At 45.7% G+C, this 72,089-nt stretch overlaps 1 long non-coding RNA gene across 1 annotated transcript; it reads right to left on the reverse strand.

Moving 5' to 3' along the window:
* Window positions 1-29,996: 29,996 nt before the first annotated feature.
* Window positions 29,997-59,967, reverse strand: LOC125940096 (uncharacterized). The gene is made up of 4 exons (XR_007463336.1): window positions 59,842-59,967; window positions 42,627-42,676; window positions 38,121-38,229; window positions 29,997-30,130 (listed from the first exon to the last, which is right to left on the reverse strand). It is a non-coding gene; the product is annotated as an uncharacterized LOC125940096 (long non-coding RNA).
* Between the last annotated feature and the right edge of the window lie 12,122 nt (window positions 59,968-72,089).

Consider the following 72,089-nt stretch of genomic DNA (forward strand, 5'->3'; position numbering starts at 1 on the left):
AGGTTCCTGTTTGCCTTCACGGCGCCATGTCGCTACGTGGACCTTCCAATCCGGCTCCGAGGCGCCAATTCGCTTCGTGTCGGCGAAACGCTGGAAGGAGCAAAGAAAGGTGGAGAGCGGCATGAGCGAGCTAGAGACTGCGCGCGTCTTCCGTGGCCGCACGGTGTCAGCCATGGTCGAAGCATCGGGCGGAGCAACTATGGCGCCTGACCCATCGGTGGCGTACTGTGAGGTGTGTGGTGTGCTGCGCCTGTGCCGGGCCCATAATGCCAGTAAAGTGCACAAGGTATACGCGAAGAAGACGGAGCCAGCCGCCGTAGAGTCGAGGACAGATCCAGCCGTACAGGAGCCAAAGAAGACGGACCCAGACGTCAACGAGGCCCTGTAGTGTTCCGTTGTCGGCGCTCTGGCCTCGGACCCTGCGTTCGCGGCCACCATCGCAGCTGCTGTCCAGCAGGCGACAGCGCTGGCACCCCACCACAGCTGTGCCCATTCGCCGTTGGCCGGAGACACAGACCCACCTGGAGAGAGCCTTGACTTCAATATTTTCGGTTGAGAAAACAAAACAGGTCAGACGTCAGCTTTGCCATTGATTCCGGTCGGCTCCCTTATGAGCCGGCCCGAGTCTTTAGGAGGGGGGGATGTGGGGACCCCTTGGTCCCCCTTCTCCAGTTCGGGCGTGCATTGGGCCATTCGCCGGTGCGGTCGCTGGGGACACCCTGTTCCAGCCTCATAGTGGACAGCGTACATTCCTCGCAAGCCTGCTGCTTGCGCACGCGGCTCACGTTACGCCGCCCGCCGCGCGTACGAACAGTGCCTGAGGAGCGGGCCCCTCTCGCCCTCTCCCCGGCATCTCTCTCTCTCTTTCAGCAGCCAAGATATACGCGGGCGCTTTCGCCCGAGAGGGGACTGACTTGCGGTGCTCTTAGCTGTCGGACGTGCGGACTCGCTTGGTCCCGCGCCCCTCTGAGCAAGGCGTCCCCCTTTTGCGTGGCGAGCCTGGCTTGGAAGAGCCTGTGTGGCGGAGCAGACTTCCCGGGAGCGGTCACCCGTAGTCTGCGACGGCCACCCTAGTGCCGTAACCCCTGTCCTGTACGCTCATTTTGTACCTTACAGGGAATAAACTCCCATTTGTTTGTGCCACGGCTGGAGTCGTCTCTACGCCTTGCCGGTGAGTCAGCGAACCCGCCGCGGCGCCCTTTTGTGTGCGCTGCGGAGTGGGGACGAGCTACGTGTCTCCTTTTTAGACCTTAGCTAGCCGGGACCGCGGGCACGGTAGCCCGAAGCACCACAATGAATATATATATATATATATATATATATATATATATATTGGTTTATGTATAAAGTGCCTTTACGAACGGTAGGAACGGCGATTTGGACCTGTTAACGGTTACCCAAAATTTCTGGGAAGTCAGACTCGAGCACAACTTCATTTTCTTGACACCCCTATCCGCCGCGGTGGCTCAGTCAGCTAAGGCGTTGCGCTGCTGAGCACGAGATCGCGAGATCGAATCCCGGCCGCGGCGGCAGCATTTCGATGGAGGCACAATGCAAAAACGCCCGTGATCTTGCGCTGTAGTGCACGTTAAGGAACCCCCGGCTAGTCAAAATAAATCCAGAACCCTCCACCACGGCGTGCCTAATAATAAAAACTAGTTTTGGCACGTAAGAAACCCGAGAAAGAAAAGAAGAAAAAAGCCGGAGTACATTGGTACTTGTTTTTGTATTTGTGAAATTCTACGGTTTTACGTGGCAAAACTACGACATGATTATGAGACACTCAGTTCAGTTTTTACATTCTGGGGTTTTTTAACGTGCACCTAAATATCAACACGCGAGTGTGTTTCGCTTTCGCCGTAATCGAATACCGTAAGTTATTTCCTGTTACTAATTAGTTGGGGAGCTGGATTACATTTATTGCACTTCAATTGCAGAAACGTTTAGGCTTGTATTGAACTCGCGATCTGCTGTTTAGATGCGGAACGCTATAGCGACTATAAGCACTAATTAAGCTACTGCGCCGGCTTTTTTTTATGCATGGGATGGAAAAATATTGACAGGGCTTACGGGCCAAATATGAGTATCGTGAATGGCTAAATGATGTTGTTTTCTGAGCCCAAGGTCTGAACTCAAAAGATTCCTTATCAATTGTACTGCATTCTGTAAGGCGAGGAACACGCGAACATGAACGGAATGTTGCGCTAGATTTCTTTTCTGGTAGAATACTCCACGTAAAACAGAGAATAAGGAGCCAGATCGGCCAGATATTGTTCTAAAAATTATAACTCAATAAATACTCATTGTGAGTCAAAGGGGGGTTATATTTGTTGTTGCGCTTCGTATAAAGCAAAGGTGCGATTGTGTGTAGGCGGAATTTCGATACACTAGTAAGCAAGGCAACACTAAAAAATGACAATATAAGGTGTTTTTCTAGCACTTATTGGCGTACAACTACATATAACGCGCAGCTCACGCGTGTTAGCGCTGCACAAATCCGCAAGCATCAAAAAATTTGATGCAAGGCGAGTGGTTAGTGAATGGGCTGCTCGTCTGATTTTCTTCCTTTTCATCTTTTCCCTTCTGACTTGTTTCATTTGGTGGCAGTACCTCTTGAATGCAAGTCCCGCTCCGGCACTTCTGGAAAGGACAAAGAGTTGATTTGTGTAAGCTATTACATTGCTTGAACATATTGGCCGGCTACCTCATTAAAGAGCCGAGTCATTTGTCATTTGAGTATTCTTATTCATGCCATTGCACTCCTGCTGCAATGAGAAATTTTGTTCTGATTGCCGTGGTGCTTTTATTCGAGTTTGCCAATCGTTCACCATTTGCCATGCCAGCAGAACTGTTCTTTTCTGAATGAAATTGTGAGCAATATTATAACACGGCACCTCACTTGACTATGTCAAGTAGCGCTGCTTGAGGCCGAATTTTCGGTAAATGATTATCAAAGTGAGCCTTGTGCACATGCGCGAGGTTTGCGGTTTTCGAGCAGAAAATAAAAAGACAAAAAATTGAAAGTGTAGTAGTGTAGTAAATACTAGTGTAGTAAATACTAGTGGCTTTGTTGTTCACTCACTTCTAAGAGCCCAAAATACTTTTTTCCGCAAAGGCCTGAAATTCGCTTGCCCAACTTTCCAATTTCTATTTTTGCATGGTTGTTGCAGCTTCAACTTAGGCTTCCGCTAGGCGCGAAATAAAGAAACTTTTTTGGTGCAAAGAGGATTGCAATTTGTTTGCTCACAGGTGCTGATCACTGCTTTTTTCATATGTTTGCATCACGTGGTACAGTTGGCTTACAGCACTTCACTGGCTGGGCTAGTTAACAACATTTTGATGCAGGTCCGGGACACTGATTTCGGCTTTCGTTGGGCTTGCAATAAGCCTGGCTGTGACCTTGATCTGTGACCTTTGAGTATGGTCATTAAAAATTGCCGCCCTTGCAGAATTTTGGGCCTGTGCCACCTGTCAGTCAACAGCAAAGCAGGAGCAGACAAGCTACTCAAGAGGGGAGGTAGTCTTCATTGATTAGTGCATGTTAGAGCCAGCTCGCTCTCTATGGCAATACGGTGCCTATAGCAAGTCACCCCACATATGCGCCAGAATTTCTGTCTTCGCGGCACTGTGAAAGTATGGTCAACATTGTTGCAAGTTTATGAGGACGTCGTTTATTAAGACAACTGCCCGCGGTCGACTGTATAGCATAATCAATGGGGGGGGGGGGGGGGGGGGAGTAGTGGCGAAGTAATTTCAAGATGGGTCAGTTGTCGCAATGCCACAGAAAAATTATAACGGAGCAAGAGAGATGTTTACTAGACAAACCCATACATATCTTAATGTGACGATGTCGAAGCATTCGAAAAAACAATGAGTCATGGGTGTTCTCATATTTCTAAGCATTTCTTGTAATAGCAATCACAACCGTAAGATGTGAGGTAAATTTCATGGCGGATGGTTGCACACATGAGTAGAAGCCATACTTATTGCACAGTCGTTCCATTACATTTAACAGCGAAGCTGTTTAAGCCAGCCGTAATTTGTGGTTCGTATCAAGAAACTACCAAGAATTAAAAGAGATTAAACTTTCTACCCGAGGCGGGATTGGAACCTGCGTACCCCAGTCTCAAGGCGAGTGTCGCAACCACTAGGCTATACAGCCTTTTTTTTTCTATATTACCTTCTTCGCAACAATACACCCCTACAAATACAACGCAAGCCACTTGGTGCTACGCAATATTATTACATAATTTGTCTAGGCTGTACTAATTTAAAAGGCCTTCAAAGTAGCCAGCACAGGCACAAAAACTTCAAGCTCCTGAAACCACTCTGGTGGTTCAATCATACGCTTGCAGAGCTTGCATTTATGCCAACCACATGATTGCGTTCGAACGTCGTCGTCTTCGTCCACAGCTGGCGCGTTCGAATGCTCGTGCTCTGCGAGCTGAAGAAGTTTTGCGCGCTATGAGAGCGAGAGAGAGAGAAGCATTCACGGAGCGGGTCGGTTGGAACGCATTGTCGCCATTGCAATGAGGTGTCGGTGTTATGCGCTATGCGCTATGCACCGTTACTGCGCTATGCAATGCGCAGTGATGGCCGTAAGTCCGACACGCAGGAAAAGAAATTATATAGATAATGAGATATAAGATTAAAAGTTCGCGCGCACTTCCGGAAAATGCTAGGCTAAGATCGCCCAGCTTTGTTGTTTAAGCTTTGCGCGGCCGAGTGCAAGGTTCAGCGTTGTTTTTGTTCTAGCACAGAAACTGGATAGACTTTGGCCACACTTACTAATGTGCTGCCCTATATTGTCTTCAAAGCGTACAATTATGGCAAGAACAAATACCCGATACATTTGAGTCGCTGCAATAATGTAATTTATTGTCGCAACACCAAATGAGCACAAGAATACATGTTTGCAAAAGCAAGGTGTAGGCTAAGGGAATTAAAACTTGCCATTGGTTCCAATTATTTCCTTCATGCATTTTAAAAGCGGTTTGAATAATCTACAACAGCTTCTCACATCATCAGTTCGGCATATTAATTTCAAACTTTAAACATAGTTTTTATCTATACTACCAAATAACGCAGACGCTTCCCAAAGTTGCAGCGATGATGATTTGGATACAGAATATCAGAAGTCGCAGTTTCATCCGAAAGGCGAAGCATCAATTGCGATAGCAGATTAGTAGAGAGCTATACGTAGTGATGATAGTAGTTTTATCGGCTGCATAAACTTGGACTCATTCGCTTATTAAGTGAATGAACAAGCAGGGTGTCAGCGCGCACAGGTAAACATGAATAGATGACATTCGATGAACGCAGGTAACCACTGTCAGAACGCTGGCGTGTGCAAGCGCGGCGGCAGCAGCTGCGAAGGTTCGTACGGTCTATCGCTTCACTGGAAACTGAGCGGCGAAAGCACAGCGCATACAAAGGTAAGAGCCGTCTTGACATCGCTTTCAAGATACGGTGCGCGCGACAGCCCGGAGCCGCGCAAATTAAGTAGTACGCAGTTGCTGGCAGAGTAGAAGCTGCACCACCTCCCTCCATCGGTGTCTTCTCGCTTCAGTTCTTTCGCGTAGTGGATTGAGTAACCAGTTCCCCTTGCGCCCTGTCGCAAGATAAGCGTTTGATGCCGCAACTAAATATCGCCTGCTCTCCCTCCCTCCCTCTCTCTTATGCTCCCGCCCTTTCGCACGAAGGAAGAAGTCGCGTATGCTTTCCGCCGTGTGTTTGCTCTCCGTGAAAGTGCGCGTCCCTCGCGCTATTTCACTCGCACATACAGCATACGGCGTGCAGCGACGATTTTATCGCCCCTGGACTTTATGCGGAACCTCATGGCGACGGCGACGACGACGCAGACGGCATACATCCGCTAGGATTGTCCATATTACTGCTATCGCAATAAAAGTAAACGCCGAAACAATTATTTACTCAAGACATTTTCGTTTGACCATATAACAAAATTAAGGTGCTTAAATGACACTATGAATGTGCTGATTCCTATGTATTTCATTTTTACCCCACGCTGGCTTGATGAGAATCCGAGTTAACGAAGAACTACGGCATCTTAAACTTCAAAATAATAACAGTAGCTAACCTGTCTACGCAGTACCTGCACTGTTCTTAACCCCACATGTTCAAACCAGCTATACAGCGCAGAAGTTCACCCGAATTACGAAAGTAGGACAAATAAATGTGTGACTAAATATTCACCATCATAAAGTTTGCTTGAATGATACTGCAGAATTTTCTTGTTTCATATGACAACATGATCAGACATGTCTGTTGCGCTCGATTATTACCTGTTGGCATACAATAGAACTAGAAAAGCTTATAGCAGGGTTGTAGTACCCCAATCTGAAAAAAAAATGGACCAGCGCCTGTATATTGGCATTCCCGCTACATTTATTCGCATGAATATGAGCACTGTACAATGCAATGTTTCTGAGATTCAACATTGTGATGAACTGACTAGGGGTGTGTACAACGTGTAGTCGTCAATGGCTTTGTCCTATTTGCCTGCACAGCAATTTCTCCCAGTTCAGTAGCGGCGCTTGTATCCCAAATTTAGGCATGGTTATAAAGAACAAATGATCTTTCTTTCCTTCTTGATCGCTTCATATGTCCGGAACAATTCAATTGGAATATATGACACTGAAATCTTGCTCTAGTAAACCATCTGTGTGGGGCAGGTAGCTTCACAATAATGAACTACTTCACCCAGCTTCATTTGACCTGAAGCGGTAAAAGGCCAATCCAGGCCGGGCTTGGTAGACACCTGAAATTTGGGATCCATGCCAGGTACGGCACAGTTTTAAGAACACTGTGCCAGGTTCCTGAAAATGAGGGCATATCACTACTAAGCTTCGGCGCGCAGAAAGCGTGAAAAAATGGCCATTGCCGTGCTCTAACTTCCCTCTATTCGTTAAAAAAAATTGTTAATTCTGTATAGAAGGTGATCCTCAAAAGGTCCGGGAATTCAGTCGTAAATCAAATGTGTTCAACACAACGCCTATTCAGCACTGTCTTATTCAAAGTAGTCCCCCTTGAGCATCTATACACCGTTCCCAGCATTTCTGCCACGATTCTATGCGTTCGTGGAACTCTCCAGGCGACAGTGTGTTGAGGCCCGCCTGCGATTCCGTCTGGATACCTCTACAACAGTGGGAAACGGACGTCCTTTCAGCCTCAACTTCAACAGTGGGAACAAGAAAAAGTAACAAGAGATAAGTTCAGGCGAATAGGGTGGATGCGGAAGTTCTGTGATTTGTTTTGAAGTCCGGAACTGTCGAACAATGGGTGGTGTGTGAACGGGCGCGTTGTCGTGATGAAGAAGCCAGTTGTTGTTCGACTTCTCCGGACGTTTGGGACGAATGCTCTCTCTTAAGCGCCTCAAAATGTCATAGTAAAGCTTGCTATTCACGGTTTGTCCAGGAGGTTCTAGTTCCTTGTAAACAAGTTTATGTCGGGCGAAATAATTGCCTGAGATAAAAAAAAATGCTTGGTGCTCCCTGTTCTGACATTATAATTGTTAGTACTAACAGGACTGATTCAGTACTCTGGCTTAGCAGCATTCGTTCAAGATGAACAGCCAACTCCATTGCACGTTTTCTATCAGAATAGAATGTATGAAAGTGTTGTAGGACATCAGTCCTTCTTGCCTTCACAATTCACGCCTGCTACACTATTATCAGCTTCATTGTGGTGTCTGCACCAGCCGCAAGTACAGTGGACAATTCCGAGCATAAAAAGAAAGCTGGAGCGCCGTTGCAAGCTTTGAAGCAAGCAACTTTGGAATACATTTACAACGTCCATAGATAACGGCAACGTGTCTACATAGAGGGTTTGGTAAAACTCAACAGCTCTGCAGCTGCACTCATCATCCCGGCAAAATCTAAAGAAATCAAGACAAACTTCATTTGTTACCACCTCGACGGGTGCAGAACTTGCGGTACTCCGTGCTGCAATTGATTTTATTAATCAGGAACCACCGCAACATTGGACAGTTTTTAGTGATTCAGTGCATACAAAGCCGAATGCGCCACGGACCCAATGGAGAACTGGCCTCATAAATACGAGAGATATATCATCGCAGCCATCAGAAAGGACACAACATAATCTGTCAATGGCTTGCAGGACGTTGCAACACCTGCGGGAGTGACCACGCGGACGAAGCCGCTCGATCTGCATATGAAAAAGCTCAACGTGTCTTCATTCCACTTTTGCGAACAGACGGTGTGGCTGGACTGCGATTGATGTCCCTGGAATGTGCTTTGCCCCTGTCGGACTCGAACACTTTCACCAAGTACCTTTTGCGTTCGTATATCCGTTCATATACGGATGCATCTACCACCTGGATTACCGCGACATGAACAGACCATGCTGTACCATCTGTGGCTAGGCGTCGCGTTTACAAACTCGTATGCCTTTCTTATTGTATTGGCCAACAGCCCCACGTACGACACGTGCAACAGTGGTGAGACGCTCGCATAGGTTATTTGTGTCTGCCAGAGCTATAATGCCGAAATAGAAGTGCTCTGCAGAGTGTTGCACCAATTGGACAATAGTCCACTAACGGAACTAAAAGGCTTTACTCGTGTTACTGTATTTCATGTGGTCTTCGGGCCTTCGCGATAGACTTCAAGAACGCCGCGCCCTACCACTCTAAGTGTACGCGGTTTGTTTGTGCGCGTCTCGTTTTTTCTCTCTCTCTGTCTCCTTCCACTCTATCTCTTTATACTCCTACTCCTCCCCCCCCTGCAAGTTAGCCAACCGGAACTACATCTGGTTAACCACACTGCCTTTCTATGCATCCTTTCTCTCTCTTGGTCCAGTTAGTTGTGGCAACTCCTCCAGTAAACAGGTAAGTTGGACGAGTTGAACTCCCAGCCGGCCACCACTGGCATCGAATAGAACAAAAAGACGTAGAGTAACCATAAGACACACACACACACGCGCGCGCGCACACACACGAGCGCTGTATGGGTGTCTTTTTATTCGTCTACGTCCCATTAAGTTCGAAGCCGTTCAATCAAAAATGCCCAACCAACTAGCCCGAAATTTCCTTCTGAGCTAGAAAAAAAATTACCTCAGTTCCTCAAAAAGTGGTTCCAAATTTTTGACATTGTCGATCCGTGGAAGGAGACTTCATAATTACGTACGAAATTACATACATTCCAAGGCAGGCGTTCCTTTAAGTTGTGAGTCTAGGCTTTACTTGTTTTCAGTTAGAATGATGATGATGATGATGTATGGGGTTTAATGGCGCAAGGGCAAGATAAGGCCATAGAGCGCTAGGCACGTGGTGATGAGTTTTCAATGAGACATTTATGCGATGCAAAAATTTGCTGTGAACGGTGGTTGCAGTATGGCTGTAAAGGGCCTAAAATCAGTCGCTGCAACTTTCATAAAATATATCAGTATTAAAATAATGGCAATGAGTGCAGGTTTGCGCTATGACCATGATTGTTTTGTTATGAAGGAATGGTGTAAAACACGTTGATGACACTAGCACAAGTGCCTCAACAAAGCCCTTGAACCTAAGGGCTGGGAGGCAGGCGCTCTACAAAAGTGATGTCGCATCAGTAGCCTCTAGTAAAAGGGTATGCTACGAATACCTTGGTCGGATAACTGGCAATTTACCAATATCATGTAAAAATCTCAAAACTACTTTACTGCCAAAAATCGGGTCTATTCCGAGAAACATGCCGGGTGAAGGGGAATGTGTTGTTTTTATGCAAGGGCAAAATACTTTTTCCTCTGATCTTCTAATTCCCGACACTCTAACAAGACGTGAAGGACCGTCGCCACATCTATCACAGACAGGAGGTGTATCAGTGGTCAGCAAGTAGGAGTGAGTGCCATATGTGTGCCCTATCCTAAGACGACAGAAAATAACCTCGGTATGTCGTACTTTCGTGATAGGTGGCCAATTTCCTAAGTTTGGCCTAATAACATGTAATTTATTAGGGGTTTCAGCGTCCCATGTGTGTTGCCAATAGCTCCTAATTTTCTCCCGTAAGAAAGGTTTCAAGTCTGTGGCAGGGACTGCTACTGCAGAATTGCTCAGACTTATTGTGGATGTAGCATCATGGTCGGCAAGCGTATTACCCTCGATGTTTCTGTGTCCAGGAACCCAGCATATGATGACATGCTGGTTAGATATATATGTTGTGCACAAGATTGAATAAAGATCATTAAGTATAGGATTCTTGCCTTTATAGAATATCATTAGAGATTTTACAACACTTAAAGAGTCCGTAAATATAACGGCTTTTAGTCGCTTTGTTTTCTTAATATGCTGTACAGCTGACATTACTGCGTATGCCTCTGCAGTGAAAATACTTGTTTCCGGGTGCAGGACATTCGACTCCGAAAACGATATGCCAACGGCTGCATAAGACACACCAGTATGATACAGATGCGTCAGTGTAAAATTCTGGGCACGAATATTTTGCCTGAAGTTCAAGAAAATTCATACGAATATGTGCTTCTGGAGCGTGTTTTGTAACATCTACAAACGATGTGTCACATTCTATGACCTTCCAGTGCCACGGCGGCAAGAGTTTCGTTGGAGGAATTAAATGATGATCGAGGAGTGGGATGCCCATTTTTTGCTGAGCTCCCTTACACGCAACGAAAAGGGTTGTCTCGCGGCAGGTCGGTTCTGGAAAAGTACTGCACATGAAGTATCATTTATGGTCGAATGTGAAGAATGTGCACAATTTGAATGCACTTTTAGAAAATATGTAAAACTGCAGTAGGATCTCTGCAGATGCAGAGACCACTGATTAGACTCTACGTAGAGGCTTGGTATCGGACTTGTCCTAAAGGCACCGGTCGCGAGGCGAATTCCTAAATGATGAACTGGGTCCAGCATTTTCAAGGCACTTTGTGTAGCCGACTGATAAACTATGGAGCCGTATTCTAAGCGTGTACATACGAGGCTCTTGTGCAAGGTCATAAGGCATTTCTTGTCACTGCCCCAGCTTGTGTGTGACAGAACTTTTAGTAGGTTCATTGTTTTAGGCACTTTCTTTTGATGTATTTTATGTGGGCAATGAACGTTAGCCTGGAGTCTAGTAGTACGCCCAAGAATTTGTGCTCGCTCTTCACCTGTAGACGTTGCCTATTAAGTTCTATGCTTGGTTGTGGAACCAAGCCTCTCTTCTTCGAGAAAAGAACGCGTGTACTCTTTGTAGGATTTAATCTAAACCCATTTTCGTCCGCCCATTTAGAAATCTTGTTTAAACCGATCTGCACTTGCCGTTCGCAAATTGCAAGGTTACAGGACTTAAAACCTATCTGGACGTCGTCTACGTAGACTGAGTAAAACATTGTAAGCGGTATTGTTGAGCGCAAAGAATTCATTTTCACAATGAATAGCAAGCAGCTAAGCACCCCACCTCGAGGAACGCCGGTCTCCTGGATGAATGGCCTAGACAAAGCAGTGCCAACTCTCACACGGAATGTGCGTTTAGACAAGTAGCTCTCGATTATGTTTAACATGTTTCCGCGGATACCCATCTAAGAAAGATCCTGTAAGATTCCATATTGCCAGGTAAGTGTCGTAGGCTTTTTCCAAGTCTAAAAATCCTGACAAGAAGAATTGTTTGTGTATAAACGCATCTCTTATATTTGACTCTATGCGGACAAGGTGATCTGTCGTTGACCTATCTTCCCTGAAACCGCACTGGTACGCATCTAGTAATTTGTTTGTTTCTAAATAGTGAATTAGGCGCCGGTTTATCATCTTTTCAAGGAGCTTGCACAGACAATTTATTAGTGCTATTGGTCTGTAGCTACTGGCCAAGGATGGTTCTTTTCCCTCCTTGAGGATGGGAATTACAATGGCTTCCCTCCAAGAAGACGGAACGTACCCTGCTTCCCATATTGCGTTAAACAGTGAGAGGAGCGTGATTAGAGTTTCAGGATGTACGTGTTTGATCATTTCATATGAGATGCGATCAGATCCTGGCGCAGACTGATTACAGGAGATCAGTGCCGCGCGCAGTTCAGGCATACTGAAAAAACTGTTGTACCCTTCAGTGGGCCTGCATTTGCGTTCGAGTGGCTTTCTTTCTATTATCTCTTTATGTCTCAAGAATGTTGACGAGTAGTGTGCAGAAATAGATACGAGTTCAAAGTGGGCCCCAAGAGAATTCGCTTGATCTTTTATGCTGTTCCCTTGGTTATTTACTAACGGCATTGAGTGTGTCTGCCGTCCTTTTATCATCCTCAACCTGTGCCAAGCTTTTTTCTCATCTGTATATGAGTTAATGCCTGTTAGGTACTTCTGCCAGCTTTCCCTTTTCGCCTGTCGGCGTGTCCTCCTTCCCTGGGACTTAATGCGCTTGAAGTTAATCAAGTTTTCTACAGTTGGAGACCCTCGCAAAAGCCCCCAAGCTTTGTTTTGATTTTTACGCGCCTTCCTACATTCCTCATTCCACCAGGGAACGCGGCGCTTGGTAGAACATCCATTTGTTTGCGGGATGGACTTAGAAGCAGCATCAGTAATGTATGCTGTGAAGTACGCCACTGCGTCATCAATGCTGAAGGCTGCGATGTCATCTTGTTTCAAACGTGTACATTATCGAAAACTTTCCCAGTCGGCGGTGTCGAGTTTCCATCTGGGTATATGTGGAGTATATTCTACTTGTTTCATGAGGTCTAGGACTATTGGGAAGTGATCACTGCCGTACGGATTTTTGATCACCCTCCAATCTAAATATGGCATCAGGGCTGCAGAGGATATGGTTAAGTGTATGGAGGAATAAGAGTGATGTGTGGTACTATAAAAGGTGGGATCCATCTTATTCAATCGAACCGCACCAGAACACAAAAGAAAGTTTTCAATTACACGGCCCCTTGCGTCACAGCGCGGGTCACCCCAGAGAGTGTTATGTGCATTTAGGTCTCCTGTCAATATGTATGGAACGGGGAGCTGAACTATTAGTTACTCAAACTCTCTTAGCTCCAGACGAAAATCATGTGGGACATAGAGCAGACGGTCACAAGCCTGTCAAAAAGTATAGCTCTAATGGCTACTGCCTCTAAATTTGTTTGTAGGCGCAGGTGTTGGCAAGCAACAGACCTCTGTGCTATAATTGCAACACCACCAGATGCCGCGAGGCCATCCTCACGGTCTTTTCGGAAAATGGAATATTGTTTCAAAAAACTTGTTTGGGTGGGTTTTACATGTGTTTCTTGTACGCAGAATAACCGTGGTTGAAATTCGTATACGAGTTCTTTGACGTCGTCTAAATTATGCATAAGCCCTCTGGTATTCCATTGAATTATTTGGGTATCCATTTTCGTAAGAAATAAACAGAGCTATCTGCTTACAAGGAAATTCTACGCTTGTGAAGCTTTTCCTGGAGCAGTCACTCGAACCACTTTTCCTTTTCTTGAGCGGTCAAGTGAACCGCGTTGCTCCTTCGACGCTGAGAACGCCGAGGAGCATTCTGTAGTGTCCATTGCCTCGGAAGAGGCACTGGATGCCCGCCTGTGCAGGCTTTGCGACCTTGCTAGAGGCCTCGACACGCGTGGAGAGGCTCCCTGACCCGACAGCCCAGAGGTTGAAGGGCCCTGTTTGTAGGGGGGCGGAGTACATTAACCCACTGCCGCCAAGGAGACAGATGGCACAACCGCCGGCTCACTGTGCGTGGGCCGAAGGGGTGCCTGCGGCTGCTGCGGTGCTGCCCCTTTACGCGCCGCATCAGCGCATCTTGTGCCTTTCAGGAATGACATGCGTTTCCGTGCTTCCACGAATGAAATGTTTTCTTTTACTTTCAGTGCAATAATATCTTTTTCTGTTTTCGAAGACGGGCACGAGCGCGAGTACGCGGCATGCCCGCCATCACAGTTCACACAGTGGAGTACGTTTTCGCAGTTTTCGGAAGAGTGGTCCTTCGATCCGCACTTGTGACAGGTGAGCTGGCCTCGGCATGTTTGTGAACCGTGACCATATCTCTGGCAGTTGAAACATCGTCGGGGGTTAGGATTATACGGGCGTACTCGGATCTTTGTGTAGCCTGTCACGAGTGTCTCGGGAAGAATGCTGGATCCAAAAGTTAATACTATGTGCTTAGTCGGTATTTCTTTGTTGTCACGTTTAATCTTAATTCTCTGGACGTTGAAACATTCTCGTCCTTCCAGCCCTCGAGCAGTTCAGCGTCAGTCAACTCAAGCAAGTCATCTTCCGATACCACCCCTCGGACGGTATTCATCGATCAATGTGCAGTCACAGTGATTGGGACGTCTCCAAAGGTTTTCAGGTTGGATAGCTTTTTATACTGGATTGTTTCTAGGACTTCAATAAGCAGATCGCCGCTTGTAATTTTCGTGACTTTATGGCCTGGCCCTAGTGTTTCTCCTATGCACTTCGCAACTAGGAACGGGGACAGCTTTCTTACTGGTTTTCCTGACATGTCGCTATGTATACCATTGAAGCGCGGAAATCTTTCCTTGCAGTGTACAAAAATCTTCAAGTTTGCTTCGGTGCGCCCCCTCTTCAGGGAACGATCAGGTGTCAATGGAGGGAACTGCGCGGCCATAAATTTTGGTATGCGTTCGGCAGCGGTGTCAGTCACCCACCACCGAGTCCAACAAGGGTACGCTACAAGACGTATGAAAAATAAGCTTGCAAGCGCCAGCTGTACACCACCGCTATAACCCAATGTGATATCACCCAAGGTTGGGTAGAACACACAAGGTTAACCGAGGCCACCAGGAAGCAAGAACGGAAGTCATGGAAGAGAGGAGGTGACAGGAAAGTGAGAAAGTGAGGAAAGCAAAAAGGTTGAAGAGGGGGATAGGAAAAGGCGACTGCCGATTTCTCCCGGGTGGGTCAGTCCGGGGGTGCCGTCTACGTGAAGCGGAGGCCAAAGAGGTCTGTTGGCTCCGCCGAGGGGCCATAAAGGTCCGAACACCCGGCATCGGCTGAACCCCCAGGATCCTCTTTTCCCTGGACACGGCTAAGCCGCGCACGGCTACACGCGGGAGGGTCCAACCCTCGTGTGCTCGGGTACGTGGTGCAGCAACACACCAAACGCCTGCTGCCGCAGACGTCCCTGCGGGGTTTTCAGTTGGAATAAAACTGCAACATATGAGATAGTACACATACCTGAAACAGTGGGATGCTCAAACGTTTTACTTGTACCTGATATAATGATGAACACCGTTTTATCTTTTTCAGTGTACCTGGACTTCAGATAGGCTGCTTTGAACGCCGGGTTATTCTCCCCTCCAGCTCACTGATAGGAGGCGATAGGTATCTATACGTACTATGGACCAAAAACGTTTACGGACCATGGGATCTCAAAAAACGCTGAATATCCGAGCAGCCTTTAGAGGTAGCCAGCAAAGCTGTACATCACAATTTTGTTCGAGAATATCAGTAGAGGCTGGAAATGATACCAGGCTGCCTTTTGAGGCTGTGGAGATATTCAGGCTTTTTTGCCAGATTCCTTGGTTCGTAACCTTTTTTAGTCGATAGTACATACGTAAAATTACTGCTAAAGAAAGCAGTTGCTGGCGTGAATACGTTTTCTAGCACGAATGCGGCTCCAGTGACGTACTTCTGCCGCTGTTCATTACAACCATGAGGAAGCTTTTTCCTTGCCCGCTGCGAATCCACTATAACGCTTCCGGAACAAAAATATAATTCTAACTTTTGTTTTCTGATATTTTCTGTTTGCTGCACTTTTGTTTGCTTCCTAGAACAGCGAAGATTGCGCGCTTTCATATTTTTCTATCAATATTAGCTATTTTGCGTGCTGGAGACGCATCATGCTGGTAGAGTTCAAACACTTCTTATTGGATACATCTGAGGTGTCTATTCAAAATGATTTCAATCGCAGCAATTATTGGATCCATGCTCCTGTAAGTGTGTCAGGTCGCGGTTAGCTCTTTATAATTCCGTTCCGTTGTTTTCCGGCAAAGTGGGTGTAGGGAACCGAGCGCCGGAGAAGGAAGGCGCCTGGATGTGGACAAGAGAATCACCGCGTTCGCGCCCTTTCCGAATGTGCTTCGGCGCCGCGGTGCTCTACGTCCATGTTTGCAGCATCTATAGGCTTGCCCTCAATCCGCGTTCGCGAAATGAAACATGCCTGCAACTTTTAATTTCGGCGAAAGTCTAGGTACTGTGCGCTCCACCCTTGTACATTGCTCAACTTAATTTTTTCTCGCGCGCCCCCATGCATGCAGGTGATCTATACACAAATAAAAATGTAACAATAAATAAACGTAATTACAAAGAGGCTAGGAAAACACATTTCGTTAAAAAGCTAGTGGTAGTAGTCAGCGTGGTGCACCTATTGACACATCGACTCAAAGATTGTTACCCTGACATGGCGTATGCTTTGTTCAACATTATGGTGCATGGCAAACGTAGCAATAAAAGCAATTTCACTTGCTTTGTGCTTAGGCTAAAAAGTTTGTGAGGGAGATGGGACGTCAGATGAAAGCAATGATTACCATTGAAGGATCTCTTTCGTTGCAGGGTGTACCGTCCTTTTCCTCAAGGACAAAAGGAGACGATTGGTCACTGTAGCAAGAAAACGAGCACCGTCCGTACGTCTGTTGGGGAAAATGTTCAAGCAGGAAATAAAAATGCTGCATCATTTCAAATTTGCAGCATTTGGCTCCAGATACGTTGTTACCTTACTTTATATTAAACGTAAAACAACTAAAAACGATATTTTAAAGGTGTATACATGATTAGTCACCGCCTTCGGCTTAGCTTTTTTTTATAGAGAATCATTCATTCAAACAAAGTGCGTCATGTTGGGAGGAAAACCGAACAGTCACAAGGCAGCTGCTTGAGCTGCTTGGCGTATTGTTCTTTCTTCAATAAAAACCGTCATATCGCGCACAATCCACTGCGAAGAAAGCTCGACAGACAAGAGCGCCGAATAAAAATATCCAGTGTAACACGCACTGCAATGTATAATCTGATGCTAAAGGAGGAAAAAGTGAATTGTGCAAATATGTTGTTACCACAACAACGACAAATGCAAATGACAATGTTAGCGTGATACCTGCGTTTCATTTACAATGAATCAGTCGCACTATTTTATAGTACAATGAATAGGCAGATAACCAAAGTAATATCCATCACGCTGTATGCCGAAATCATTTCTAATTTAGCGAGTCATCTTATACTTATAAGTATTTACGAGTAGCTTCTCGGAATGCTGAGTTCTAGGTGCGTTGCATGTTCACCTGTTGTCCGGTGAGCAAAGCAATCAACAGCTTAACGGGGCAAACGGTTGTGGCCATTGGTGGTAGCAGCGCCCCCAGTGGAGTGTAGCAGGTCCTGAAGCTTGGTCCCAAGTTTTGCACGCATCCCATGCTTGATATGACGCCGATGCTACGCCTTATTAAGACAGCAGCTGACAACAAAAACTCAAGGATATGACTTGTTGCACTTAACCCGGAGTTGAAAGCCTGCCCAAGAAAGTCAGGCTGTGCAAGATGGTACATCTGAGGCCAGTTGTGAGTGCGCTCCGAGGCGCGAAATTTAAGCTGACTCAGTCGGACCAGGATGTGTTTTTTTTGTGCCCAAGCAGCTGCGCAAAATGAGGTCACTCCAGTGACAGAAGTACATTTGAAAGAGCTGAAAGAGTCTCACCGACGAGGCCGAAGAACAAAGCATCAAAATATGTCAAGTAGCTGGACTTACAAAGTTGGCCTCTGAATTGAGGGTGCGTAAATGCGCCATTCTACCCTTATTTTTTGACGGCAAAGACGCACAAGGATATATGCTATTTAAGGTTAATAATTTCATAACGCGGCACTCAGCTAAGGCTACTAGGTGGATATTTGCAGAGGCAAGTGTTGGTAATGGAGGTCGACGATCTGTTGCTCGTTAAGAAAGCTCTGGTCATGTTGGAATTCATAAAGAGAGACTGCCTTGCACTTATTTAGATAGACTTCATGTTAGGAGTCATCATCATAGCATTTTTCACATTTTTAGAATCCACTACCCATACAAAAATACTTCCTTATTTTCTTTGGACCTCTTACCAACTTTCTATCAACTTTAGTAACATCCTATGTACTTTTACTTTGTATTAAGACATGTTACAAGAAAGCTGGTAGGATCTGCTTTTACTTCGGTTTGAAGAAAGTTTGTTTAAAGAAATTGGTAGGCTCTGTTTTAATTTTCGTTTGAAGAAAGCTTGTTTAAAGCAACATTTAAGAAAGTTGATAGGCTCCGTTCTTGCTTTCGCTTGATAGCAAGTTTGTTTGAAGAAAGCTTAAATAAAGTTTAAAGAAAGTTGGTAGGCTCTGTCTTTACTTTTGTGTAAAGGAAACTATAACAATTGCATTTGTTTCATTCATTTGCTCATTCAACACTGTAACACAGAAGCATAAGATGCAATATCGGTAATACAAATATTAGTTCGAATAACCTGAGGTCAATACTGATAATTGCTTCCTGCAGTGTAAAGGAAGCGAGGAGACAGAATTATTTTTGCTATGACGCCTGCATATATAATCAGCAGTAGCCAAGGTAAAATGTATTGGCTTCCCAAGTTACATTGTATATTACGTTTTTTCTACATCAAAAACAAAAAAAAATTGTCACACATTGATACTCGAAAGGGGGACTTCTGCGTGAGGCAGATACGTTACCACTGCTCCACGAATTACATTAGCTTTTTTTCTTTATTGTTTCGTATTACATTAGCTATTGCAGGACCAATGTATTGACTAGACTTTCTGACACGTCGCAAGGCTGTTTATTTGCCTGCACAACGCTTACCTTTTTTTCGCAATTCGGCTTCTTGAGAAACCTTTCCTTTACTAATTTATGGAAACTATACACAAAACTTTGCTTTCTTGCAAATGCAGTACCTGCGGTCGCTGTTAAAAGAGCCTTTCTTTTCAAAACTGCGGGTTATCGCTGTGTTGATAGATTGGCGGAATTCGTACGGCAGCACAGACTCCTTAAATGCTTGTTTGGGCACACTAGTGAATAACTTACGATTGTCAGTTGTGTACCTGGCATGGCCGTATCTGTTTGTTTACGCGTCCGTGCAAGCAGTGCGCCTGTTGCACTTCGGCCGAAGCTTCAGCTGCTGTAGCACGCCAGCCATCGCCACGTTTTGTCACCTTTATTCCTGACGCTAAGAGGAAATGTGGTCTCACCAATTCAAGATGAGGGCACATATTCTCGAAAACACTACACTTAGCGCCATAATTAACGTGTATATGGGCGGTGATCACGAATATGTGCTCGGTAAGTATCATATTAGCCAGTAGGCCGTCCGCCATTTCAAGCAGACGGAGCCGCGCGGGCGGCGCGTGGCTCCGTCCTCGTGAAATGGCGTGTGTTGGCCGTGTGTTCCGTGCGATACGCCAGTGTCAACAGTGTCTTACTACAGCGCCCGTCCGAGCTGCCTTTGTTCCCCCCTGCCCGCGCTCTTTCGTGAAAAGTCTGGTACAGGGGCTTCGAGTCACAGTGTATGGAAGAATGTGTTGAAGGTTGTGCTTTCGTGGTGCGGTAGTTGATCGGCAGTTCTGCAGTGTTTGCGCCCGAAAGCGAGTTGGTGCCACGGTACCTGTGAGACGAAGGAGCGTTTGCTGACTACGTCTTGAAAGGCAAGCAAGTTAGGCGCTTGTGCGCGTTTTTTTTTTTAAATTATGTAATTTTACGTGCCAAAATTGTGCGCGTTGTTGTAGCTTATGGTTCATGTAATGAACTTTGTGTAACTAGAGAAGAGCGCATTCTGGGCGTAAGTTGTCCATGTTACTCTGCACATTTAGTAAGAAATTTTAGAAAGTTTCCGTTGATGTTATCGCGTACTTGCATTTTCCTGCGAAATATGTTACCCCGTCTGATTGCTATAACTGAATGGGAACACAATTATGGAAACACTGAAAGTTACTGTTTGTTGAGTAGTTTCCCCGCAGAAAATTATTCCTTATAGAGGCATTTGCGCAAGTACACTGCAGGTGTGCATACGTCGATGTGTCATGGGCTTCACGCGTTGGCACAGGATCGCTATGTTTGACGCTTGCGCACATATTAGCTTGTGTGAAGAATTTTTTGTATACAGTTCACTTTCAAGGCCCGCGTCGCGAGAACCTGTCTGTATTCTATATTGAACTATAGAACCTGTCGTGTTCTATATTGCAAGGCAGATATACGCCGGTATTCCAATGACGAGGTTTCTTTTTAATAGCCATATGAACGGTAAATTATTGATTCACAAGGTGAATTAGTAACCCTTTCTGATTAGTTGATTATCTGCTGTTGATGCAGTTGATGTCTGCTGTTGGAATATACCAGCTAAGCTACAATTGCTATATGCACCCAAGACGGTTTATCAAAATTATATGTTGTGAACAAAAACACAAAGGAAATTTCTTGGACAACAAAACATTTTCGTACAGTTTCACTTATTTCTTAAATTAAGAAAGTACATGAGAAATATATTTATGTTTTGTTAACTTTCATGCATGTTACTGGAGAGATTTAATATGTCACGTAATTCAAGAGCAATGCATTGATTACAGTTCCGCTGTAAGGCAACAAATGATGTTGCTTAAACAGGGATGCTGCGTTATATCCTGAAAATCGTTCGGTTGGTGATTGTGTGCTTGTTTCCCCTTTTTTGTATTATTTATCTTCACTGCTTGCCGCGCCCACAACTGGTATTGTGATACACTCTGGTTCACAAATATTTTCTTACATTTCTCAACAGTTACGTCTTTTTTGAAACCTCCATATGCGTAACATCCTGACTGTATTAAAACAGAATGCGTGATTGCGTCCGCTATAGAAAATGGCACAATATTTTCACTTCACTCCAGAATATACTTATCTCAAGCTGTGCGCTGGTATTATAACAACTCTACGATTTTGTGAATGTCTCAGTTATTCGTGAATCGCAGGAAGGCTGCTGTTCCTCATCTCGTTAAGGGAAATACGTAAACAGAGTTCGTGGCAGATTTCACAGAAACGTACACTCAAGAAACGATACGTTGATAGACGCAATGAGTGTAAGATTATGATAAAGATGACAAGGGCCAGCAGCGAACCGTGAGAAAAACCAATGCGATTGTATGGACTCTCAGAAGGCGCTTTGCCGCGGTTTCACCTTTACACATTTTTTTTATTTATTTTTTCAAATACTGTTGGCCGTCTTGGCCGCAACAGGTTAGGTATAGCAAGTGTGCACATAACGTAAAAAATTTAAACACCTTACAAACGTAAATAGGACATGAAGCATTGAATGTTGAAAATACAATGCAATAACCACCAAAACAAAGAACCAAATACCAATACAATACTTTGACTAAGAAATGCATGTTTGTAGCATTGTGACAGTTATATCGCAAGCAGTATAAAAGAAAGACTACAGAATGTATTCTAGAACAGTGTTACAACGTTTGCACGACACCGCTAAGATTTAATTTCATAAAAGGTTTTTAACGCGTGCCTCAAAGTCTTCGATGCTACTCGACTGCAAAACAGACGCCGGCAAACTGTTTCATTCCTTAATCGTGCGCGGAAAAAAATGAATAAGCGTACATGTCCAGATATGCTTTTGGAATTGGGAACATGCAATGATTGCTTGACCTGACGTTTCTAGACTGCCTGGAAGCAAGACAGAGTGTGGTTTCATTATTGAAGTGGCCCTTTTGATAACAGAAGAAAAAAAAAGAAATTTACGTCTAGTCAACTTCCGCTGTTGAGACAGTGGAGGCAAATCAAGCAACCGAAGCATTTAAGAAACAGAGTCAGTACGATGATACCGGGAAAGATTGAGCCTTGCGGATTTTCTCTGTATCTTCTCAATGCGGTTTATTAATCCTGATTGAAACGGATCCCATATGACATTGGTATACTGTAACATCTGTCTAACCTAAGTTAAATATGCAAGTAGCTTGACTGGTGTGGTTGCTAGCTTTAATTGCTATGCGCAAAGATGAAGTGCTACAGTCGACGTTTCACGTTTGCTAGAACTTGTTTTAGGAAAGTTCTTTTTGTGTACGGCAAACACTCTTCCAAATAGTTATGAGCGCAGCAATACGGTGCTCTTCGTATTCCTTCCAATTTGCGAGTGCGTGCTCGAAGACTCCTTTCCTTTACAATTCGAGTACCTTCTGCGCTTTGTATTGACTGCAGATATTGTTTCAAAGAAGCCACATTTCAGAAGTTGTTAACTTTTCGAACATACCGACGACAGCGGGAACGTAATATGGCGAGTAGGTTGCTTCTGGAAGAGACACTATGTTGGTTTCTGTGAAAAACACGGTTGTGCGGAGAGCTGCCTGACAAGGAACTTTTTTTTTTTAGCAACAGCAATGTTCTCGTGTACCGCAGACCAGACGGTTTTTTCAGAACATCCTGCTTCATTTTTATAGCCAAGCTGATGCTTGACTAAAATTCAATGCAGGTTGTCTGGCCAGTTTGGACACATTTTCGATGCCTAATCCAGTGATTCTCCTGAAAGGCTGTCAACATGTTTCTATCGGGCTATCGACTTGCCCCACCCATTTCGGGTAGCGCAAACAGTCTCGCATACGGTCAAATAGGTGTCGTCTCCGGGGGCGACTACAGATGTGAATTACGGGAACTTGCCAGATTTGGTTCCCGCTAATTTTGCCCCCCTTTCTTACAAAATGAACGCACTAAAATGTCGTGGTTTTGACACCATTGCTGACGTCAAGCACGGACGGCGTATGATACTTACTTGTAAAGGAAGAAATTGCAGGATATGTTCGCAAACATGCAGGAACATAGCAAGCGCTGTTCTGTAGGCGCGTGACAGCGTTTGAATGTATGCACAATGTTTCATAAAAACAGGGCTACTTTCTAAAATGTTTCATACCACTTTGTATCAGGCGTAACTGTACCACTACAAATCGCAGGCGCGACGATCTAATGTCCTCGTAAAAGTTTGTACAGCTGTTTGTTTTCATACTGCTCTAAAAGCACCAATTTATGCCACATTCTATGCAACACAGCCACTCGTCATTAAAATTTTCAGTCCTCCAAATGCGTTCACATTGCTAATAGCTTCGGAACGCGGTATTACCAATAGCGTAGGCAAACCTACAATTTTAGATGGAGCTGCAGTTGTTCTGTCTATATTAACCTGTGCGCCAGTCATTATAAAGTTTCAGATGATAATAGAATAATCCTATAGTTATAAACTTTCTTTCCTTCGAATTAGCGCTAATAATGACGCCGTTGTCATTCATGCACACAACTTGTACAAGCACATGATTTTTTTATCAGGATCTGGAAAAAGTACACAGGCGTATTGTGATCAAACGGTGAACAAGAGACAAGGCACAGTATGTGCAGCTAGCTGTTCCTTTTTGACAATAAGTAGCACCGAAACCTGATTTAAGCAACCTGCATCGCACATTATCACATCTGAATATCATGAACTGGATATATATCTGTGCACTGTCAAAAAGCACTGCGGAACGTAAAATACTGGACATAAGGATTGATGCAACAAGTTATCTCACCTCAGTACCCAGGAGTTTCGCGCCCACAGGCAAGTAATTAGTACACTTTGCAGCTCTTTCTTCTTCACGTTTTGGATCTGTCGTTATTGCCGGTACGTAGTTATCTTGGAACAAACACTTAGCCCGGGGGGTGCTGTGCAAATGCAACAAAGAAGGTATGTCAAAACTTTTGAAACTACCTTTTTCTGAAAAAAAAACACACCATGTGTGAGTGCAATCTGTGATTCCTCCTTCCTCAGTTTTAGGTGTTGTTATAACGTGCTGGTCTTTATATTATCAACTTTATCTAAACCTTCAGCAGGGCAGTGCAGAATTTCATCATCGCAACAACCGGAGATTTCTGTAAATAAAGCAGTTCCTCAGAAATTATGGGTATAGTCGTCATTCTTTAAGTTCCGCTCACCGTGTGTCTGGTGAACTTCACTCCTTTGCATGCACGAACTTATCGTTTGTTACCATGTCCAATGAAGACTACCGCATCATAGTCCCATTTTGCCTTTAATGACTGCCGCCAACAGCTCGGTAGTTGCTTCTGGCAAGGAATATGCTACCGGCACGGTGCCTCTACAATTGGCATCTATGTCGGAATAATGGGCGGCCACAAAGCTCCGTACCATAAGCGCGGAGTCGTGGTCATCTATTTACCCAGCTGGACGACAAGAGCAGGCCGCCGCTAGCGAAATGTTTAGCACGCGAACAATGACATTTACAGTATAATTGTGCTTAATTGGTATTCATCGTGACACGCGAAAATCACCGTCAAGTCTCTAGCACGAACGTGAGCTGCGATGCCAGAGATCTTACTTCGACCCCGCTCATTGCAAGACATCATTGCCCATAGCTTGGCCTCGCCACCTAAACAAGGCGAATGTCTGTTTTTTAAAGAAAATATTTATATGGTTAGGAGAAATCGCCCGTGTACCGAAAACTATCATCATCAGCATTGTCTCGAGCGTCGTCATCTTCTACAGCTGGCCTGTTGGCGCACCTGGGCACGCGCTCGTGCCTCTGGTCCCGGGCTCGTCAGCGTCTTCTGGTATAGCAGCTGGTAGCGCTGCCGCTCATCATTGCAGCGTAGAATTTCACTTCTCTTCTGTCGACGTAATAGGGAGGCCGCGTTTACGGGGTATGAGCTATTGCTTAAGGGGGTATGATCCATTCATTGTATTACGTTACGGGCAGATTTAATTTTGAAACAATATAATTTCGAGGAATCGCAAGAGGCAATGATGGGCGAATGCTAACAACGTCACCGAGCAAAGTCGAGACATCGAACCAAAGCGACAACGGTGGACGGCGGGTATACCGTCTGTGACGTCGTTCTCTCCAATTGCAGTTGTACGTGTGTGTAACTTCACAATTGAGAGATACTTTAATGAAGCCTCAGGCTTAACCCACTCATAAACTCCATAGCCGCAAGTTTCAGCTTCGCTGGTTAACCATACTCATGGATTGCAAGGGCCGAAGAATTTTTTTACTGTTTTATATTACTGTGAATGGAAGGTTGGTGATATTTGAAACATTGAATTGCCTTCTGCTATATATACAAGTATCTATATAATGGGACCATTTAAATTACATTTCAGCTTCTATCTGAATTTTGTATACCTATAGCGTTCCACATAAGTAAATTATCTGGTGTTTGCACGTGCCTGCGCAAAAATTGCTGTGGTTTAGATTTCGTTAACCCTGGTTGATAGCGAAAGCTTTACTGCCCTGGCTAGGCCCATTGTCGAGCTGTGGCCGAGGTGTGCTTTCACCCAACTCTACTCGGGCAACGGTGGCAATCTCTCCTTTCATGACTCCGCAAAGGCCTAAATGTAGTGATACGTAGCGTGAACACGCGCACACATTATGTCACGTCGGTGAGAACAACAGCTGCTGTAGTTCAACCGATGGTTCGACGTACTGGCGCCGCCAACGTAACCGGACGCGCGGCTAATGCGCTCCGACGCGCCCGGCGTCTCATCACGCTCACCCGCGTGCCGATCGACTATAAACGCGCCTTAATGCTCTCTTGTGGTTTGACCTTTAGCTCTGAAGGTGAAAACTGTTGAGTCGCTGATGGCTGCCCGAGCTAGCTTGATGAATCTTTCGCTTCAAAGCACTTTCGTGTTAAAGCAAGTCCCACCTTCGACATCACACCAGCTTCTTTTTGGATCCATTAGAAGCAAACACTTGTACCGTACAGTTTTAGGAGTACATCTACTTTGCTTTAGGAAGTTAGCCTAAACGATATGAAGCAAGGTTAAAGTACTTAACAGCTCAATCTCCTTATTGCGCTTGTCCGCAACACTATTTTGATATTGTTCCAAATCTCACAAGTTAGACCTCAAGGTCAAAACTGTTTCGTCTCTGACGGCTGCCCGAGGTAGCGTAATGAAACTTTCGCTTCAAAAGCCTATGTTGGCGCTGAACAACGCGGTGTCGGTGGCTGCACCTGTGGAGTAACGATACAGCTCAGCGTCTATGCGACCAGCTGCATTCCCGCTCCTGCAGTACAAAAGAACGGCTCCAATGGGAAGGGTACAGATACCACAAGGGGTCCAGGCATGAATATCTGCATCGAGCTTTTCATCCACTTGCTGCTTGCTTTAACTCAATATTTGTAAGCTTTGTTATCACTATGATCACATCAGAGCTTGGTCTCTCTTTCGTTGATATGGGTGATAAAGCTGCAACTACCATGAATGGACTATTGGGGTAAGTGATGGTAAGGCACACCTGAAAACCACGCATACAACTAAGAAAAAGGTCTGCTACGCGATTGGCACGTTTGAAGAATCCAAAGCAGACTTCAAAACAAGAAAATGGTTCACCGGAAGATAGCGGATTGAAGTGGTTGAACAAGTAATGTCGCCGAACCCAATGTTTCGATGCTAAGTGTCATTGTTGAAACGTCGGCATTAGAGGCATATATTTATCTTCCATTGTGACTTTCACGCGAGTTTCCATTATGAACCCCGCCACGGCGGCCACATTTCGATGGGGGCGAACAGGTGTATATAGATTTGGGAGGATGTTATAGAGCCCCAGGCGGTCCAAATCATTCCCCAGTCCGCCAATATGGCGTGCCTTATATTGAGATCGTTGTTTTGGCACCTAAAACTCTATAATCTATTCTTTCATTTCGAAAGAAAGAATGCGCCCAACTAAAGAAAGAAAACAGCAACCGGGAAATGCTTGTGTCGGCGCAAGCAGTGAAATAGTTATAGTAGAACTAAAGACAAGATCGTGACCTCCACCTTGAATTTCCCGCACATGCTCGCCAGGACGTGACTGGGTTTTACGGCGTCTGATGGGACGTACATAATTGCTTATGAGTTAAGATAGACTACACAGTGTTTTAATTGCCGCCCATATTGCACACATCAACTCCGAAAGAAAAAAAAAACTGACGGACCACATGGATCTCAAGTACAAAGAAATACGTTTCAATTCTTGATTTGACAATGGCGTAGCACTAGTTGGGTTTAAAAGCACATTTAAAACAAAGAAACGATTTTCACTGCTATTTTCTTCGTTCATATACGGCTTATAATTATCTACCAATATTCAATGTAGTTTTGGAAAGTAAACGAAATTGGAGTTTTTGGGGAATTCTTTACCATTCTAAACCGTCAAAGCGATGAGTAGGGATGGTTGCTGGATCTCGCATTCATGTTTCCAACGCGCACTTGAAAAGCACTTACACGTGTAAGGTTTTTTTTTTTGTCAAGTCCGCGCTGTAGACCTGAATGCGACATTGTAAACAGATTTATTTTTCCTCTTGAATGTCTCTTTGAGCCGAAGCAGTACGGAAAGACCCCAAACATGGACATGTCTACAGTCTCACAGAATCACAACAGGCCTCTATAGTACATTTTGCGAAAACAATTGTTGAGAAAGTTGGTCGAAGAAGTAGCTATAAGAAACTGATGTACAGCAGCATGTGTCATCTAAGAAAACTAACATAACAACATCGCTGTCCAGTTGTTTCCTAATCCATGTTTCAGAAGTACTGCCACGCAAAAAAGCAAAAAGCCTTACGACAAAATAAATGTTTCTTTTGTTTATTACTCACACCCAGAATAAAGGAATATACCTGCTTTATACATAGTGCAAGGCTCTGCTAGGTGTCATAGTTGCGAAGAATAAACAAGAAAAACCTAATTGCTGTGTTTTGCCATAAAGTTGTAGGTAAAAAGCAGAAAGCTCAAGAGTTCTGTACAGTGCCCTTTAAGAAGATCGGCAAAAATGTGTCGGCGCCCTGCATTTCAAGTTTTATAAACGGATGTCCCATTATCATAAATATCGTACTGGCTACCATTGAGGTAGCTTGTACAAGCCACCTACAAGCTATTCGCATTGTAGGTGGCTACAATGCGAATAGCTTGTTGCGGTGCAAAGCCGAATGGGTACTTAAGTCTTCAACACACTTCAGGCACGGAATCCAGCTCTCCGTTTTAAGTATTCTGTCACAAAGCTGTCCGAAAATTGGCTTAAAGAAAAGTTTTCAAATACATCAATTTATAGGTTTGTTTCTCTTTCCAATGTATCCATTTTTATGAAGGGAAGTGGGGGCATCAGATTTTATGCTTGCGTAAGCCAGTTATACATAGATACACGTGATTTACTCAACGAAATAGAGGTGAATGGTATTGCCGTTTAATCAACCGGTCTAAAACTATGCCTCTCCCATTTATCGAAAACAATAAAGTTTTTTGTTCGTTTAGTTCTTCGTGCCTTTGTCCACTTGTTGGAGTGAGCAAAGCCCGAAAGCAGAAGTAAAGGGTAAGTGAATCATGACAACATATATATATAATTTATATTTGGTACCTTTTTTGGTCGGCGTTTCACCCCAGTCCCAATCAAGGCAGCATAATCACATAGCTACTGTGCTCCACCACCTTTGTTTAGTATCTCCTCCAAACCAGAGACACGTAGTAGTAGGGGACAGGGGAATAGTTTCAAGAACATGGTTCTATTTACCATGCGCGTAAACCTCAGTAGACTAGTTTTTGCGTTTCGCTCTCACGAAATCGCAGCTGGGGTTGAAGCTGTAGCGTCGAGTTCAGCAGCGAAATGCCAAAACCACGAAGCTACCATGGCGGGAGCAAAACAAAAATTACGTTAGGCGTTTGATGTGAATTCTGTTCTCGTAAGCACAGTGTGCGTTTGACAGTCATCAGCGACGCCACAGCCATATCCGTTTTCACGTAGCATTTTTTTTACAAGTTAAAAATTATTTCCTAGTTTCCTAAAACGTCCACTAACCCTAAGAAGCAGTTATGCTACCGTGGTAAGTTCCCTTTCAGCGACTTCCGGCGCGGGCAGTACCGAAAACACGCGTGACGGCCTTTGCAGGACGATCAGTCAATATGCACCATTCGACTCCGTTTTCGACAAACTTGCACATGATAAAACATTTCTTTCTTCCAGGATAGCGGGCAGAATTTCCGCGAGCTTTCTTGAGTATTTTCCATTCTCTGTAAGTCCCACGCCAATATTTTTCGCACGATACCTCTAAATATCCGCACTTAGGCTTTTCTCGCAAATCGCAAATACTATGCCTCGCATTTCCGCAAAATGTGTGCCCGCCATCTTCTTCAATCGACCGAGAACACCAGGAAAGTTCTGTATGGGCTAGAATGGTAGTATGGTATATTAGCTTGAATGGCGGGAAAAGGAGTATGCAAATCCTGATATTACACAGCAGTTCCGCGGTTCGCTCATGTTTGCTGCAGCACTGGTACCAACGTTACGCAAATAGAAACTCGGTGCTCCATTCACTTCTTTCAATAAGCTTGGAGCACTGCCTAGAACAACAGTATAAAGCTCGCGAACACTTCTATAAGCAACTTTCTAGAAATACTGTGGTTAGTCTACACTGCCTCAATTTTGATCGTACGTTATCCACACATCAATTTAACTTCGGTGCTTAATTTCGATCTCTATCCTGCTTGATAAAATAATTCTACAGGAGAAGCACGCGAGTACTTTGACGGTATTTTCCAAGGTGCAAATTATTCTACAAGTTTGAAATTTGTCAGTCTATCACTTATAATACTATCGTCATCCTGTAAAATCATCTCGCTGCCACATTTAGTTGCCCAGGACAAAGGAAAATCTGCTACAAGTTTTACATATAGCGCTTCTAATGAGACACAACAGGAGCGTTTAGCAATTTTAATTTGCCCCTCAATAAAGTGCGCGACTTAATTACTGCTCCCACATCGCTGCTGCCACCTTACCCAGCCAATCCAATTCCCAAATCCTGACGTTATTTGCTTCTTCCTGGAAGCCACGAAAACCTCCATAGAATTTCTTTCAAGTGTATCTATAGCTGCAATACCAGCGCGGCTGTAATACGTGTAATGTGAAAGGCGACTGCGCCATCATTTTCCCCACTGGTGCTTGTTGTAGCACAGATGAGTAACGCCATCATACTCGCACGAGTACGTCTGTCTACTTTTGCATCGCAAAAACATGAATCGCGAAATTGGAAAACTTACCCCAAAAATTAATAATAGCAGCCTTGGTACAGTCAGAGAAGAAAGGCCTCGTGTATGATGCCATCTCAGTGGCCATTATGTAATAATCTTCTTGGCAGGCCTTTGATGTTTTTACACCATCATGATATGATCCGAGCCTAAAAAAAATGTTTGGCGATGCATTGGCGAGTCTGCTCAAGATAGAACACGCTTAGTGTCGCGCACCAACTCTCAACTCCCGATGCCGAGAGGAATGGCGCCAGTATATCTAGTAATTTCATAAAGCTGGAGGTATTCTGCCCTCAGAAAAGCCCGAAAACAGTACATTAGTGATGCGGCAGCTTCTGCGTCATGTGCTGCTAAAGACCACCTTCTTAAAGGTTTCACGGATCAGAGCAAGCAACATTATGCCGCTCAAATTATCTGGTTAGTTTCCATGAACAAACATGATTCTAGATCAAACTAACTTCCTTCAATTTTTCTTAATAGAATAATTAGGTATCTTCAGTATGGATGGTTTTAGTGTTGTGCACTATTACGAGCTGTAAGAGGACTATTTTTCTAATATCACGGTCGAAAAAAATTACCATAAAAATGTCATCAATTGATTAGTTTGACCGAAGAACGGCTTCGAGTGTTGTAGAGTGCAGTGTTTAGGACTGTTCGGCACTTTCGGTAGTGTGCAGTGATGTGGCAGAAAGACAGAGTCGTTTGGGAGTATTTATCAAAATCTAAAAGAACCTTAACAGTATATATACAGAGAGTTATTAGCTGCGTAGCGGCAGTCAGTACGTCCACACACAGCACACTAGGATAAACGGGCTGCAACAGTCCCGTGTTGCGAGGCTCACAGTTGTGTCGTCACAGCACTATGGGTTCGCCCGTGCTCGAGCCGGCTGCGACGAAGACACGTTCAGGCCCCGTCCAGCCTGGTTCTCTGGCTCGGCACGCTCAGGAGCAGCAGCGGCAGCAGCCAGGGAACGCATTCTCCAGCAGCACGGCCTCGGTGTCCTGCTCGAACGCGCCTCTCGCGACCGACGTGCTACAGTCGCACGTCCCGCACGGCCTCGGTGTCCAGCTCGTACGCCGCTCGCAATCCACGTGCGGCGGTCACACGTGAGGACCGCGTCTAGCCCAGCAAAATCTGTGCCAGATGAACGCTGCTCGGCACAGCTAGGGTGCGGCAGCTCAGAGACCGGCGGCCCTCGGGTCAGCCAGTGTCTCGAGCACTGGCAGCAGGAGCCCTGGTTACTCGGACGCCCTCGTCCCCGCTCGGTTCCACGATCGTCCACACCTTGCCACAGAAGTCTCGCCTGGCAGGACCTCTCGCTTCGTTCACCCCAGGAGCTCGGAACTACTGTCCGCCTGGTTCGAACACTGCGAGATCGCGCCTCGTGCCGCCGTGCTCGTGCATGCGTTCACTTCTTCACGGAGCTTGGGTGGCCGCTCACATTGGCACACATTGATAACGTCGGCCACGGTACGCAGATCCTTCGCTAACAACATTTGAAAGGCGTTCTCATCAATGCCTTTCATAATGTGTTTTATCTTGTCCTGCTCTGCCATTGACGAATTCACCCGCTTACACAGGTCAATGACATATTCGATGTAGCTTGTGAACGTTTCACCGCGGTGTTGTGCGCGCCCACGTATGCGTTGTTCAGCGCGAAGCTTGCGCACAGCGGGGTGCGCGAACACTTCTGCAAAACTGGTCTTGAATGCACTCCATGTGGTGAAATCGTCTGCGTGGTTTCGGAGCCAGAGGTTCGCGATACCGGTTAAGTAAAACAAGACGTTGTGCAACTTGGTGGCGTCATCCCACTTATTGTGCCGCTTCACCCGCTCGTACGATCCTCCACGTCATGATCATCGGTGCCGCTAAAGATAGCAGGATCACGCTGGCACAACACACCGGAAACGATGACCACTGGAGGCTGAGGTGTATCTTCGTGGGCCGTGACGTCAGGCATGGTCGCAGTAGAGAGTACCGTCCGGCTTCGGATTTCCAGTTTTCGAGGTTACCCAATACTTCCACCAATGTTTATTCCTCCTCCTCCACCAAGTGAAAGGGGGATTTATTGAAGCTCGTTCGAGGGATGTCAAGTCGCTTTCTATGCACAGTCCTAGCTCTTCGCATCAGCAGCTCGAGCTAGGGCCTCACGCCGATGCGATGGCAGTGCCCACAGCGCTACTGGCGTATTTCCCACTACAAAATAAATAAATAAATAAATAAATAAATAAATAAATAAATAAATAAATAAATAAATAAATAAATAAATAAAAGGTTTCTACTAGTGTTATATGTTGTCTGCTTTACGGGTATCGTCAATGAAAAAAGTGGCACATTTTGCTCGTTTATGCAGATTGACCCCATTTAGCATATTTAAGAACCCGTTACAGCACTTTGTGAACTACATCGATGAGGTTAAAAGCCTAGAAGAAGGTGATATGATATCCAGGCCATGCATTGCATAGGACAGATAACCGGTGGACTATTAGAGTTACAGAAGGGTTGCCAAGGGAAGGGAACTGAAGCAATGTGAAGGACGGCGGAAAATTGCGTGAGGTGATGAAACTAAGAATCAGCTAGTGCAAGAGAGACGTAATTCGAGATAGCGGTGAGAGGCTTTCGTGGTGCAGTGGACATAAAAATAGGCTTATGAATCAAAAATATGTAGACAGTATGCTGAGCGGCGAAAATTAATTGTATGCAATTTTGCAAAGATTTTTGGACACCTCTATCTGCGCTTAGACGATAATACAACTTATCTGTCAGAATTTTTTTGCAAATTGACCGCAGAGCGCGTGATATATATATATATATATATATATATATATATACACTGATAGCAAAATGAGAAGCACAAATTCGCGGTTATCTTAGGTTTATTTACCCAACACTTTCGGTCGGTGGGCCGGCTTTCTGAAAAAGGTCTGGCCACCGACCGAAACTGTTGGGTAAATAAACCTAAGGTAACCGCAGAGTTGTGCTTCTCATTTGTCTAAATACGCTGGGCCCATTGCAAAATCCGGTTACTACTCCCTCTCTCTCTGCCTCTGTATATATATATATATATATATAAGAAGCCAACAAACAATGACAATAAGGACAGCATAGGGGAAATTACTTGTACTTACTAATTGAATTCAAGGAATGATAACTTAATGGCAATGAAAATGGATGAAAAAACAACTGTCCGCTGGTGGGGAACGATCCCACGTCTTTGCATTACGCATGCGATGCTCTTACCATTGAGCTACCATGGAGCCGTTTTGCCATCCACTTTCTAGGGTATTTATGTTTTACAGCTAGAACTAACCCTGGGAGTGCTGGCCAGCGCCACCACTCACAAACCTAGGCGGCGGATGTGGAACATCCTTTCTGCCGCAGGCGTCACGTACGAGCGGTGGCGCCCATGGGACCATGGCCTTATGGCCGCAACGGTACACCGCCATAGAGTGTACGGCAAAGGTTGGCACGTTCTTCATATAAACACGTCACCAACGCCGGGCGCGTTCGGTGCGAACGCGGGCAAAACGCCGCCGCTGTCGGCAACAGTTGTGCGCGCTGTTTGTGTGACCGCACACAACCGCTGTCAATACGTGACGGAACGGCTAAATGCTTTTGTCGGCACTGTTACGGGAGAGGCGGGCGAGAGCCCAGAGAGAGTCGGCGACACAGGCAGGAGGAGGCCGGCAGGGCTGCGCGCATGCGCCGCAGTAGGAGAGCGGGTCCGCACAAGGACAGTTTACGGTGCCTCGATGCCCTCATCGCCCACCGCTCCCCTTCAACTGGGAAGTCGCGTTTGCTTTCCGCCGTGTCCTCGCTCCCCGTGAAAGCACACGTCCCTCGCCCTCGTGCGCTTTCACTCCCATATACAGCCGATGCCAATGAGAGTTTTTATTTTTATTGCCGGACGCGACCATCGAAAAATGAGGCCTTACCAGCTTCACTGTAAAATCAGCAGTGGCATTGGGGCCCCGACCGGGAATCAGTCTTCCAGAGCATTAAGGCTGCCCTGACGACTCCACGGACACTCGCACACTGTCAAGAGAACGCCCCCAGCATCATCCGCCCTGACTTCAGTAGCCTTGGCCTTGGAGCGGTACTTCTAAACTCCTACTCCGAAGGGAACGAGAAGCCCGTTGCCTGTGCCAGTCGCCACCTCAGGGAACCAGACCGTCGGTACCACGCATCAGAACTTGTGTGCCTCGCGGTAGTATGGGCCATTCAGAAGTTTCGGGCTTATGTCTACGGAAAGCATTTCACTGCTGTTACTGACAACGTTCCACTGCGCTGGCTCCAAAAAAAAAAAAAAACAACATAAATGCCAAACTTGCCCGGTGGGCACTCAAACTTGAGGATTGCAGCTTCACGGTCGTTCATCGCAGTGGTTCTTGTCACCAAGACGCCGACTACATTAAACGCAACCCTGTTGTTACTAACTACTCTGTCCCGGCATTTGCAGTGATCTCCGAGCCACACAAGCAACAGATACCGAAATCTGCGACATCGTCCGGCGCCGCTCTCGTGATACCAGTACAATTAAACGTCTCCTCGATAGACTTTCATTGGCTTATGGAGTCGGATATGGCATCGTTTATCATCGACATACACAGAGTGAGTCGTACCTACCTGTGGTGCCTGTGGCCATACGACCATCCATACTTTTCATCGTGTCACGACGCCCCCTCTGTTGGCCACCTGGGTCAGCAAGTGGTCAACAGAGGGGGCCTCATATTCCGTCATGGCACGCCGAAGTTGAAGATTTCCGACCGTGGCACAGCATTTGTGTCACGTGCCTTCAAAACATTCTTGTCTAAACGTGAAAAATGACACGCTGCAGCTTCCCCTTAACATCCACAAACATACGGTCAGGTCGAGCGCACCAACCGCAGCATACAATACATAATTTCTTCGTATACGTCTGCCCCGCACGACGACTGGGATGACTACGTCGCTGCAGCGGTTTTCGCTCTCAACACGTTCCAACAGCAAGTCGCTTGTGCCACGCCGATTCAGGTGCTCTAAGGGAGGGTGCCAAGGCTACCGCAAGAATACCTTCTTGGCTTCGACATGTCTGTGCAAGAACGCGCCGCAAGAGTGGACTCCATCGAGATCCTGCGCCAAGCCCGCCTCCGAGCTAGGCTAGCAGTACTGCACCACCAAGCGTAGTTCAATACGTCTTCTCAGCAAAGGCCAGCTCGCTCTTTCCAACCGGGCGATTTAGTCATGTGTTTACCGCGGTGCTGCGAAAATAATAATCCCGGTTTTCAGGTCCTTTCCGAGTTGTGCATGCTCTGGGTCCTGTGAGGTTTTGTTTAGCCGTGATTCGCGAACTTGATGGCAACCATCACAAACGCCCTTTTCCTGCTCATGCCAGCTAGGTGAAGCTTTACGCCCCTCGTGAAACCTTTACTGAACTCCTGTCTTACTCCTGCGCGAACTCCAGGATAGAGGGGGCGGTGAATGTAATGGTAACAAAGAACGTCGCAAGTCAAAGAAGAGAAAGAGAAGGGCAAGCAGAAGGATAGAGCAGCAGTGGGTCAGGGGAATAGTTGTTTTTTGGGACGGCAAAGATTTGGATGTGTCGTGTACCGCTTGGAACTCGTACCACGCAGAGGGCTCCCGTTGCAATATCTATATATATATATATATATATATATATATATATATACATATATATGCATTCATAAAAAGCAAACACTCCCAGGGTTACTTCTAGTTGTAGAACATAAACACGCCAGAAAGTGGATGGTTAAACGGCGCCGCGGTAGCTCAAAGGAAAGAGCATCGCAGGATAAATGCCAAGACGTGGGATCATTCCCTACCTGCGGCTATTTAGTTTTTCATCCATTTTAATTTCCCTTATTTATCAATCCTTTAATTAAATTAGCAAGTACACGTAATTTACCCTATGTTGTCCTTGGTGTCATTGTTTGTTGGCTCATTATGATATGATTAATAAAAATTGGGCCCATCGGTTCGCTTTCTTCTCGTTTATATATATATATATACAGGGTGTTTCAGCGAACGCTTTCAAAAATTCTTAAAGGTTGCCTCTGGCAGATAGCACAATTCTAGTTCATGAGCTGGTCTACTCGAATAGGCGGACGTAACTTGCCCAAGAAATTGAAATGCATGATCGAATAATTACCAAAAATTCACTAATTAAGTTTTTAACTGATTACCTGATGGCCCATATTGCAATTGACAAATTGTAGCCGTGGAGTTCTCAAGGCGGATCCACTTGGAACAAATTCTCGGGATGACACCAGTATCGAGATATTCATTCCCGAACTTTGCGGAGAAATGCATTGGCGTTCCAGTTAGTTTCTTAACAAAACGTTGCTTTATGCATTGAAGCACAAACTTAACTGGAACGTCAATGCATTTTTCCGCAAAGTTCGGGGATTAATATCTCGAAACTGGTGTCATCCTGAGAATTAATTTCAAGTGGATCCGCCTTGCGAACTCCATGGCCACAATTTGTAAATTGCAATATGGGCCATCAGGTAATTAGTTGAAAACTTAATTAGTGAATTTTTGTTAATTATTCGATTATGAATTTCAATTTCTTGTGCAAGTAATGTCCGCCTCTTCGAGTAGACCAGCTCATGAACTAGAATTGGGCTATCTGCCACAGGCAATCTTTCAGAATTTTTGAAAGTGTTCGCTGAAACACCCTGTATATTTGAGCCTATGGTGCCAAGGAGAAGCCACAGAAATGTATAGGTATAGCTATTTGCAGGTCATTTGACCTGTACAAATGATAAGGTAAAGGGAAAATAAGTTGGACGACAAAGTATGTAAAGCCAGCGGCAATTTTTCGTTTTTTTTTTCTACTTTCAGTTCAGGTGACGCCAAGGGTACATTCTTTAATAGCCATCCGCTCTCAATGTAAACTCCACCTCATCAAGCACAGCGAAATTAAGCGATCGTGTTTTCGGCATAGACAAGAAGGCTCCAACATCTATTTGGGAGTTAGCGATTAAGTGAGATACATTTCAAGAAAATAAACTAGCTCATTCATGCTTGTAGAGGAAGGTAGATGGAGAGAGTCTGACGGCCATTCATCATCCGTATCGAGTGGAAGCAAAAAATTGAGATCGCGCGCAACGGCCTTGGGAATACATGTCATAATATGTTTCAACCATGAGCAGGCGACAAAGCCTTCAGCACGAGGGAATAGTCCTGTCTTCTTTCCCTACTTCTCTCTTCTAATAAACACCAGTGTCAGTCTAACGACTGGTCTATGAGTTTCGTCGTTCGGAAAAGATATCGTTACTTTCAGCGGAATATAAAAACCCGTGCAGTTTTTTTACCGGAGTTAAGAAAACACTAGCTGTGCACTCCAGCAGCCGTTTGAAGGCGCTAATGTAAATATGGTTTGCTGTTATCATATTCTTGTGGGTCGACCCACATTGTATGTAATGGCTTGCGTAGGCAGATCGCTAAGGTTGTGTAATTAAACACAGCCATAAAACCCAAAGAGTGCCTCATAATCATATCGTCGGTTTGGCATGTGAAACCATGGAATGTAATTAAGAACCTAAACAGCGGTAGGGTACTACCGTGCGGACGCATTGGTGGCACGAGCGGTAAGACAAGCGCCACCCATAGTTATATTGCCACATATTTCGACAAATTCCTGCACCCAAAGCAAGTACACTAAGCGCCTTCTGGACTGCATCAGGGGTTGCTCGTTCATAACTTAAAGAAACAGTGAAAAGGCCATGCGTATAAAACGATAAAGTTGCCATCCACACCTCTTCTTTAACAAGACCTGCATTGTTACGTAGATGTAACATAAGATAGCTGTCACTTACGTGTAACATTGGTGTTCGTAACACACACCTACACTATTATGTTAGAGCATGATCTATGGTCATGTTATGGTGATGCTATGGTGATGTTATTATAGATAACGCATATAGTATAAGCGAAATTATGCAAGTGTTATCTGTGAACTTGGAGAATGCTAGTGCATCTCACAAAATATGTTGCGGGTGTAGAGGTGCAGTAAATGCAGATATTCTAAATGTGCTACCTCGTTATGCGCCCGCGTTGTTCTGGAAAGATATGCGATACTAAGGGGAAAGCAGAAAGCAACAACCAGATCAATGAGTTTTTCTTGTATAACTTACAAATGTCCAATTTCGTGGGCTGTGGTGAGATAGGTAGTACGTGGTCCTTTTACATCCGAAACAATCAGCAATTTGTGAACGCTGCAGGCTCCGGCCCTTATAGCGATCCCTATATGAGAGAATAAATGCGTATTATGGCTACCTATTCCCGTATAGGCTTATTTTTAGGAACTATGGAAATTGTGCACACATCATCACGTGTACCGGATATTTGTTTCAAGGTATGCGCTTCACACCGTTCTCAAATCTGGTAGGGAATGCAAAATATAGAAAGAATAAGAGCCAGACAGAGAGCGATAAGTAATAAATAAATTAATTAATAAAATACACTTTCTTGGAGAAGCAGGCTTCGAACCCGCGTACCAACGATCCGTAGGCGAGCGTCATAATGACTAGGCTATACACCTTTTTTTTCCTTACTGCCTTCATGCAATACAAACCAATACACATTTAAACGATAAAACATGTCAGCCACACTTTGGCCAACATTGTAATATTAAAATCACTTCAGCTTAATGAAATCATCGAGAACAGCCACCCACTCAGGAGGCTCACTCTGTGCACGGTATATTTCCCGAATATATGCGACACTCACAATGAAGTTAATTCTCGGCGGACGGGTCTCGACATCCGTATGTCACATTGCCATTCGCGTTTTTCCACAGACTGCGGAGGCCAAGGAGCATAAACATATTGTACGGAATTCCCCTATCGTTATCTGTTGGCAAAAACTGAATACCTAGAGGTGTAATAGGTAGTTCGTTTTTAAGTGCCCGTTGTTAGACATCTCAATGAAAAATTGGATCCCAGCGACCGATGAACACATGCTCGATGGTCTCCGGTATTCGCAAAGTAAGCAGTCTATTGTCCGTGGAATGTAAATCCCTTTTTCATCTAACCATGTTTTTACAGGTAGCGTCTTTGTGTGTAGCTTAAAGAAATACGTTTTTAGAGCAGGTCTAATTGTCATTTTTTTAATCCGTTTCAATACACCATCTCCTCGACTTCCCCAGTTTAGACCTGTACAATGGTTTTGGCAACATTGTGTCCACTAAATCTCTATACAATGTTTTTCTTGTCACAGAGCACAGATATTCCATGGAGAACCGAGCACGCAACATACGAAGTGATTCAACCACTTCGCCCAAATATCCAGTAACACTTCCTCCCGCCACATCACTGGTAGTTACAATGTATTACGGCAATGCTTTCCCCAATCGCACTTGAATGAATGTGCGCAGAAAATAATTTCTCTGATCGCGCAAGAAAAGAATCATCATCATCATCATCATCAGCCTATATTTTATGTCCACTGCAGGACGAAGGCCTCTCCCTGCGATCTCCAATTACCCCTGTCTTGCGCTAGCGTACTCCAACTTGCGCCTGCAAATTTCCTAACTTCATCATCCCAACTGGTTTTCTGCCGAACTCGACTGCGCTTCCCTCCTCTTGGTATCCATTCCGTAACCCTAATGGTCCACCGGTTATCCATCCTACGCATTACATGGCCTGCCCAGCTCCAAATCTTCCGCTTAATGTCAACTAGAATATCGGCTATCCCCGTTTGTTCTCTGATCCACACCGCTCTCTTCCTGTCTCTTAACGTTAGTCCTAAGATTTTTCGTTCCATCGCTCTTTGTGCGGTCCTTAACTTGTTCTCGAGCTTCTTTGTTAACCTCCAAGTTTCTGCCCCATATGTTAGCACCGGTAGAATGCAATGATTGTACACTTTTCTTATCAACGACAATAGTAAGCTCCCAGTCAGGATTTGGTAATGCCTGCCGTATGCACTCCAACCCAATTTTATTCTTCTGTAAATTTCTTTCTCGTGATCAGGGTCCCCTGTGAGTAATTGACCTAGATAAACGTACTACTTTACAGACTCTAGAGGCTGATTGGCGATCCTGAATTCTTGTTCCCTTGCCAGGCTATTGAACAATATCTTTGTCATCTGCATATTCATCTTCAACCCAATTCTTACACTTTCTCGATTAATGCCCTCAATCATTTGCTGTAATTCGTCTCCATTGTTGCTGAATAGGACAATGTCATCTGCAAACCGAAGGTTGCTGAGATATTCGCCGTTGATCCTCACTCCTAAGCCTTCCCAGTCTAAGAGCTTGAATACTTCTAAGCATGCAGTGAATAGCATTGGAAAGATTGTGTCTCCTTGCCTGACCCCTTTCTTGATAGGTAACTCTACTTTTCTTGTGGAGAACCAAGGTAGCTGTGGAATCTTTGTAGATGTTTGCTAAGATATTCACGTATGCCTCCTGTACGCGAATACGCGACACAGAAAAGAATACGCGACACAATTTGTCTGATAAATAAATGTGACCGACCTAACCCACCACTGCGGACTCAAGGAAACAAATTGGTTCTGCTTACCCTTTCCAAACTAGAAGCCCATATGAATACGGCAAAAAACACGGTGCATTTTTTGCACATTTCAACGACACATAGACATGACTTGCAAAGTTTACCACAGACTCGCTACTAAGACAAGGTTGCATACAGTACCTGACAAGATTTGTAATGACTGTTTGAAGTGTCTTTGCCAACACCTTCATGAATATCTTGCAGTAGGTATTTGTAAGGCTAATTGTCCTGTATGCCCCAACCGATAAAAGCGCCTTGTGGTCATCTGTTTAGGTATCAAAACCATGTGTGCACTTCTGAAAGAAGGTGGCACTTGTTTCTTTTCATATGCCTCATTGTACACATGCTCCAACACTTGAGCAAGCTCAGGTGCAAATGCCTTATAAAACACCGCTATTAAGTAATCGGGACACGACGACTTGCCTGTAGGAAGTTCTTCGATCGGGCGTTCTATTTCTCGCACGGTTATCGTTTCCTCGAGACTAGCTTTTACCTCGTTATCTACACACGGCATGAAATTCAAGAAACTTGCTTCGTACTCAGCTCCCACGTGAATTGGGACACCAAACAATTTGCTGTAATGTTCTGTAAAGGCTTGTTCTATCATATTCATGTCGGAAGTAACACCATCCCGACCATTACTCTGTCTTATCTCATTTTTTTCGCGTACCTCTTTTCAAATGCTGGTAGAAGTCATAGTCATGAGCGTGACTCAGCAAAAATGACATGACTCGGCGAAAAAACATTAACACTCAGAAACCACTGAAATGGGTTCGGACGTGGGGACTAAGTGAAGGGAACTCTAAGGGATGCTGGTAGAAATCATCGTCATGAGCATGACTATGACTCCGAAACCCGAGGCGAAGGCCCTGACCGCCACGCGGGAGTCTATGTTAATAATCGATCGCTTGGGATCAAGTATCGCGAGTGCGATGGCAACCTGCTCAGCCACACCGACCATGTTAGTCGTTACCGAAGCCGCGGAGAGAAGTTCACCCTTGTCATTAACCGCAGAGACTGAATTTATCCGCATTACTGGGCGGCATCTACAAAGGATCCAATACCTGAAGTGTTCTTTAAAAACGCTTTAGCTCGCGCTACTCTCAATTTTTGTTCACTAACACCTTGCGCCACACGGAAGGCATGCGCGGTCGGGTGTCGGGGTGGTTGGAATGACTTTCACCGCCACGAACGCCGACATCCACGCCAACACCAGATTTTCTGCGACACGGAGCCGTTAATAAATCATCTCACAGCGGATGCATTCGTGTTCAGATGACTAAAACAAAAAAAAAAAAATCTGAGGACATTTAAACACTTCGTATGAGTTGTGAATGCGGAATCACTGCTATCTATTTGAAAACCGCTGAGAGGTCATTTTAGTTTTGCGATGCGAGTAATGTACTATAGCGGTACGTACTGCCCGAGCCAGAAAGCAGCAGCAGCCTCCGGCGCCAACGCCGCATGCCACCAACGTATTGCGCGACGAGAGACTGAGCAAGCAGCAGCGGACACCAAGGCCGGTAGGCGCGCGCAGTAGCTAAGCCCAGTGGGAGTGAGAAAAAGAGATACGGACCACGAGCCTGTTTTCGAGAGCGAGGGTGATATGGCTTCGCGGCGATGCGCTCTACCCTCAGGCAACACCTGGCGCGATAAAGCTTAATTATTAAGCAGGTGTCCGCTGTACCTGATCTGCTCCGTCGAGGCGCGCTGGTGCCGTGGAGTCGTAGCCAAAGGGAACTCCGTCGAGCCGCGCTCGAGACGTAGCGTCGCAGCCAATGGTAATTGGGGTTTAGGTGCCATTCCGCTGCTAGAGATGACAGACGCCGGCTTTTTTGCTCAATGGGCCATGTGAAGCTTTTGCATAAATATTCTGACGTGGTTATGCGACAAACGTCGCCCTCAGAGGTTGAGAAAAAAAATTTTCAACCCTTCCACGAACAGCCAGACTTGTATCTTTCTTTGAGCACGAAATGTGAAAATGAAATTACCCGTGATAATTTTCAGGCAAAAAAATTAATGCATTCCTCGTTGAGGTATAGTAGCGTTAAACGCTGGAATTGGCGCAAAGACAAACAACTCAAGAATGAGCACGTGAATAGTTCTACAAGTGAAAGCAAGACATACCATTTATTGAAATCGCCTTTCTATTCTCGTCTTCGAGAACCATTTCTCGTCTGCAATGTAAAAGTGATCGAAGCGTAAAAGAAACTAAATAGAAGAATTATGTAAAACAAGGACTGAGAGTAATTGCGAGGGTCCACACAATTGTGCTTGTGAAAATTGTTACATAAAATTTTGAAATATAAATTTCAATTATAAATAATTAGAAATTAAATATTTGGACATATAAATTATACACGAGTTAGCCATATGATCTACACATTGCTTATTAATGATTGGGCCGGAATAAGGCAAAACATATATATTTTACTGTTTAGAAGTGTAACTGATAAAACTTATGTGTACAGTAGACTTCTGCTCCATTTAGTTATCTTTATCATTTCTCAACTAATTAAAGCAGTACTCAGCTCGGTGCCTGTGAGTACTAATAATAAATAATAAATAAATATATATATATATATATCTATAAAGCACTCAAATAATACCATGATTTACACAATATTCCTTGGTACATTACAATTAGCACATGTCCAACGTCCTCAAAAATTGGCAGCGCATTCATTCCTTCAAGATTATTATTGTAGGTAATTCAATTACCATTTCTTCTTACGATGGGAATGTTATTAGTTACGTTAGGTGTTGAGGATCCTTATGATAGAAGAACTAATGAAACAGAGTGGATGATATATTATATTCAACTACACAGTCCTCGTTTTTACTTGATCGAGATGGTTGCTTGACTTACATTCTATATACGTCTTTTGACACACAAAAGGCGGTGTCTAAACCCGACGCCTATGACGTGATTCCGGCCAGCGAAATAGATTTTGCTGTATTTGGACACACACACACAAATATAAGCACTTCTCTGCGGCGCTCAGGGCCTCCACAGTTAGGCCTGACCAAGTAGGTCTCGCGTCCGCCGGCCTCGCAGTGCGAGGCCCCATACCACATTTTAGCGACGAGGTAAACCATTCTGCCACAACTCGCTCTCACCTCCTGGCACTGCTCTATTTCTGCTTACTTCTGCTGCCAGCATGAACTCGGCGGAGCCTGCGTGTACTTCTCCTTTGTCTACCGCTTCAACCATGGCATTCGCTTCCCCGCCGCCGCCTTTTCTGCCTATTCCGTGTACACCTGCCATACATTGGCTCACGTGGAAACGTTCGTTCCACACTTTTCGGCCTGCGGTCGGAAGCGATACGCTACCGGAGGAGAGGAAGAAAGCTGTATTGCTGTTGAGTTAGGGTTTTGAGGGTCAGTGTCTCTGTTACGACTTCACGTCACAAGTGTACCCCGCTAAGTTACAGTTCCAAGACATCATCCGCTTGTTGGACAAGAGCTACGAAGACAGCACAAACAGCCTCTCCCATAGCATTATCTTGAGAGACCGACGACAGTACCCAGGAGAGTCTTTCGAAGAATTCGTTACTTCGCTTCACGCTTTGCTCCAGCATGCGCGGTCGGCGCTTTGCACGAGGAGTCCCTCCGCGACCAAATTCTGCAAGGGGTCGCCTCAATAAGAATCCGTGAGAGACTTCTCTATGAGGGACCATCGTTGACGCTCAAGAAAGTGGAAGAAATTGGGCGAAGCGTTAAGCAAATTCAGGAGGAAATACAAGTTTTCACCGAGTCTACAAAACAGCGCGTTTCTTCTCCGCGGCAAGATGGCGTCACCAGCCGTCGCCTTCTTCGCCCGGGTGCTCAAGATGGCGGTCCTCGCCAAGCTTGTTCCTCAGCCATACCAGTCCAAGATGGCGCCAGTCGAAATGGCGGAAAGTCGCGACCTGGAGAAGCCGACAATCATGGCGCGTGGCAAGAATTTTTCAAGTACTTTCAAGACGCCACTGTTCATTTCACCGGTGTGGATCAACTCAGCACATAGCATCCGATCCAGGCTGTCTGGCTAAGCACGTTACCTGCCGCGCGTGCAAAAAAGTGGAACATTATGCAACAGTTCTGCCGTTCACGGAACCGAGCACATCGCGCGTTTCCAGCAAGAGCTCAGCTCATTTCTTCTTCAGCTGAAACAGATTTGGCAAGTAAAATTTCTTCAATGCGGACAATACAAGCACCAAATATCAGTCCGGAAATAATCTTCGCCGAAGTTCTCATTGGGAATACTTCAGTCAAGCTTCTTCTGGATACCGGAGCTACCATCTCGCTGATGGACCGCGCTACGTACGAGGAACATTTCAAGGTCTTGCCATTATCTCCTGCAAGTCTCCGACTCAAGAACAATTCCCACCAAGAAATTTTGCAATCAGGATATTTTTCTGTGATTGTCAAATACTCAAACAATTCTACAGTCACGACACTTCACGTCATCGACTAAGGCACTTCTCTTTTGGGCCTAGACGCAATAGAATCACTAGGCATGGACATTCATGAATCTTCCCTTTCTTGTCAACAAGTAATCGAAACGCCGTCTATTCCTGAAGTCAAGTCTTCATCTCTACAGCAAAACGCTCCAGCGGAATTCACTCATCTGTTCTCTGGTCAACTAGGACTTGTAAAGGGCCATGACGTTTGTCTCCGACCTTGTTTGTGTTCATCCAGTTTCAGCGAAACTACGTCCGCTACCTTTGGTTCTCCGTGAGCTAGTCTCCGCCGAACTGCATCGTCTCGAATCAGCTGATATCATCGAACAAGTGTCAGCATCATAGTGGATCTCTCCACTCGTCGTGGTTCGGGAAAAGGACAATACTCTTCGACTGTGCGTCGATATTCGAGAACCCAACAAGGCGATCATCGTCAAGGCCTTTCGTTTTCCCAGGACTGATGAACTTTTGCATTGACTGGCTGATGCTACTGTGTTGATCAAGTTGGACTTACAGTCCGCATGTCATCAGGTTCTATTATATGAAAAAAGCCGTGAGCTTACCCCATATATTTCTCATGAAGGTCTGTTTCGCTTTAAGCGAATGTGTTTTGGTCTGGCATGTGCGCCACCCGCTTTTAAGCAGATCATGTCATCTGTGTTAAAAGACTGTCCGGGTGCATTATGTCACCTTGATGATGTGCTTGTTATGGGTCATGCGCAACAAGACTATGACAGAAACTTGCCAAATGTCCTTTCTAGAATAAGCAATGCAGGCATGCAGTTGAATCATAAGTGTGTATTAAGTGTTCCTGGATTAACTTTCCTTGGCTATAAAATTTCCGCACATGGCGTTTTGCCACTGTAAATTAAATCAAGGCGCTTGTAGAGGCTCCAGAGCCAATTGAGAAGAAGGCTTTGCACTCATTTCTCGTCCTTACGGGAAAATATAGCAAAACTTATTCCGCAGTATGCTGACATCATAGAGCCTCTAAGGAGACTTCTAAGGCAAGGAAAAGCTTTTGTCTGGGACCAACATACTGAATATAGCTTTCAGTCTATCAAGGAAGTACTTGCTTCGCGTCCAGTACTGTGCATGTTGGAATCACATTTACACATTGTTGTTACAGTTGATGTTTCTGACGTTGGTTTGGGAGCCGTCCTTCAGCAGAAATGCAGAAATCAGCTATTTACAGTGACTTTCACATCTCGTACATTAACTTCAGCAGAACGACGGCACTCCGTAGGCGAACGTGAAGCATTAACTTGCCTCCTTGCTTGTGAACATTGGTATGTTTACTTATGGGGTAGACAGTTCACTTTACGTACTGTTCACCAAGCTCTAGTTCCACCAATGTCCTCAAAAGGGCTCGGGACAAAGTCCACTAAGAATTTCACGCTGTAATGCAAGGTTACTTTACTACAATTTCAACATTGAGAATTGGCAAGGGTGATAAAAATATCGTAGCTGATGCGTTGTCGCGTGTTCCTGTTCCTCCTGAAACTTAACCAGTGCTTGATGAGGAAATAGTATCTTTGGTTTCAGTATGGCTTACAAAGGAAGAATTGCAGACAGCTACGCAGAATGATTCTGTTTGCAAGCTTTGAAAGAGAAAATAGTACATAGTTGGAAAAATGCTTCCGATATTTCTCCACATTTACAGTGTCACAGCTGTCCCCGATTTGTCGTCGGCGCGAAGTCAATCGACGGGGTAGACAAGCCGGTTGGCTGTTCCGTATTCAAGCGAACACCGTGAAAAGATTCAGAGTCGGGAGTAAACAAAAAAAAACAAGATATTTATCGACTGATAAATATACAAAAGTTAATAAAATAAAATAATAAGAAAAGCACAAGACCAACTAACACACCTGAACTTAATATCACACAATGATGAAGACCAATAAATACGAGCAATTAACAGAACATATACATATGAAACAGGGCGCGGATCAAATATACAAGAATTACGCCTAACAGTATTTCACTAAAACAAAGTTCAAAAGAAATCAAAGTTCAAAAGAAAACAAATGGTGTAATACGCATGGCCGGGCAGCAGCAGCAAGTCCATAAACTGTAAAGTCGTTGCACAAAGCTTTCCCGAAGAATGCTGGTGGTCCAATTTTGTTGAGGTGGATGCGAATTGCTGTGCTGGGTTTCCCGGGAGTCTATATTTGACGTCTTCTCTCAAGCAGGTGGAGTTAACTTGAGGCGAACTACCACGAGCTTCGTTGCAGACGCTGGTTTGACGTCTCGTACGTCAACAAGTTCCTCGGAGTTCCGACGTCGCCAGGCGGCTCAGGTGATACTGGACGGCAATAGCCCCCCGACGGCTTCTCAGCAGCGCATAGGTTCAGCTTCTTGACTAATCAGCAGGGCCCAAAACCTGCGCTTAAATAGCCTCTCCTTTCCCTAGTTCCTTATGTAGGGAAACTGCCGGTATGTAGAGTTCTCCTAATTCACTGCTTCTAGCTCCCAACAGCCTTGGCCGCGCCCTTTTCACCATGGTCGAAAAACTGCAGATTCTCCTCTCTCCCAAGGTCAAGGGCCAAGGTCGAACCCGGCATACCACGCAGACGTACACGCACACTTCTGGGTCCGTAATCGGCGTGTCGCGTCTCGAATGGAGATGGCACCCCGTGAGGCCACGACGCTTTTTACGCCCGTAATTCGGCGCGTCGATAATCGAAATTACACGCCGCATAGTGAAGATCCCACGTTTTTGACGCCCGTAATTCGGTGTGTCGCTAATCAGCGTCAAAACCACTTTTAAAAATATGTCGCTCCGTGACAGTCGCAAATCGAAATTATACGCCGCATAGTGAGTGCACCACGTTGTTGGCGGCCGTTAATTGGCGTCAAAAACCCCTCGAACTCTCGAAAATATGCCGCTCCGTGACATACAGGCATACGCATCCTTACAGTCTGAATTATCCTAAATATATAATCATCTACTCCGAGGAGATCACATTATTCCTCCAGCTTCGTTGCGTCATGAACTGCTGTACATCGGTCATGAAGGTCATCTTGTGATTATTAAAACAAACTAACAATTTCAGGCATCTACTCGTGGCCTCACATGGATAAATAAGTTGGCGAACTTGTGAGGAACTGCTCTGTTTGTCAACAAGCAGATAAACATGCCAAACCTTATTTCGCTCTACTTAAACCGGTGGAATGGCCTCTGAGACCAAGGAAAAAATTTGCCATAGATAGAATCGGTCCTGTAGATCGTGCTCCACAGTATGCACATTTTGATTTAGTCATAGTTGATAATTATTCGAAGTGGCCTGAAGTTGCTTTCATGTGTTCAGTCAAGTCTGGGGCTATCATGCATGCCCTTATTACAATTTTCAGTCGTGAAGGTTTTCCTAGCGCAACAGTGTCCGACAGTGGACGAGAGTTTGTTTCCAATGAGTTTGAGAATATCTCGAATGAGTTCTTGAACTTTCAAAAGGACAGAGGCATTAAGCATTTCCGGTCTTCTCTTTACTCCCTCAGGCAAACGCCCAGGTAGAGAGATTCAACCGCGTCCTCAAAGAGTTCATACAGGTTGCGTTATTGGATCACTATGACCTTAGTCTTGCAGTCTTAAAATACCTGGCGATTTACAGGTTAACGCAACACATCACTACCGGTGTACCTCTGGCTATGCTGCTCTACAGTCGTCAACCGAGGACTCGACTGGATGTTGATAACATGCCTCCTATTCATCCAGAATTGGCTTGTCCAAAGTTACACCAGGAAGTTCAGAAATGTGTGCTAAAAAAGCAGGAAAATGTCAGAACTTACATAAACCGTCGTCGTGGAACAAGAATACCCAAGTTTCAACCAGGAGATCTTGTACGAGTATGAAACTCGTGCAAGTCTGGTCCTAAATATTCCCGTTATTTCAAGATACATAGTAAAGTAGGTCGATACACATTCCAGATTGAAAATTGCATGCATTGAAAATCTTCCACACTGGTGAAATATCATGCTCATCCACGTTCTTTTGTAAACATAAGTGAAGGGAGTAATTCCAGTGATTATACTCATCTCTTGATGATAGTTTCCCACCTTTTCTTCCAGTTCCTACTGCTACAGGTTTTCCTCCCGTTGCACAACCGTTACTTTGTTCCGCCCCGCAGAAGAATCCGTCAAGCTTCCCCTTCACTTTTCGTCTCAGCCTGACGCTCCTGAAGAGTCTCAGGACAACAGTGCACAAACTTCCAGCTCATCATCGAAAAATTATTCTTCTACTCCTGCTTCTCAACTAGAGTTAGTCTTCCGTAGGTCTACTCGACCTAAACAACTTCCAGCATGTCTTAAGGACTATGTCCCCGAATAGTACTACTGTCTTAGTTTATGGAAAAAAAGTAACATGTCTTACAGAATTCACGCATTACTGGTGAGATCGTTCAGGTTGCTATAATTAGCATGTCTTCACCGCAGAACATTGTCTTCAGGTTTGTTTCGTGGATCTCGTTGTCGAAAGCTATCAGCTCCCACTGTAATTTCAGAATGCTGTTGAACTTAATATTCTTTTTTGTTGCTGTCCTCAGAGCGTAAGAAACTTCGTTTGATGCGAGTTTCTCTTCATACGTCTACAGAGGTTCGTCCTCCCATCTGAATTCGGCATCTTATGCCAAAAAATACAAATGTCTGGTATATTACTTTTTAGGCTAGGTACTTTACCTTCAAGTAAGGGCTTTACACGGACTCGCGTAGTCGAGAATCCGTTATGTCTGCTTAACCATGCGCTAAGCACAATTCCAAGTCAAAACGGTCGTGCCGTGGTATATCGTGCTTCAGGCTCAGAGCAAGTGAGCCACACATCTGTGTCTCCAAGCAGGTCACACGGATGTTAACATTTATTCCTCATTTATTGCAACCTTAGTGTACAAGGCTACCCAAGAATGGTTATTTCAAATATTTTTGCAGCGTGTACATTTTGCAGTGTTTACATTTTTTTAGTGTTTTCATGTATGGTTATGCATTAACTGTTACTTCTGTCATGTTCTTTCGAAAAAAAAAGAAAGGGAACCAACCTTGGTTACTGTTTAAAAACATTTCTTAAAATTAAGGTACCTACAGTTATCGATGACGTTTTCTACTGTATAATGCCTGCACTTAGTGTACATAGGTCCTAGTCCAATCCACCATACGGGGCCTAAACGTTAAATATCGTCACGAATGTATCCTGTACCTGCAAATGTATCTGCATTTCCACTGAATTTATTTCTAAATTGGCTTTTGCAATGCTACGCATTTAGATATTGTATAAAAACATAACTTTCCATTCTAATTCGGTAAATGTTTGTCTCTCCCGCCAATTATGCTTCCTTGGCGAGGGCAGATACTTTCACTATATTTTTAAAAGGGAGAGGTGATGTTGAATTCTGCTTTGTTTCGGTTTCGAATTGATCCTTACCACTGGCTCCCCGCCGTGCCTAATATTGTAATAACCGTTCGCGTTGCTCCTTTCTCGCTCTCCGAATAAACTCAGTCGTTGTCTGGTCCCCAAAGAAAGAAGTCGTCTCTTTTCTCTGCGGCGCCCAGCGCCCCGGCCGTTAAGTCTCACCACGTAGGTCTCGCGTCCGGCCGCCTCGCCGTGCGAGGCCCGATACCAGAGCGTGCACCACCGTTGTCGGGCTCCAGGAGGGCTAAAGACGCTGCCGTTTCGCCTCAACATCGCGCTCCCGCAACTCGGGGTCCGGGGCTTTTCGTTGACGGTTCGCCTGGGCTTCGGACGCACTCACGCTAGAATCGGCACGCCGATGACGAGCCTTTTACCGACCGCGTTCATTCAGGATGGATTTCCTAGAAATTTCTTCAAAATAAATCTGTCCTTTACGTAACACAATGAATAACCCTTACCCACGTAAGCAATCGGTCATACCCCCCGTAAATGCGGCCTCCCCATTACGACGACAGAAGAGAAGTGAATTTCTTCGTTGGGATGATTAGCGGCAACGCAGCCAGCTGTGGAAGCAGACGACGACGACGAAAGCGTGAGTAGTGGCCCGAGCGCGGTCCGATCACGAGTGCGTGCAGACCACCTGGGCAGGTTTGAGAACAGCTGGTTTTTTAGCGTTACCTCGCCGGCGCAGGCTAGCGTATACAAGCTTCGCTTGAAACACACTTAATGAAACATTTGGAAATTAGAAACCTGAAACCGTGTGCGAAACACGAGACAGCTTAGCAGGTATTTTAGCTCAGGTATCAATGGCATTCCGACCGCGTCTGCATTAATATGAACGCATTTTATTCGTGACAGTGAATATGGTGCAGTGACATCGTCATGGCCCCAATGTTTGGGTAATAGTATGACCAGGGAGACATTTAAATCAAATTCAGCATCGGCGAGTTCACGCGAAATCTATTGTCACGTAGTAGTGACGATAAAGAAAACAGTCGTAAAATTGTGTATTACGAAACTGGTTGTTTATTGGGCGAACCTGTGCCCACAAAAGCAAGCTACACTCAAAGCACAACGCTAGCGGCGAACACAGTCGGCGATCGTCGAAAAACTGATCAGCGGCGAAACGCGCAGGCGTTTATACCTGAGTCATCGAAGGTTCCAGATTAATCCCTGATGCCCGCGAGTCTTCCAGAAAGTTCTAGACAATTCGCGTCGGCCATACAATCAGATAACATAAGCGTCGGTGAAAACAGGCAAGGGAAAGAAGCATCCATAACGTTCAAGAAACTTCCGATACAGGCGCGTCCTGCGCCGAGCGATAACGTTTGACATTTGTTAGCCGGTGGAAAGCAGCCACCGGTGAAAGATAAACATGTATGCGTGTCAATACCCTCCCCTTAAAGGGTATCGTCCCGATGCTAAAAACACGAAAGCGAAAACAAAACCACGCATACAGAAAGCGACAAAAATAACAAAGCAACAAAGAACCTAAGTTCATCAGCGGGTGTAGAAAGGCTTAAGACGCACTACGTGGATGACTTGAGGTCGTGCGCGGCGCCGCTGTGATTGCGAAATACCGTCTGTCACAACCTCATAGTCCAGTGTGCCAATACGTCGGATGATCTTATATGGTCTGAAATAGCGACGCAAGAGTTTCTCGCTAAGTCCTCGTCGGCGTATCGGAGTCCAGACCCAAACACGGTCTCCGGGCTGGTACTCGACGTAGCGTCGTCGAAGATTGTAGTGTCGGCTGTCGGTTCTCTGCTGGTTCTTGATGCGCAGGTGGGCGAGCTGTCGACCTTCTTCGGCACGCTGCAAATAGGTGGCAACGTCGAGATTTTCTTCGTCGGAGACATCCAGTAGCATGGCCTCAAGCGTCGTTGCCGGTTTCCTTCCGTAGACCAGGTTGAACGGCGCCATGTGCGTCGTTTCTTGCACGGCCGTGTTGTATGCGAAGGTCACGTACGGAAGGATGGCATCCCACGTCTTGTGTTCGACGTCGACGTACATTGCCAGCATGTCGGCGATGGTCTTATTTAGGTGCTCGGTGAGGCCATTCATCTGCGGGTGGTAGGCGGTGGTCCAGCGATGGCTTGTCTGGCTGCAGCGCAGGATGGCTTGAGTTAGTTCAGCCATGAAGGCCGTACCTCTGTCGGTGATGAGGACTTCTGGGGCACCGTGACGCAGAAGGATGTTCTCAACGAAGAATCGGGCTGCCTGGGCAGCACTGCCTTAGGGCAAGGCTTTTGTTTCGGCGTAGCGGGTGAGGTAGTCCGTAGCTACGACGATCCATTTATTCCCGGACGTCGACGTCAGAAAAGGCCCCAGTAAGTCCATCCCAATCTGCTGGAACGGTCGGCGGAGTGGCTCGATCGGCTGTAGAAGTCCGGCTGGCCTTTCGGCGGTGTTTTGCGTTGCTGACAGTCTCGGCATGTCCTTACGTAATGGGCGACGTCGGCAGAGAGGCGAGGCCAGTAGTATTTTTCTTGTATCCTCGCGAGCGTGCGGGAAAAACCGAGGTGTCCAGCCGTTGGGTCGTCATGGAGAGCTTGCAGAACCTCTGGACGCATTGCTGAGGGTACCACGAGGAGGTAGTTGGCTCAGAGAGGCGAGAAGTTCTTCTTTAGGAGAATGTCGTTTTGCAAGAAAAACGACACCAATCCTCGCCTGAACACCTTCGGCACAAAGACGGCCTTGCCTTCCAGGAGGTAGTCTACAAGGTTCCTTAGTTCCGGGTCGGCTCGCTGTTTTTCGGCGAATTCGTCGGCACTGATGGGTCCCAAGAAAGTGTCGTCATCCTGGTCGTCCTGTGGCGGCGGTTCGACGGGGGTGCGAGACAAGCAGTCGGCGTCAGAGTGCTTTCGCCCGTACTTGTAAACGACGATGATGTCGAATGCTTGAAGTCTCAGACTCAATCGTGCGAGGCGACCTGAAGGATCCTTGAAGTTAGCTAGCCAACACAAGGCGTGGTGGTCGCTCACAACTTTGAAGGGCCTGCCATAGAGGTAGGGGCGAAACATTATGTAGCCCAGATGATGGCGAGGCACTCCTTTTCTGTTGTGGAATAGTTTGCTTCCGCCTTCGATAGAGACCGGCTAGCGTAACTTACAACCCTTTCTAGTCCGTCAGTCCTTTGCACAAGCACGGCGCCGACTCCTACGCTGCTTGCGTCGCTGTGGACTTCGGTATCGGCGTTTTCGTCGGAATGCGCAAGTATTGGCGGCGATTGCAGGCGTCGCTTCAGTTCTTCAATTGCTTCGACTTGCGGCGTCTCCCACTTGAACTCGACGTCGGCCTTCGTGAGATACGTCAGTGACTCAGCGATCCGTGAATAATTCTTGACGAAGCGCCTGTAATAGGCGCACAGTCCAAGAAATCTACGCACTGCCTTCTTGTCGGCGGGCGGAGGAAAGTCAGTGATGGCCGCAGTTTTCTGAGGGTCGGGACGCACTCCAGACTTGTTGATGACGGGGCCCAAAAACAAGAGCTCCTCATATACGAAGCGGCACTTTTCTGGCTTCAACGTGAGTCCGGAGGTTTTGATTGCTTGAAGAACTGTTTCAAGGCACCGCAGGTGTTCTTGGAAGCTTGAGGCAAACACAACGACGTCGTCCAAATACACGAGGCAAGTCTGCCACTTCAAGCCTGCCAGTACTGTATCCATGACGCGTCGGAAAGTCGCAGGTGCCGAGCGAAGACCAAACGGCATGACCTTGAACTCGAACAGTCCGTCTGGTGTTATAAAGGCAGTCTTCTCCCGGTCCCTCTCGTCGACTTCAATGTGCCAGCAGCCGGTTTTGAGGTCCATCGACGAAAAATACTTTGCGTTGTAGATTCGATCCAAGGCGTCGTCAATCCGAGGGAGGGGGTATACGTCCTTCTTCGTGATCTTGTTGTGGCGACGATAATCGACGCAGAAACGTAGGGTTCCATCCTTTTTCTTCACTACCACTACGGGGGACGCCCACGGACTCTTGGACGGCTAGATGATGTCGTCGCATAGCATTTCGTTGACTTGTTGCCTTATGGCCTGGCGTTCGCGCACCGAAACTTGGTATGGGCTCTGACGGAGTGGGCGGACGTTTTCGTCGGTTATGATGCGGTGCTTGGCGACAGGGGTTTGTCGAACTTTTGACGAAGACGAGAAGCAGTCCTTGTATTGCAGGATCAGAGCTTTTAGTTGTTCTTTCTTATGGCTGGGAAGGTTCTGATTCACGTCAAAAATTGGTTCAGGTACAATAGTCGTCGTTGCAGGTGCAGAGGAATCCGTGAAGGCGAAAGCACTGCTGGCTTCTTCTGCAGCTCTTCCCGTACAACCGCTCTGATCGTCTCGCGCAGGTCGTCGGCGCCTAGCGCTTGATCTTCGGCGTAGTTTGCCAGTGCACGGCAGTTGTATTGCCTGGCTCGCATTTCAAGCGTCTTCTCGATCGTTGTGGCCTCCGAAAGAAATTCTGCCACAGTCTTGGGCGGGTTGCGCATCAATCCGGTGAATAGATGCTCTTTGACGACCCGCATCAAGAACCGAACTTTCTTTTCCTCAAATATATCGGGGTCGGCGTGGCAGAAGAGGCGAGTCATCTCCTCCGTGAAGATAGCGATGTTCTCGTTCGGCAATTGCACTCTGGTTTCTAATAAAACACAGGCCCTTTCCTTTCGCACGACATTCGTGAAGGTCCTCACGAAGTTTTCACGAAATAGGTCCCACGTCACCAGGGTGGTCTCTCTGTTCTCAAACCAGATCCGAGCAGCGTCATCCAATGAAAAATAAACATGGCGCAGCTTGTCGTCGTCGCTCCATTTGTTGAACGTCGAGGTCCTCCATATGTCTCCAGCCAGGTTTCAGGGTCTTCAGCCGATGATCCACGAAAGGTCGGTGGCTCCCGAGGTTGTTGCAGCAGGATGGGGGACACTGGTGCTGCCATTCTGGTCGTTGACTTGGCCTTGATTGCAGTGGTCTTTTCGGGAAGAAGTCCGTACTCCGGCAGAAGTCCTTGCTGCCTACGGCTAGCTCGCTGGTCCTTGGCGACGTTGGTCTCGTCCTCCGGTTTCGGGCTTGGGTCGCGGCTTTGCGGGGGCGTTCGGTGCATGAACGAACTAGCACCTCCACCAGATGTCACGTAGTAGTGACGGTAAAGAAAACAGTCGTAAAACTGTGTATGATGAAACTGGTTGTTTATTGGGCGAACCTGTGCCCACAAAAGCAAGCTACACTCAAAGCACAACGATAGTGGCGAACACAGTCGGCGACCGTCGAAAAACTGATCAGCGGTGAAACGCATCGGCTTTTATACCTGAGTCATCGAAGGTTCCAGATTAATCCCTGATGCCCGCGGGTCTTCCAGAAAGTTCTAGATAATTTGCGTCGGTCATACAATCAGATAACATAAGCGTCGGTGAAAACAGGCAACGGAAAGAAGCATCGATAACGTTCAAGAAACTTCCGATACAGGCGCGTCCTGCGCAAACCGGAAACGTTTAACATTTGTTAGCCGGTGGAAAGCGGCCACCGGTGAAAGATAAACATGTATACGTGTCAATGTCAATCAATTTTTCTAATAGCACTGTTGACTCTGCCAGCACCAATTTATTTCAGTTTATGTATCAGGCTAAATTGAGACTTATTTTAGCAACATCAGTAACTTCGCGGAAGGATTTCATACATATGCAAATAAAACAAATACCCGTTATTAGCATGGGCCAGGATCAGCACATGTAAAGACAGGTATTTAAAGCCTATTATGCTTTCATTATCACCAATGGTTAAAGAGAATCACACGTTGCTTTCTAGCAGAGAATACTAGGGAAAAACTGACCGCATGCTGTTCGCGTGCCAAAGGCTATTCACACCTTGAGAAGTATGTCAGGTGCGTTACTTGCGTGATGTGCCAGTTTCTCATGTTATTTCATTATGACAGCTCGTGCTTTGAGACTGAGTAAGATGGCACAATTTCTAGGATTGGACCACGTTCCCTTGTACTTTTCTTCTAGCACCTAACGTTACACATGCCGGTATTTCGTAGCGATGCCTTTCCGATGCTAATGCCTTTTCGCGCTTTTCGCACATGGTCAATGGTCAGAGCGGCGCTTCGCTCACGGTATGAACGGGATCAGCCGGCCATGCGCGGTGGATGATAAGACTAGTATAGAATAAGATATAATGCATCGCTACAAAATACCAGCCCTAAATTCTGTGCTAAGCGGTACCGCTTGCAAAATCAGACAAGATCGAGTAGGTTTTAACGCTTCATCACTGCACTGCAAAAGCAATCGCTGTTATGCGATATAACGCGTGACATAGTCATAGGTACGTAGGAATTGTATAACACCCTAATCAATGATGGTGTCCCAATCTGTGTTTCTCTCGCTCACGCTCATCTATTATCTATGTTGGACCCAACAGTAGGCATGTCGCTTGCTCGCGTCTGACTGCCTGAGGTCCGCAACAAAGCGTGTGCGCAACAAAGCGGTCCGCAACAAAGCGTGTGCATCACACGATCTTTGTAAGCGTCAGGTGCGAATTAAATCTGGCGTAGCGAAAATTTTTTCTTGTTCTGATTGGGAATATATAACGCTATTAAAGAAGGAATCCTCAAGAAATTCAGAAAAAAATTTATTGGTTAAGTTTTCACGTGGCGTCCACATATGTGGACGTTGCGCCTCAAAGCAGTAATATCAGTGAAAGGTGATGAAGAAGAAAACTCACGCTCTTATTTCGAACGCTCGGAAATAATCATTGCAGGACCACTGTTGAGGAAGTATTTTCACCAAAAGTTCTCAGAAATAGTCTATTTGTTATGAAATATATCAAAACAGTCGTTCTGAGATGTCAAACACAGAAAAACGTTGCACTTCCGGCAGCGGACACGGCTTTTTGATGTGCATTCCTCTGCGGCAGCGTTGTGCGTTAGGCATGTTTATTTGCTGCGGCCAATGACTGATCCCATCATAGCACACAGAGCTGACTGGTAGTGGTGAAGCATTGGGAACCTTCTTTTTCACTGCTTGGGAGTTCTCAGTGCTCGGTCGTCCACGCTTCTTTTGTGGATTATTGCTCTTCAGCAGGCAATTTGCGACGTCTGTCTGAAATGACATCATGTCCAGTGTATCTTTTTTTAGTAGCCCTTCTTTATTGGCATCTCTTAAGTACTCGAGCCAACTGTTGCAGAGGGCAAACGAAACAAAATGGCACATCACTCTCACTGGCCACTTGTTTGTTCGTGTCCGCATTGGGTAGAGGGACATGATAAAGTCCAGTTTGTCCACTCCACCCATGTATTTGTTATAGTCCAGGACTACCTCCGGACAGTCAATGTCGACATGGACCTTTGTGGCTTCGCTCCACCTTCTCACGGTGCCAACATTTCCAACTCCTAGGTGGGTGGAAGCCATGTTAACGATCCCGTTGTCTTGCCAACGGACCAGGACAACGTCGTCATTCTGGGAAACCCATTCATCATAGCTTCCCCGTCCTTCTTTCTTCATTTCCTTTTCTGTTTTCATGACGCATCCTGCCAAGCGGTTTCCTCTAATTGTGCCACTAGCCAAAATGCCGATCTCTTTTAACTAATTAATTTAACGATAATTTAACTAATTATCCATGTAGCACTTGATGTTCTGTGCCTTCGCGGTGTTTTCAACAAGGCGCATTACGACGGAGCCACCAAGGCCAAGATGTGAATGTTCTTTGCTCACTCCTGTTCCCTTCCCTTGCTAAAACTCAAAGTCATGTGCAAGACCGTCGAAACTGCATCTTACGAAAACCTTCACGCCTTCTGGGTTTAGCTTTCCCTTCACAAATTGCTTTGCTGCAATGCGCCCCGTGAACGGCACCATCTGTTCATCAATGCTGCTCTGTTCCAAGGGAACAAGCTGTAAGCAAGGCTTCTGACAGCTTCTATCAAGGGCCTAACTTTCCAGAATTTGTCTTGGCTATTGGGGTCCCGTTCTTCATTAGCGTCGCTTATGTGAAGAGCGCCTCTGATTTTGAAGAATCTCTTCACGCCCATCGAATCGGCTATTGCAGGAATCCTTGTTGCAGGTTGCCAATACATTCTGACGCGAGGGTATTTAAGAACACCCATTAGCATGAGCATTCCAAAAAATATTTTGATCTCTTCTTTCGTAGTGGCTAATACGGTACCGTCTCTTTGTAGGACATACCTGTTGGTGAATTCAGCAAGGTCTTCAAATATCGGTTCGGTGAAATACTTGCTAAAATAAAGAAGGGGCTGCTGAGGTGGCGACGCTATCTCAGGATTGTAGTGGCAGTCAACATCACTTGGAGCAAAATCTTTCTTCATCCATTTAATCTCAGCCTTCTTGGATGCCGCAGGCTCGTTCGAGGTAGTGAGCGTGGCGTCTGGTCGTGCAGGCAGTGCAGCTGTGGCCATGGATGCGTTCACCTGACCATTGGCAGGCTGAAACAAGAAGCGTAAATTAGGGACAAACTAACTTTAGACAGTTTGGTGCCATGTTTTTTCCCGCGAACACAAAATAATGTCTCACAATCTAGAGCAAACTTACCATGTTTTCTTTATTTTCTTTCATTTCATAATCAGAAGAGTCCCCATCTGAGACATCTCCATTTGATATTTTCATCAGGATTTGTTCTGCTGTTGCATCATCAACTTTCTCATGTTTTGATGCATGATCTTCAAGTCCTGTAGACAAAAATTCACGCATAACCATAATTTCTCTACGCATGGTGCAGAAATGGTGCACCGCCAAAATTACCCGCCAGAACAGCTGCCCCACAACAAAGGCGGCACTAAGGCGCAATGTCCACGACAGTGGACGCGCTATTTTGCGCACCCCTTCTCACGCTATAAGTTGTTTCCGGTTGCAAAAGTCTTGTTTATTGGCATGCGGTATGTCTTAGCTATAACTGACAAATGCAGAATTTCATGCCACCTTGAATAGAATATCGCAAAAGCTTGAAAAGTGAGAGCCACTTACGTGTGCCGCCGTAAAACGTGGAGGCGACCATCTTTGAGATTTGTTTTTCTAGTTATTTTGCGTCAGGTGCGGCAGATGGCGCCACGGGTTGCTGCAGCAACATGTAAAGATGAAGGGAGCACTGTTTGCGCGCGAGATTCAAAATTAGTTTCGAGATATTTAGCTGTGAAGTTGGCGTCCACATATGTGGACGCTGCGCCTGAAGGGGATATGTTGCCATCACAACCAAGCCCGCGTTAGACTGATAGCTGTTATACTAACACAAACATGTCGGCCGACGTTGTAACAGTTTGCGTAACTGCAATGGATGCTGGGTGTCCACTAACCGGCAACGTGCTTCGCATACCATCGATTCCCACAGTGCTAGTGATCTGCTTCATTCTTTTTGTTTTACAAATGATGAGGACATCAAGAATGTTTTTTGTAGTTGACTGCCATCACGGTGTCTATCGCAACAATGTGACGTATATTGATTATAATATTTGTGCTTAATTAAGCAGTTAATTTATTGAATACATACAAGACTGTCAAAGTTACTCACCCTGTCAACAGCATCAACAAATCGGCCGTCCAAATTATTGTACGTGGTCTTGCATACAACAAAAGCTTATCCAATGTTTCTTCTCCCAAAACGCTCCCTTCATTTGTCGTAGCAAAATATTCTTCTTCTCCCTGTAAGACGTGTTTCGTTATACAAAGCAATACTGTCGCTCAGGCTACTGACCCAGGAATAAGTTTTAATTCCTGTTAAACTGACAGAGCCAGGAGGTTCAAGATTCACCAGCATCTTGTTTACCTGTAAGCGCAGAAAGCAGGATAGTCAACTTTGTGCATATGTAAAACAAAAATTGTTGTATGATGCCAAGAATTTGAGTAATTTTAGGTACTCAAACACAGTCGTGGCACTTGACATGGAGAATAGGCAAATGATTAGTTGATATCTGGGTGGTATATTTGTATGACGAATTTGAAAAAAAAACGAGTTGCACGAACGAATGTCGTTGTTAAAACTTTCTGGGTGGGACCCTAGAGGACTATCTGAGTTGGTAAAAGTACTAGTACGCAAGACCAGAGCAAAATACGACACGAAAGTGGTGTCGGCCAAAAGCTGGAATCTCAACCGCGAGAGAAACGTTAGCCTTGCGAAATACAAGCTATTCCGAATGTGCATTATTTTGTGAGGAATACATGTGACCAAGGACATATAGGGCCAAATTATGAAATTAGTTAGATGAGGTTTAATGGCGCAGATACTACTCAGTCTATGCTAAGTCAGTGGGTTGAATTATCAATAATAAGAGCAGTCATAGCCACATTGCCTCAATACCTGGCCCAATATGGTCTGAGTAGTTGAGCACATCAGACGGAAGGGGGGGGGGGGGCACTAGTGAGTCATCTCCTACAATTATAGTGGGATGTAAAGGTATGTGCATTTCCATATTTCGCGAAAGTCTTGCCGTCTTCGAGTAGCAACGTGTGTATATACGCGTAAAATGTGTGCTAATGTAAACGGCTCGTCGCATTTTTTGCCTCATGCTTGTTCCTAATTTCCCAGAAAAAAAGTTGTGCGAGTTGTGTATGCTCTGTTCGAAATCGGCATGCTAAAACGTTCATTTGATTCCAGCGACGGACTGTGGCGGACACCACTGCCAATCAGTATGTCCACGGGGGTCAGCATATGAAATCAAATGCTGTAATAGTTCCCCGCGTTATATACAGTTTTTTTCCCACAGGCAATCTCTTATTTGCTCTTGAGTACTTGAGTGCTTGATTTAAGTAGTCATCGAACCTCGTGTTATGCGAACGACATGTACGTTTTGTATAAATTCGAATCAATATTTTAACAGCGAAGCTGTTCTAGCTAACCATAAAAAGTGGCGCCTGCTGTCGCAAAACCTCACTGAGCTATGACGTCACTGCGTTGCCTAGCAACTACCTCGCGGAGTGGCGTGTGCCTCGCCTCCTCTCCGTGCCGTGCACATGTTTACTTGACATGGGACGTTAAGGAGAGGGAAGGAGAGCATGTGCGTAGTGTGCTCAATGCTCAGGAGAGGGAAACATCAAATGAGAGCGAGATAGAGTGAGAAACAAATTGTAGCAGCACCAACGAGGCAACGCGCTGAGCTGCTGCCGACGCCGTGCGCCTTTCCTAGCCGCACATGCGCCGAAGCAGTAGTGACGACGACACCTCTCGCTGCCTAGTAACCGCTGGTGCAGGTGCGCGCTCGCTTCGCCCGACACAGACACTCCTCCTGCCTGCCTGTGTAGTGGCATGCCAGGAACGCTGTGGCTCGTAGGCGCCGACGCGTCCAGCGCTAGTCACGCGGAGGTAGGGGATATCTCCGAAAATGATAGCTCCAAAATACCTTCCCTACATGTGTAGTTAAGTTAAACCAAGTTAGGACCTAGCAGCAACCAAGTTAATATCTAGCAGTAGCAGCCAGTAAGACTTGAGGATTGACACTTTTGCTGTGCCTAAGCTTTGCACGACCGAGTGCAAACTTACCGGCTTTTTTTTCTACTGCTCCTTGTTACAAAAAGTGGAAACCATCTGACACACATTTGACATCAGAAGGTGAATGGACTTCATAATAGCGACGTGCCTTGAAAACATAATTTTACAGCGAAGCTGTTAGCGTCTAGCTGGTCAGAATTTTTCGTGTCCAGACGCGCAGTGCTTATACAATTTGGGCCGTTCTTGCAGACAGTTCAAAGAAGCGCGAAGCGCATAGTGTGCTGCATTTCCAAGAGCCATCACATGACGTCATTAGGCGACATTATCACTTGACAAAGATGTCATCGCGTGACGTCACGTTTGACGTAATGGCATCATCAGATTACCTCTTCAGGCGATATCTTCACGTGAGAATGCTGTTATTCTCGCATATTCGAATTACACTCCGAAGCTGTCATGTTTGCAGCTTATGCGTAAGTCGCACTTTCAGAATTTTCTCACACGATTTGCATTGAGAAATTCAATTAGTTCAATAAGGCACTTGCGCTGGGTGGAGCGCCTAGTAGAAAGAGGGCGCACGTGCGCCCACGTGTGAAGTACGGGTGCGTACAATGTATTTGTCCTTGATGTGTGGGCGCTCTGCCCGTTGCATCTGCAGCACAGCATGTGATGCGACCATATTCGGCATTATGATAAACACTGTCCAGTGCCTCCAGCTAGCGGCAGAGGTGACTCAGACCTCAAATAGAAGCTAGAATGGGGCTTTGTCTGAGTTTCCAGCTGAACAGAAATATGTTTTCTCTTATATTCGAATTACAATCTGAAATTATCATGTCTGCAGCTTGCGTGTAAGTCGCGCTTTACAAATTATGGGAGACACCGTACCTCGAAAAAATGAATTAGTTGGATAAGGCACTTCTACTTTGGGGAGCTCCTAGAGAAAAGACCTTGTACGCTGCACTTCCCCAAACGTCGGTCGTGCTTGCCTCACGTCGGCAACAGCTCCATTGTACATTCACTGTCACAGGATGGAATGTAGGCGTTTTTTTATTCGTACTGTCACGAGAAGCAAGATATGTGCAAGTATGACTACACATTTATTAATATTCAAGAAATTACGGGGATGATGAGTAGGGCCACCTTGACAATCATTCTTACTATTTTTAAATCAGTTTTCTGCTATGTTTTCTATGTTCAGGTAAGCAACAGAATATTGCCTCAGAAAGGAATCATGTTACAAGAAACCAGTCCTTCGTCTTACACCAAGCCATGGCGTGATGTCGTCATTTAGCCATGATGTCGTGACTAACTCCACCCCGTAGCAGCCTTACTAGCCCTATTAGTAAGTGGCAGAAAAGTAAACTTGTTTGCAATCTTATAATCGACACGCCGGTAATTGTCTCATGGAGACAATGCAATATTCTAGTTCAGATTTTTATATGCTTCAAGAAAGCTTATGCGCCGCATAGTTTTATGTACTCGCCACATTTTCTTAGGAAGGCGATGAGGCTAAGCAGAGAGTTTGCGCAAAAAAACATCAGTATGTGTCTCATTGAGGACATGACTTCCCGTCTGCTCGATCCGAGTGAGAGCTGACTGTATCAAGCACATATACAACACTATACAATCTTCTTTGAGGTACGCATAAATAGATATATTCACTATTTGGATTGAAAACTGAAATGAAATATGTATGCTTAGGAAAAAGCTTATGTACTTGCCTCCGTTATAATGTTTTTTACATGATTCTCGACTGCTGTGTGGTCATTGCCAAGGCGGTTGTTGAGCGCTTTGTCAACAATGACGTGCATTTCTATCTTGAAATGAGGCAAGGCTGCCTTCCCTGTTAATTAGGTAAAGAACAAGACAACATTGGCAGAGGAATTGGCGTTTTGCTTACAAAGATGAGACTTAGCTTCGACAAGGTTGATTTGGTATTGAGAAAAGCGTAATTTGTCTTAGCGGAAAACACAGTCAGTGAGATTACTTATGTGTCCTAGCTTTTCATTTGTATAGGAAATCAGCACATTAAATCAGTTCGCTAACAAAAAGCTTTCCTTTGTAAATGAGTTTTTTTAATATTTGTATAGCATCAAACGGTTGTCATTGCTTTCATCGGATCGGTGTAATTCATGGAAAGAGAAATTGGTAGCACAAAAGTTTCGCCTATAGGTACGCGATTTAACGTAAGGTTCATTAATGAGCGAGAACACGGCAATGAGGAAGTTCAACAGAGTTACTCGTAATTGTCTCGGCATTCCGGTGATACTGTGGTGATCTAATAGTCATAACATGTTTTATAGGCATCCGTATATAAGTGCTGAAAATATTGGATTACCTAGGCAAAATAAGCATATAGAAGGCCCCGCGTCACGGCATCTCAGCCATGCAGTAGCGCAGTCAGGTGTAGTCACATACACGACTTTCACATGACATAGAGCACTCACGGAATGAAATGCACGCGGGTAGGCAAATGGACGTTAGTGTTGAATGGATAGGTGCGACTTTGAAGCTATTGTCATTGCGCCACCGATAATGTCAAACCACTTTCTTTCTTGCTTCTCGTGTTTATTTCCCACTTTGCTTACGATTCCTCCTTAGTATCGAGTGTATTGGGGGCGAGCTGCACCGCTGGAAAATCTGGCGCCTTCATCGGCGTGACGTCGTATCAGGTTTCACGTGGACAACGCGGCTGCGTCGGCTGCTTCGGAATCGTCGAAGTGTGCTGAAAACGAAAGTTTAAGTTCCACCTCCGCTGCGGCTCTGATTAAACGGGGTGGCTTTGACGCTTCGGGAGCCTGCTTGACAAAACTTGAAAGCATTATTATAGGTATAACGACTGCTTTTGAAGGCTTTCAACGCGGAAGGCTACTGCTCGGTGCCGCAATGCCGGACACACACAACAGAGACTGGTGTCAACCTTCACACGTTCCCGCTGGACAAGAAGCTGCGTGAAGCTTAGATCGTAAAACTTATAACCGCCAAGCAACCATCGGCTATAATGTGGGTGAGCAGCAAGCACATCCACAAGGAATGTTCTTGCTACGGCTTTGGGGCTCGTAGCACATTGTCTTGTAGACAGAAGGACGTCAAGACGCGACATACAAGCTGTTTCAGCGAACACTTTCAAAATTTATTTAAGGTTGCCTGTGGCAACTTTAATTTTTTGTAGTTAATAAGCTGGTCTACTCAAAGAGGCGGACATTACTTGCAAAAAAAATTGAAATGCATAATCGACTAATTAACAAAAATTCACTAATTAAATTTTTAACTAATTACCAGATGGCCTATATTGCAATTTACAAAGTGTAGCCGTGGAATTCGCAAGGCGGATCCACTTTGAAATAATTCTCAGGATGACACCAGTTTCGAGATATTCATTCCCGAACTTTGCGAAGAAATGCATTGGCGGTCCAGTTAACTTTGTGCCTCAATGCATAGAGCGACGTTTTCTTAAGAAATTAACTGGAACGTCAATGCATTGTCTTGTAGACAGAAGGACGTCAAGACGCGACATAGATGGCGCGGTATGGTTGTTGGACGGCCCTCTAAGTGGTCGATGAGAGATGGAAATTCAGCGTCGTCACGCTTCCATCTGACCAAGTCCGATGTACTAAGGGCGCCCAGGAAGCCGTTGTCGTCCTCTGACTGTCGACTGGCAGATTCGGCGGGAGCACGCGACAACGTGTCGGCGTCTTCATGCTTCCGGCCAGACTTATAAACTATAGTGACGTCAAATTCTTGTAGCCGCAAGCCCCACCATGCCAGTCGTCCTGAAGGATCGCATATGTTCGCCAACCAACATAGAGCATGGTGGTCTGTCACCACTTTGAAGGGACGGCCGTAGCTCGCCTCGGCACGGTACAGCGAGCGGCTAGCATAAGCTATTACTCTTTCAATGCCGTCTTGACGTTGGGCGAGTACTGCGCCAAGGCCGATGTTACTGGCGTCAGTATGCACCTCGGTATCAGCCTCTTCGTCGAAATGTGCCAGGACGGGTGCTGACTGCATGCGTTGTCGTAGGTCAGCGAAGGCCGCCTGTTGCTCATGCGTCCATGTAAATGGCGTGTCATCCCTGGTAAGGCGAGTCAGGGGTTCCGCAATCTTCGAGAAGTTGTCGATGAAGCGGCTTTAATACGCACACAAGCCCAGGAAGCGTCGGACGGCCTTCTTGTCGGCAGGAAGAGGAAAAGCTGCTACAGCGGCAAGTTTGTCGGGATAGGGTCGAACTCCTTTGGCACTGACGACGTGTCCAAGAAACTTGAGCTCTTCATAACCGAAGTGGCACTTTTCTTGTTGAAGCGTGAGATCAGCCGATCGGAGCGCTTCTAGCACATGCCGCAGGCGATGAAGATGTTGCTCAAATGTTTCAGAAAAGACAACTACGTCGTCAAGATACACATGGCAAGTCTGCCACTTCAATCCAGCGAGGACAGTATCCATCATTCGCTGGAACGTTGCTGGGGCTGAACACAAACCGAAATGGAGCACACAATATTCGAAGAGGTCGTCGGGAGTCACAAAGACAGTTTTCTCGCGGTCTCGTTCGTCTACCTCGATCTGCCAGTATCCACTTTTCAAATCGAGTCACGAAAAATACTGGGCTCGCCGCAGTCTATCTAACGAGTCATTGATACGTGATAGTGGGTGCACGTCCTTTTTACTTAAGTTGTTGAGCTTCCGGTAGTCGACGCAAAAGCGTAGCATTCTGTCTTTCTTTTTAACAAGAACGACCGGAGACGATCATGAGCTGCTGCAAGGGTCGATAACGCCGTCTTCAAGCATCTCTTGTACTTGCGTACAAATCGCTTTGCGTTCCTTTGCCGACACGCGGTAGGGCTACTGGCTAACGGGAGTGCGTCGCCGTATGTCATGATCCTGTGCCTTTTAAGTCTGGCGTACCTTAGACGAGCTTGTGAAGCATGCCCTGAATTCAAGCAAGAGCTCGTGCAATGCTGCCTGTTTGTCTTTCGATAACTCTGAATTAATGTCGACGTTGCCTGAACCAGTGGAGGTGGCCTGTCCGCCATCTCCACTGGTTCAGGGGCAAAACATTCAGCAACGTGTTCTATTTATTCCGCAAACGCTATCGATGTACCGCGGAAGAGGTGGCGATGCTCGTTACTAAAGCTGGTGACTAGCAACATAGATCGGCCCTCACGAAGCTGTGGCACACTCCTGGCCACACAAACACCTTGCGTCAGTAGATGCGCTGAGTTACTTTCTGCGACCACTCCAGCTTCGCGCATTCCTCCGGACATCACTTCGACTAGAACACTGGCTCGTGGAGGAAGCGTAACACTTTCGGCGGAAACGCGAAGCGCGTCGTCACGTCGTTGTTTGTGTCGATTGCTTGGTCGGCTGAGAAGGTTACTACATCTCCCCGTAAGTCAATTACTTCGCCGTATTCCTGCAGGAAGTCAACTGCGAGAATGATATAGCGGGAGCATTCGCGTAGGACAAGGCAACTCGCCACGAATGTCGATCCTCGAATCCGATGGATTCGAACTCTTGTCGTGCAGTGGAGTACCGATGTGACCGCCAGCCGTACGAATCTGCGAGCCATGCCAAGCGGTAATTACTGTCTTCAGAAACGTCTACATCTTGCCGCTTAATATAGAATAGTCCGCTCCGGTATCCACTAAAGCGCTAACTGCGTAACCATCGATCACCACCGGTATGTCGAGTGAAAGCCGCTCATTCCGTTCAGCTGCATTTGATGTCGGATCGGTACCCTTCGTTACTCGCGTCGATCGGAGGTCTTCAGCGCGTCGACTGCCAGCGGCCTTGCCCCCATAGGTCACTGTAGTTAGTTTTCGCGGCAGGGACTTGGCGACCGTCCGCTCGAATACCGCTGTGGCGATGGTGAAAGTTGCCTTGGCGACCGCGAGCGCGACGGCCGGCCGGTAGGCGGTGGCATGCGTTGCTGAGCCAGATAATCTTCAATGTCCCGAGGTCGTTTGCCCAGTCGGGGTGGCGGCGAGTAGGCGGAAAAGCCCCGCAACCCGAGGCGTCGGTATGGGCACGGGCGGTTCAAATGATCTGCCTCACCACAGTGGAAGCACACAGGACGGCGATTCGGTGACAATATACATAAAGGATCCACTCAACGCATACAAACGCGAAACACGTTATCACTGTGCACATTATTCAAGACCATGTACCGGTATACTATTACGCAGATAATAAAGTTCCGTTTCTGAAAGTGCCAATGAACGACTGCTAACTCAGGCGTCTTCTTCTTTTACAATTGTAAAGGCATCGAAGATTTCCCTATCTTCTTACGTTACGAAACTGCGAAGCACACAGGTCTTATCGCAGTAATGGCGGCAAGGGCATCTCCTAGAATGATCCACTAGATGTCCCCTCCCGCTATCGCCTTTACTGCCGTAGGATGACTATGCTTACGCTGTCTTATATTTATGCACCAGCCAGTTTTACTGACGTAACACCGCTCACATGACAGCGGATTCCTGTAAACCACTGGAGTTTTGCACTCAAGAAAACGCGTGGCGTGGTTCACATTGCATGCCATGCCTTGCCCTGTAAACCATTCAGTGCTTTCTCTTTGCCCAAGGTTAATATTCTGACAGTAAAAAACTTCCTTTGTTTCGAGAGTACTTACAGAAATGTCCAGGAGGGCTGCCACGTAGTGTTCTTATTGAGCGCCGTCAGCCAAACCTATGAGACGCACGATGCGTCCTCACTCATACTACGCAGGTGAGGCGCTTCCGACACATGGACACTCCGCAAGTTCTCGCCCCCAATAGATGAAAAGGTAAAGGAGCTTTCTAGCGCAAATGTCCACTCCGCCATTGCGACCTGTCGAGGCGTTTGTATAATACAAATTGGTACTCGTTATATGGAAGCGTCCCGTCATCCCTCGGCAAGCTGTTCACGTGCTGTCGACGCGTGAACAACCACACACAGCGCTATGAATATTTACTAAAGCGTATCTTATGATAGTAGAAATACTGTGACCCTACTGATTTCATCACACCCTCAATAAGGGCACGCTGCTGGTCGCGTTTACACCATTTCTTAAGAATACACAAACGCCCCTACAGAAGCCCTTCCTCTAAACACTAGCATGGTAAGTAATAGCTGTTATTTGTGCAAATGCTTTAGAACGCTGCTTCTTCCACAGAACCTATTATTCTCGAACTCACCCCCAAACTACCAATGCACGGCACCTGCCTACCTAGACTCTTACGCTTCAGGCTGAACGGGTGTAGTCATTGCTTACCAGTGTAGCCTTTTCATGGGAATTAATTCAAATTTAGGCTTTCAATGCACTTCATTTAGCACAGGAAACGACGTTACGATGTTATCTTAGTGGCTTTCTTACGGGCGGTTTTAGGAAATATTGCAAGAGTATTTGATTTATTCTATTTTATTTTTATTTTATTCAAAAAGCCTCACAGGCTCCAGCAGGAATATTGTGCGAGGGCGGAATTATACAATATATATCTTCATAAGTGGAAGCATAAAAAAATTTGTCTTTGGTTTAGCTCTGGTTAAACTTAACCGAGTAGCGATAGCTACAGACCCCAGGCTGCGCATAGGCTTCATTTGTAGCTGGCCGTGAATTATTAAACTTAGTGGTTTTCCACTAGACTAAGAAAGGAGAGACGTCATGGTCAACTAATGGGTAAAACTTCATTTTTCACACCAATGAATATGCTTCTATCATCCGTAATGTAATGGGCTTTTGTGGCGACGTCGTCAATGGCATCGGCCTCAACTGTGGCTGAGGCGACGCGAGATCTCCCCTTCTATAGACGATTTGCAGCAGCCGGTTTGTGCAACTGAAATCAGATGGCGCCACCGGAGCGCCGCGCGTGTTGGACATCTCTGGCCTTGGGCGCGCAAACGAAACTACCATTGCTCAGTCGCGAAAGCGTAGCCAGCGGCGTTTAACAAGCGCAGTTTGTCAAACGTCGAACAATATTCTGCTCCATGTGGAGATTAAGAGGGAAAACGTGTGCTGTGGTCGGATGCAAAAACTGTGATGGCGACATTAAGCTGTGGAACACGTCGGTATGTGAAATACACGCGCCACAGCTGTATCAAGACTGCCCGTGCCCGAGGCCGTTTTCCATGCACCGATTTCCTCAAGGAAAGAAAAACAAGCTCACCCGACAATGCTGGATAGCGAACCTACAGAGAAAGAACTTCAATTAAGGCACATCGGCAAGAGTAAGTGGCAGATCATAGTACCGAATAAGCGAACGCGCTCGGCGTGCGGAATAGTGTATCAACTTCCCATCTTGCGCTTGCTGTACATTAAGGTCACCGTGCGGTGTTTCCGTGGCAGAACACAAGCATTAGCGATATCGTATTGGAACAGTCACCTGCTATCAGTGATGTTTATCCTTAAGCGAAATTACACGCCACGTGCGTATATGCGCCGGGATCGGTGCCAATTAAGGCGTACTAGTTGTCGCGGTGAGAACTCCAGCAAAAAAGATTGGAAAAGTGCTATCTGAATCGCATTTTTAAATCGTTAAGCTTGACGAATTCCTGCCTGCGCGTCTGATTTTACATATGTTGGTTTCGCTGCTGTTTCGGATGCACGGTGTGATCAGAACGTAGACCTGGCGTTGTTTGTGGCCACAGGTGCGCGAAAGCTAGCTGTGTTGACGCTGTAGCACAAAATTATTGTTTTAAACAACGCTAGAAGCGTTGGTTGCGTGTTTATCGTATCGTGTATCGTAAATGTCAAGAGAAACCATGAAAATAAAAGTAAATAATTTCAAACTTACCAGTTTGACATTATTTGATTAGCTGCGTATTAAAGTAGTGGTAACTACAAATCAGCTGTTTCCTTCTGCCTTGTGTCTTTTAGGTTTCCCCCAAAGCGCATGCTGAATATATATATTATTTACTTTAATTTTCATAGCCTCTTTTGACATCGCGAAATTGTGGCATTATTTGACACTATGAAATTATGACGTTATTTGTGATTATGGAAAAGACATTGGCAGCACATTGCTATTGCCTTTTTTGTCACATTTGTGGCAGTTTGCAATAAGAACTGCATGCGTTACCCATGTGCGTGCTTTTTATTTATGTGGACTCCTTTATTCTTACGTTCAAATAAAAGCAAACCATTGTAAATACTACATGAATCACCCTTTTCTTTCAGGCATGTTCTATTCGCTTTGTTGATGGGCGTCCAACCAAGGACTATCCCTACCCAACACTGCAGCTTGGAACACAGCTTTATGCTGCAGATGCCATCCTTGGATTGACACAAAGCTTTCCCAACATTGCCACTGTCAAAAAGGTTGATGCCCTCTGCAAACCCACTGTAGTCCAGTGGAGGCTTCCCATCTTGGTCGATTGCCTTGACCATGTAGTCGTAGACAACTGAAATAGGGGAGAAACATTTGTGTGTACTGCGGGGATGAAAAAAAAATGGCAATGAAAGAAAGTTGATTTTTTATTTACTCCTCAAGACATCCGCAGATGTTTGAAATAACTAAAATAACACGATAAATACAGTCTGATATTAAACTGATCGTTTGGATTTATAAATTATAGTTCTGGAGTTTCAATAATTCATACATATTTGATTACTAAGCTGGTGTTGCTCTCTTATGAAGAGTTTGGAAAGTTCAAACTCTCAGAACTACGTGCATGGCGTCGACGCAGCACACAGATTTTCAAAATTATACGTGCATAAAAAATAAAACGGCCTTTTTAGAGGGTTATTTCTTCGGATCTCTTTCTTTCTCGTTGTACCTAATTTTCTGTCACACTGAGCTAGAAGCTGCTTACATCGGTCTCCGATCGAAATCGGACACTTCGATTACGATTTGCGGATCACGACCGACTGGATTCGGATCGAGGCTCAATTGCGATCGAACGTGCCCGTGTGACACGGGTTTTACTATGAAACAACACCCGTTCGGGGGCATTCAGTTAGTGGATCCAACAATCACAATCTGCCGCTCTGAAGTCAACTACGCGAAACTATTGCGTGCCCGCCGCACAGGTGAATTCTGCAGAGATCAGTGCACCAGTATCGAGGCAAACGCTTGCCTCAACGTATGTGGGAAGCTAAAATACCAGCGAGCGAGATGTCAACACACAAGCGGACACGGATTTTTCACTCGGCGCTCAAGCATACACATTCGAGGCCGTCAAGCAAAGCGCGAGAGGCTGGGCAACCACTTCAAACAGCTCAGATCGTAGCTTAAGTACACCACACTAACCACCAAAAGAAAAAGAACTAGCGAACTGACGTGAACGCCGCACAAGAAGCCTCCATGAGCTCGAATCGCTCGGCGCGAAAGAGCGACGCGCATGCACGATGATCGAGCGCCAGA

The sequence above is a fragment of the Dermacentor silvarum genome, chromosome 9, assembly GCF_013339745.2.
Source record: "Dermacentor silvarum isolate Dsil-2018 chromosome 9, BIME_Dsil_1.4, whole genome shotgun sequence".
Lineage (NCBI taxonomy): Eukaryota > Metazoa > Arthropoda > Arachnida > Ixodida > Ixodidae > Dermacentor > Dermacentor silvarum.